A 63,597-nucleotide genomic window follows, 5' to 3' on the forward strand; every position below is an offset into this window, starting at 1 on the left:
CGCTCAGTGCCTCCTCGGTGACGCACCCCGCCCTTTAAGACGTCTCCAGTCTTTGCTCTCCATTCACGCTGCACCTCCCTGCTGTGACAGTGTTAGTGGCCAGTGTCCTCTTAGTGTCCTTTGACAGGAAAGCATCACCTGGGATTGTCACACTGCCAGGCTGTACCTCTGTTCAACCAGCTGTGACCTGGACAGAGCCGCATAGGATGTAGGGAGAGGGGGGCACCAGTTTGTAGCCAAATGACACTCAGACTGTGACCAAATATCAGAATAGAAACTCTCGTTTATGGAAGTATAGGTGTGACTACATATACGATAAAATACAAGAACAGCTGACCATGAAAGGTGGAAAATCAGAAAAAGAACTGATTTCTACAGAAAAATTTCCAGTAGTCAGAGTAGGATTCCACCGAACCACAAATGGTAATGGACACTGTGGGAAGCCACAAGCTCCTCCTGACAGTGGGCAAGACAGCTGTCCTCACATCTAGCACTTTGGATGGAATTCTGGAAAGAACAGCCAGCAGGTGATGGCGTACTTTGCCTATTACAGTCTTTTGACAAACACAATTAGATAAGGCATTTATGAAGTCTGAGGCATTTTATGGCATAATGCAAACATCTAGCATTTCCATTAACTTTGTTTTTTGTTAGTTTGTTTTTGTTTTTGTTTTTGAGACAGAGTCTTGCTCTGTCACCCAGGCTGGAGTGCAGCGCTGTGATCTCAGCTCACTGCAACCTCCACCTCCCAGGTTCAAGCAATTCTCTGCCTTAGCCTCCAGAGTAGCTGGGATTACAGGTGCCTGCCACCATGCCTGACTTTTTGTATTTTTTGGTAAAGAAGCGGTTTCACCATGTTGGCCAGGCTGGTCTCGAACTTCTGACCTCAAGTGATCCACCCACCTTGGCCAAAGTGCAGGAATTACAGGCGTAAGCCACCACGCCTGGCCAAGCATTTCCATCCACTTTGAATTTGGAAATGCATGTAGCTTGAAGAACAATTTTAAAATGAATGCTCAACAGAAACCTATTACTAAAAGAAAAATGCTGGCTTACTACATTCTAGTGAAAACTGATAGATTACACAAATATGTAACTGGTAAGTTTCCCCACTTAATTTCAAAGCTTACCAAGAGGTGTGATAAAGACTTTAAAAGCTGGAATTATGCCAGAAGCTTCATTATTAATAGGGTCATGGCTTATATGGTGTATTGCTTAGCACTTTTAAAACTCTATCCCTAATTTTGTTTTGCCTTCTTTCTTTAGAGACAGAGTCTTGCTCTGTCACCCAGGCTGGAATGCAGTTGTGCAATCATAGCTCACTGCAGCCTCAAACTCCTAAGCTCATGGGATCCTCCCACCTTAGCCTCTCGAGTGCCTGGGCCTACAGGCAAACGCCACTGCACCCAGTTACTCCTAGTCTTCTTACAATCCATACAAAGATCTGTTTGTGAAAGGCAGGTTGATATGCTAAGAAATTTACTCAAAGTCCATTTGTCTCCCCCATTTATTTGGAAAACAGAATTACATTAAAAGGAAAAAGTAACAGCATGTTGAAATTTCACTTAAGTCGATACCCTTTGATACAAACTGGGTTATTATGCATTTATAAAAGATGCCCCTTGTTGGCCATGGAAAAGATACATTTTATGATCTACAGCGGCAGTATATTCACTTTATTATAAGTAGGAATTAGGAATATAAATGCAAAAAAAAATTAAAATGTCACATTTTCTCTCCCCATTCTACAGAATTTTTTTGCTCCATTACTTAGGAGCTCGCACCTCCCTGCCTCCCTGTGAGATGCCATGCACCTGTTGCAGCTGTCAGCGGTTGTTGCCCCCTGACCATTCCTCTGCTCTACCCCTTACCCCAACACACTCCCTCTTCCCTTCCCAAAGGAAACCAATCTTGTGCTGGGGGTCGCCTTCCTCCACACAGCCACGGGCTCGGACAGTTCCCTGTCCCTGCTGGTCTTGGGACAAGCGAGGCGCTTCTAGCTGATAGGACAGGAGGGGAGGCTGTTGAGAGGCTTCTGGGAAGCATTTCCTGTTGAAGGGGATTATGGCACACCCTTCATGGGAGGAGAGGGGATGCCTGGTGTCGAGCACCTGGGCCACCAGCAGCTGCCTCCGCTAGCTAACAGCAAGCTCAGGCTGGGTCTGGCCTCCTGCAGGACTTAGAGAAGCTCCCCTGTAGCCCAGCTGACTCCGGAGTTCCTTCCTTACAGCTCAAGACACCCAAGTTGATGTAACCCACAGTTTGAGAAATGCTTCTAGAAAACTCACCTGGAGAGGCCCAGCTCAGCTTTCCCTGCTGAACTTTGGGATGACACAGCTGGGACCATCCACAGTGACTCACTGCAAGAAAAGGGTGGCAGGAGGAGGAATGACGACTGTCCCCACACGGCCCCAAGAACATTTCATGGGCACCCCGGATCCATGTTCATCTTACCAGCACTTAAATATTTATTTTAAAAATCCCCATCACTTTGCTTTAAAAATGTTTATTCAGCACCTGCAATGTACAAGGCACTGTGTTTGGCACCATGAGGAATACAGAAACCAACAAGGCATGATTCTTGCCTTAGGAAGCTCACAGTCTAGTGTGGGAAATTAGAAATTGCACATGCACACAGGTAACTGTCACACCAGGCAGGAAGCACTAAATGCTGTGAGATTGATACCAGCATTATAAGAACCCAGAGGAAGAAAACACTATTTGGGGATGAGGATAAGAGATTAGAGAAGGTCCCTTAGAAGTAGGGGGTTTAAACATGACAGATCAAATGTAGATAGGAAAAAATTCAGAGGAAAATGTAATCGGGGAAGGCTCTAATTAAAACCAGAAGCAGGAGGTACTTCTGTGATGTGATGGAGGCAGGAGAAGCCCCGCTGGGCTGGATTCAGAGGGGAGGGGAGAAAAGAGGATGGGGAGGTGGAGGAGGGAGGGGGGAGTGGAGTGGGAGGGGAGGCTGGAAAGATGTGTGGGGATCAAGACGGGAAGGTGAGTATGTGAGTATGTGTGCCAGACAATGGTGTTTCCATGTCAATGGAGGTTTCTCAGAGAGAGGTGATCTGGCTGGAGAAAGCTTAATCTGGTGGCAATGGACAGGTGACTTTAAGAAGGGGGGAACGAGGGAAGGAGGCCAGTTTGAAAATGATAACAAGGGTCCAGACTCAGTGATGCAGCAGTGACCATGAGAACAAAGCAGCTGCAGGTGGAAGATGGAGACAGAACTGGGGAGATCTGGTGGAGGTAAGCCGGGTGAAAAGATGATGGCAGGTTTATACCTAGAGACACATGATCCATTCACAAAGCCAGGGAAACTTAAAGAGAAAACACTTAGAATTTGAGGAGAAGAGGGTAGGGCTGGGCCTGAGACATGGGCTGGCCTCCAGGTGGAGGGGTCCAGCAGGCAGGTACAAGCTGGATGAGAGTTCAGGGCAGAGGGCAGAGCCGGAAACAGACCAAAAGCTGCCATGGAGTGGCGAGGGTGGAAGCAGCGGCACAGGCCGAGGGCCATCTCGCCGGGGAAGGATGGGTACAGCACAACCCTGTGGCGACGTTTTCCTCACACAGGAAATTCCCACAGAACACCCAGGAGGGTGACGATGCCTCCCATGAACAATGCCGTGTGTCTCTGTTTGTCCTTTGTCCCCGATTTCACACCTAAGAAACAATGTCTCCAGCTGTGTGATGACAAGTAGGAATGCTGCCTCCATTGTGGAGGATCATCTTGAAAAGACTTACTCCAATGAGAGTTTTTAAAAGTTTTCATTACTATTTATTTTGAAGAGTTTTCTGTAATGGAACTATTTCTTCTGAAGATTTCAGAAAAGCTTTAGATGTCTGTTACCTCACCATGTCTAAGAGGTGGAAGGAACTGAGAGTCATCTTCCCGCTCATTTCACAAGTGAGGAAGCCAAGGCCCAGGCGGGCCAAGGGTCTTGCCCAGCATCACCCAGCAGGGATGGCTCAGCTGGACCCACGGGCAAAGACAGTACCTGCCCTCCCCACAGCCACTCCCCTGGGCAGCGGCTGCCATCCAGATGCACAGAGATAGGGAGGAAGGAAGATGATGGACAGACAGGCAGATACATAGGTAAGAGGGTTTGGGAATAACACGTAGATGTTTTAACTTTTCGAGAGAGGAAAAGGAAAAAATGGCTTGTGATAGACATTTTTTGGACCCACCAAAGCCTTGCATATCTGAAAAGAAAATTACTTTGGCTTTCTGGAAACATTAAACTACATTCAATCAAAAAAACAGACTAAATTATAACACATCACAACCAGTAAGCTTCATAGCAGCCACAGTAGGAGTGATGGCATTTCGTGTTGGTGTGCGCGTACACGTGGAAAGGAAGTTTGCAGGGCAACAAGGTCAGCAAGAACCAGACCTCAGATTGTTTCACCCACCACAGAAGAAAAACACCCATGGCAATTCCCTTTTGGAAAGTTAAAGCTTATCTCCTTGGAATGAAGTTCCAAAGACATCCATTTCCACAGAAGATGGAGGAAAAAAGACAATTACATTTTAAATCTGTAAGTCACAAATAGACAGGCAGAGTTCTGGCGAGCCGTGTCACAGTTAACCAGTTTGAGGACATCAGTGTCTTCCCCCAGAGTCTGTAAACACGCAGCCAGTTGATTTCCTAATGAATGCTTCCCTTTAACGAAGGCTGCTTCAGTCCTCCCTGCAGGCCTACTAGAGTCTTCCAGCAGCACATCTCAGTGGGAGCCATCAGATTTTCCAAAAAATCTTCTTTCTATAGAGGATGTAGGCAATGAGCACCCAGAGGGCAGTGGCGACGATGTTCTGAGTCAGGTGCTCCTTGTGGGACTGGTTGTCCTTCAGCTTCCACTGAAAGGGGAAGTAGTTCTCAAACACCTCGTGGCCGACGTATACCAGAATGGAATTCATTCCTTAAGGAGAGAGACATACAGAAGATCATGTTTCTCACAGATGAGTCACATCTGACCATCTATTTAATTCTTGAAACCAGTTCAATGAAAAAACAGAAAGTGTGCACTTCCATTATTGGCTACTGCCAAAAATAAGTAATGCATATCTTAGGTATTTAAACATAAACCATATCAAAAATTATTGAAAGGCCTGGTGTAGTGGCTCACAACTATAATCCCAGCACTTTGGGAGGCCAAAGTGGGTGGATCGCTTAAGGCCAGGAGTTCGAGACCAGCCTGGCCAACATGATGAAACCCCATCTCTACTAAAAATACAAAATTAGCCGGGCGTGGTGGGGTGTGCCCATAATCCCAGCTTCTTGGGAGGCTGAGGCACAAGAATCACTTGAACCTGGGAGGCGGAGGTTGCGGTGAGCCAGAATCACACCACTGCACTCCAGCCTGGGCGACAGAGCAAGACTGTGTCTCAAAAACACAAAAAAGGTATTAGATAATATTCATTTTATAACAGTACAATTCTTGAAAACTAAATCTGAAAGGAAAGCTAAAATTATTATTAATAACTTATATTTTCTAGGCAGAAAATCTGAGGTCCAAAGAATGTAACTATTCCTCGAATCAAAGGGCTGAAATGAGGCATTGAAATGATCTGATGTGTTTCTAAGTCCTCGGTTGGAACTGCATCTAAATCATTCCATTTATCCCTTGATATCACCTCTTGATATTTCTTCTAATGCACAATCTCTACAGTAGTGGATTTATATTAAGAAAGCAAGCATAGCACCATTATTAAGAACCAGAGGTTGGGCGCGGTGGCTCACGCCTGTAATTCCAGCACTTCGGGAGGCCGAGGCGGGTGGATCACGAGGTCGGGAGATCAAGACCATCCTAGCTAACACTGCGAAATCCCATCTCTACTAAAAATACAAAAAATTAGCTGGGCGTGGTGTCGGGCACCTGTAGTCCCAGATACTCAGGAGGCTGAGGCAGGAGAATGGTGTGAACCTGGGAAGCGGAGCTTGCAGTGAGCCGAGATCACACCACTGCACTCCAGCCTGGGCAACAGAGCAAGACTCTGTCTCAAAAAAAAAAAAAAAAAAAAAAGAACCAGAAACTGGATAATGTGGCCCTGAGTCATTTCCGCTCCTCCACAATTTGGTATAGCCTGAAGAAACAGGTGGAGTCACAAACTGTCATACAACGACTCCACAACCTACACGGTGAAAATGGGGTGGACTGCTCTGGAGCAGGCCAGTGACATCTGGTGTGGGCTGGGACAGTGTGGGCCCTGCTGCTTCCTCCCTCAGCCTGGCTTTTGGACACCTGCCGCTAGGGCAGTGGCTCAAGACCCCAGCACCAAGGATGCTCCAGAGGTCCCTGGGCCTGCCTCCTGGTCACCATTCCAGCTCTGTTTGAGGTTGGAGGTGACTTACCTGGATAAAAGAATGGGGTTCCTGTCCACAGCCCCTTCACATCCACAACTGGGTACAGGACCAGCAGGATGAAGAAGGCAAAAGAACTGAGCGTGGTGACATACGAAAGGGACCTGGGAGGGGTGGAGGAGACGTTTCAGTGCCCGTACGGAACGAATCCAATTTCAACATGAACAGTCATCCATAAAATCATGCTTTTTCCATACATACCAGAGATTTTTGTTTACTGGAATAAAGCCTTCATTTTCAGAAACCTTCGTCAGAGCAACAGAAATGAGCCCCTGTAATGGGGAAGAGAAGGATGTTAACATTTTATATTATTATCTCAGAAAACACTTGGTTTCAACACCAATATATATTAGTTATTTAATCACGTAAAGAGGGCTGAAACTTGTGCCTTATATTTTTCTCTTTTAAATGGAAACATATTTTTTTAAATGTATGAACTGAAAAACATTCTCCCAAAATCTCTTCACCATTCTACTGAGTTGAAGAGGGTAAGCTTACTGATTAAATGACAGTGACTCTGAAGAGGAGGCATGGCTGCGGTCAAGATGAAATGCACAAACAGTCAACCTTGCAACTCTCTTTCCCACATAATCTGGAAGTTGATGTCTGCAACCTGGTCTGATTTGCCCAGTCTCTCTGATACGCCTCTCCACACAGAGCCCATACCTCACATTTCTTCAGGCATTCCTGGCTATCTGATGGCAAACACTGCCTTATTGATAAAGACATTTTCCTAAGAAAATAAATCTGTGCATTTAGGTGGAAAGATTTGTTCCTCTCTGTTACTCAAGTGAAGAAAATGGTACCTGCTGCCATGTGGTGACAATGGCTACCTCAGTGTTGCTAAACATTTTATTCCTTTTAAATATCTATACATGTGAAGGAAAGGAATTTTAGCGAGGAATGCTGCTTACTTACAAGAATACAACACCAAGCAGTGAATCGAATCAGGATGTCTTTGGTCCGAGCCTTGTAATACAATAGTATTTTTCCTGCCTGGAGGAGATAACACAGTGTGGCCAAAAGAATCGCCAAAGGGATATTTTTATTTCATATTAATCCACTGTCTTAACTACCCGACAAAGAGATTCACTTGCTGGGCGCGCTACTAGGTGCTGGGATTACAGGGAGGCGGGAAACATCACCCCTGCCTTTGACTAGTGGAGACTGACAGAGGAGCATGGGACCAGAGATGAACGCCCTCTCTGGGGAGGAGGAGGCATCAGAGAGGACGAGCCACAGAGGTGGGGCCAGAGCACCAGAGGGTCCCCGCAGGAAGAGGCTCCTGAGCAGAATGGGGCAGCAGGCACAGAGCTCGGGGGAAGCATGATAGCCACACCACATCTCCACTGCTGCAGGGAACGCAGAAGCCCAGGTCATGGGGAAAGGAGGAGAAGGGGCGTCTGGGCAGGCTCCGTGGCTCTTACTTCCAGGCAGGGCCCAAAGAGAATTCTCCACAAAGGTGACAAGGGTTCCCTCAGACAGGCCTGTTTGGTGACCCAGTCTGGGCAGCACTAGGAAGAGGGACCGGGACAGGGTGGAACCAGAGGCAGGGTGGGGGAGGCAGGGAAACATTTAAAAACAGTGAAATATGGACTTCACATACAATCCCTCTGAAATTAGGTATTCATTTTTGAAAACATCAAAGGATAAGAAGCTGTAAAAATAATTTATAGTAATAGCTAATATTAATCAACATTTTTTATGTGCCAGTTCTTAGAACTTTACATGAATTAACTTATTCAATCCTTGCAACACCTTTCTGAAGTAGGTGCTGTTGAAGCACAGAGGGAGTCAGCCACACGCCCGAGGTCACCCAGCTGGGAAGTGGCAGAGCTGGACACAAACCCAGGGAGCGTGGCTCCAGGTCTGCACTCCTAGCCTCCCCACTGGACTGACCGCTCCAGTGATCTACCTAGAAAGTGTATGTAGGGATTACATGAATATACGGAATATATGGAAAAGCACAATATCAACTAGAAAGTGCTACAGAGATAAAGGCCGTATTTCTAAATACAAAATTATTTCATCACCAAAATGTACAGCTGATCCTTGAACAACACAGGTTTGAACTGCGCAGGTCGACTTATATGCGGATTCTCTTCTGCCTCTGTTACCCCTGAGACAGCAAGACCGACCCCTCCTCCTCCTCCACACCCTCCTCCTCCTCTTCTTCCTCTACCCCTCCTCCTCCTCCTCTTCCTCTACCCCCTCCTCCTCTTCCTCCTCCTCCTCCACACCCTCCTCCTCCTCATCCACACCCTCCTCCTCATCCACACCCTCACCCTCCTCCTCCTCTACTCCCTCCTCCTCCAGCCCCTCCTCCTCCTCTTCCTCCACCCCCGTCCTCCTCCACACCCTCCTTTTCTTCCTCCTCCTCCTCTTCCTCCACCCCCTCCTCCTCCTCATCCACACCCTCATCCTCCTCCTCCTCTACTCCCTCCTCCTCCTCTTCCTCCTCCTCTTCTTCCTCCTCCTCCTCCTCTTCCTCCTCCTCCTCCTCCTACTCATACTCAACATGAAGATGATGAAGATGCAGATCTTCATGATGATCCACTCCCACTTAATGAATAGGACTAGATTTTCTCTTCCTTATGGCTTTCTTAATAACATTTTCTTTTCTTGAGCTTACTTTATTGTAAAAACACAGTATATAATCTTTATATAAAATATGTGTGAATCAACTGTTGATGTTATTGGTAAGGCTTTGGGTCAACAGCAGGCTATTAGTGTTTAAGTTTTGGGGGAGTCAAAAGTCCTCTGTAGATTTTCCACTGCATGGGGGGACAGTGTCCCCATGCCCCGAGGTGTTCCAGGGTCACCTGTGTATGCTTCAGATCTGCACTACCCAACAGCCGAACCACTAGCCACAAGTGACCATCTAAATTTAAAATTATATTAAGTAAAATTTAAAATTCAGTTCCTCAGTCACACTCCCCACATCTCAAATGCTCAACAGCGACCCTGGCTAGGGACTGTCCCACTAGATAGCACGGAGAAGAAAAAAAATTTTTTTGTTGGCTTCTGAAAAACAGAAATTTATTTCTCACAGTTCTGAAGGTTGGGAAGTCCAAGATCAAGGCACCAGTAGATTCGGTATCTGGTGAAGGCCTGTTTTCAGATAGATGGCGACTTCTTATTCTGTCCTCACATGGTAGAAGAGGCAAGGCAGGTCTCTGGGGCTTCTCTTTCATAAGCGCAACAATCCCATTCACGGGATGCAGCGTGAGGGCTCCACCCTCATGAATGGCCTTAGAAAAGGGCTTGAGGCAGTAAGTCCTGTCTCTGCCCTTTCACCAGCTGGTGGGGACACCATGTGAGGACACAGCATTTGTCCCCCCTGAAGGACATGCCCCAATCAAGTTGCCACCTTGGGAGGAGAGACCAGACCCTCACCAGACAAATGAACCTGCAGTGTTACTGTTCTTTATGAATTACCCAGTCTCGGGTATTTTGTTAGATCAGGACACAGAGACTAATATGAGTGTACATGAAAGAAGTGTGACAAATGACACAGTGACTTCCCAATGTTACCAACACCCACACACTCTGCACATTCCATCAGGAAAACCCTTTATTCTTTTTTGAGACAGGGTCTCACTCTGTTGCCCAGGCAGGAGTGCAGTGGTGCAATCAAGGCTCACTGCAGCCTCAACCTCCTTGGTTCAAGCCATACTCCTACCTCAGCTCCCAAGTAGCTGGGACTACAGGTGTGTGCCATCATGCCTGGCTAATATTTTTAATTTCTTGTAGAGACAGGGTCTCACTATGTTACCCAGGCTGGTCTCAAACTCCCGGACTCAAGCAATCCTCCTGCCTTGGCTTCCCAAAATGTTGGCGTTATAGGCATGAGCCACTGCAGCTTGGCAAGGGAAACGTTTTATCTAGAAACTGCCGTGCTAAGATAAGCCATATAAATAAGAATTTTTTTGAGAATATAAGAATTATATCTAATTACTTGAATGTGCTGAATTTCAGTAACTTTTGGTTCTGCACAATCTGTCAAAGATAACAGAATATATTAGACCCATAGCACAGGAGAGAATATGCTTCCAATTATTCTAATGAAATGGTTTTTAAATGAGTGAATAAAATATCATAAGTTGTCAGAAAAAGTAACCTAATGAAATGAACAAATACCTGAACTCCTAAAAAGGCCATCACAATGGAGTTGATGGTGCCCAGGATGCCCTCGGGGTCATAGGCCACCTCGGTGTGGTAAAGCACCTTAACAAACAGAAGCAGAAGGCAGCACTCACTCACTGATCTGAAAACACATACAAACAGCTCCTAGACCAAATACAAACCTGAATACACTCCAGTATGCCATGGTTTTCTGTTTTTGCTGCAGAAATTCATTGCCAACTTACAGGGATAACAGGCAGAATGCTTCCGGCTAAGAAAGTGTGCAGTGTGGACACTCAGCAGGGAACAGAGACTCCCAGGGACAAGCCACAGTCCAGCAGCCACTGTGATTGCAGCGGGGGCAGCAAACAGCGCTGGCCCCAGGCCTTGTGACATGACGCCTCCCTGACCAGCTTCAAATGCAATGCACGGTACCTTCCTGATTTCCAGATTTATTCTTTTTGGTCAACCCTACTGTAGCAACAACAGCTTCCTATCTTCTTTTAAGGCAAATAACATTTTTAAATATGTTTCTTTTTTATTATAAAATAAATGTTACTGCAGAAATTGTAGAAATCTGGAAATGAACAGTGTAATTAGGTGCTGTCACACACCCTCAGAGCCCTCCAACCCTTTCAGCACGAAGCCTTCATTCCTCCAGCTGCTGGAAGTATTCATGACCACAGCTCTCAGACAGGTGCCTCTTCTGGATCTGCCCTTGACTGAAGAGAGCTGCCTCTCCAGGGATCAGCCTTCTGCAGGGGGCCTTCTGCACCATCCAGGGGTAGGAAGGGCCCAAACCTTTGCCTCAATTCAGAACAATTCTGCAGCGCCACCCCGGTAACCCCGAGATTGGCTGGGGCCTTTGTTGGGGCTACAGTGCAGGTCAACTTCTCCCTCTGCACGGTCCTGCCTCCTTCATTCCCCCACAAGGACTGCCTGCTCAACTTCCTGCATGTGACCCTCTGTCTCAGGGTCTGCTGCCAGGAAATCTGACCTGAGACGTACACAAAAGCACTGTGCTATGATCATTTACACAATGCATTCTCACTTGTTTTTTGTTTTTGTTTTTTTTTTTCCTTACAGAGACGGGGTCTCACTATTGCACAGGCTGGTCTCAGATTCCTGGGCTCAAGCAATCCTCTCACCTTGGCCTCCCGAGTAGCTGGGAATGCAGGTGTGAGCCACTGTGTCCAGCTCCACATTCTCACTTTAAAATCCAAAATAATGTTTACACACTGCCATACAGTGATCCCTAAAGTCATTAAGTTAGCTGACTTTTCAAATAAGCATCAGTTCTCAGTCTGTTTTCTTAAATGGGCATGGTTTAAAGTTTGCTGGCTCTTTCTACTTTCCTTCACTTCTGAAAGCCTGAGTTCCAGTTCTAAGCGAACTCGAGTCTCACTCACAGCAGAAGATGGGTGCTGGTAAAGGTGATCGTCTCCCAGCAGCAGGCGGTCGATGTAGCCCGCAGCTCCTCCAGTGCAATTTGGATACTTGCCAAAATCTCCAATGCCCCCAGGACCAAGATAACCACTAGGAAGGTGAAAAGCATATGTAAATGACAAGACCTCAGAAGGGTGAACAGAGGGACGAGAATAAAAAAACCTCAGGCCGGGCACGGTGGCTCACGCCTGTAATCCCAACACTTTGGGAGGCCGAGGTGGGCAGATCACCTGAGGTCAGGAATTTGAGACCAGCCTGGCCAACATGGTGAAACCCCATCTCTATTAAAATACAAAAATTAGCCGGGCATGGTGGTGTGTGACTGTAATCCCAGCTACTCGGGAGGCTAATGCAGGAGAATTGCTTGAACCTGGGAGGCAGAGGTTGCAGTGAGCCGAGTTCATGCCACTGCACTCCAGCCTGGGCGACAGAGCAAGATTCCATCTCCAAAAAAAGAAAAAAAAAACATGGTTTATATTGGCTATGTATGCAGCCCAATTCAGAGAGCCCCAAACATGAGCCAGCTAAAACGTCCTTCTGGCTCATGCACGCTCACTGACAAACTGCTCCCACACTATGAAGGTGGGAGGCCCGATTTCTATTCAAGCTGACCCTCACACCACCCACAGGGAAATCACTCTGGACACGTGCCAATCTCCTCTCCCCATGCAAAGCAGGCCTCAAAGGAGAAGGAAGAGGGAAAGAGAATTCCTCTGACTCGAGACTTGTGAAAGCCCAGAACCTCTGACTGGGCAGAACAGGACATGCACAAGGGATGACCCCCAGGGGTTCACTTACGTAGGGCACCCAGGGACTGGCAGGAGGAATGTCAAGCCCAGCCACAGGCCTTCCAGCACCAGGATGAGCAGCCACTGGGGCCAGCTGGACGTGATGTCTCGAAGAGAAAGGCAGCTCCTCTCCTGAGTGGGGGCAGAAAAATAAAACACGCGTTAACTAAATGCAAATAGAAGGGAACTAAGCACATGTCTTTAGGAAATTCTCGGTGACTCATTTCTTGGCCTTTTTGGCAGTAATACAAAAACTTACTATGTTAGGTTCTCCAGATGTTCCCTCTCCATGAAATCTCACAGCAAAACACCCATTCAAAAGAAATCAGCAGACAATTCTATTCCTATACCCAAGAGAACTGAAAACATATGTTCACACAAAAATTTGTACACATACATACAGGAGCATTGTTCACAACAGCAAAAAAGGGGACACAAGTCAAATGTTCACCGACTAATAAATGGGTGAGCAAAATGTGGTGTATCCCTAAAGCGGAATCTAATTCAGCAATTTTGGAAGGAAGTGCTGACATATGCAACATGGATGAACCTCAAAAAATATGCTAAGTGGAAGCAGCCAGACACAAAAAGCCACGTTATATGACTTCATGTATACGGACTGTCTGGAGCAGGTACATGTGTAGAGACAACAAGTAGGCTGGGGTTGCCTGGGGCTGGGGGAGTTGTGATGTGGGGAGTGACTGGCGGTGAGTGCAGGGTTCTTCGTGGGGTAAGGAAAACCTTCCAGAATTACAGACTGGTGACAGCTGCACAACTCTGAATAGAGCAAATATCATCAAATTGTACACTTTCAACATGGGAGTTTTATGGTACGTAAATTATACATCAATATACCTGTGATTTAAAATTTTAAAATAAAATATTTAAGTAAACTAACGAAATTCAAACTTTTGGATCTCTGTGGTTGAAGGAAGAAATGGTGCAGCCCACCTGTTCTTAGTGTCCCACTGAACCCCCGACCCTATGGTGATGGCCCAGGATGCACCTCCGCGGACCCTCAGGTCCCACAGAAGGGCTGAAAATAGCAGCTTTGATATCCATGGCTGACCAAGCTCTGTGCCCACTCAGGCACGTCTCGCCTGTCCTTCACCCTAAGGAAATCCACAGCCAGAGGACACATTAATGACAAGGGCAGAGGGGGAAAGAGTAACAATGACTAAAACGCCCCCCAAACTAGATAACTAACATTGTAGGAAGCACCCAGAGAAAGTGGGATTCAGTGATGAACTTGCTAGTTACGTATCTTGAAAGAAGCTAGAAGACAACACGGCTTTATTAACTGATTGTTGAATAGGACCCCAAATGGAAGATTTTAAACATTTCCATCGGAATTTTTGTCACTAATGGTGGGTGGGGGAAAGAAGTAACTGTCACCTGAGTGAACTCCACCTAGCAATTTATAGTAAGAGAGGAAGTAATCACTAATGAGATGGGACTCCGACATGCTTCTGATAAAGAAGCAATGCAAACAGCCAAGCACAATACCATCACTCTCCCATGCCCTCCTGGGGATTATCCTCAAAATTGAACTTTACAGCATTTGAATAGATACCAAAACGTTACATGAATTTTACACATATATATGTTATGCTACAAGGAAATTGAAAAAATCGCAATAATGCCCCAAGAGACTGAACCAGCAAACTGGATGCTGGTGGTATTATTTAATACTATCAAGAATGGGGTCAGGCGGCCGGATGCGGTGGCTCCCGCCTGTACTCCCAGCACTTTGGGAGGCCGAGGCAGGCAGATCACGAGGTCAGGAGATCGAGACCATCCTGGCTAACACAGTGAAACTCCATCTCTACTAAAAAAATACAAAAAATTAGCTGGGCGTGGAGGAGGTTCCAAGATGGCCGAATAGGAACAGCTCCAGTATACAGCTCCCAGTGTGAGCGATGCAGAAGACAGATGATTTCTGCATTTCCAACTGAGGTACCGGGTTCATCTCACTGGGGCTTGTCAGACAGTGGGTACAGCCCACGGAGCAGGGTGGAGCATCACCCCAAGCGCAAGAGGTCGGATAATTCCCTTTCCTAGCCAAGGGAAGCCATGACAGACAGTACCTGGAAAATCGGGACACTCCTACACTAATACTGCACTTTTCCAATGGTCTTAACAAACGACACACCAGGAGATTATATATTGCACCTGGCTCGGAGGGTCCCACGCCCACAGAACCTTACTCATTGCTAGCACAGCAGTCTGAGATCCAACTGCAAGGTGGCAGCGAGGCTGGGGGAGGGGCATCCGCCATTGCTGAGGCTTGAGTAGGTAAACAAAGCAGGTGGGGAGCTTGAACTGAGTGCAGCCCACCGCAGCTCAAGAAGGCCTGCCTGCCTCTGTAGACTCCACCTCTGGGGGCAGGGCATAGCTGAACAAAAGGCAGCAGAAACTTCTGCAAACTTAAACGTCCCTGTCTGACAGCTTTGAAGAGAGTAGTGGTTCTCCCAGCACAGAGTTTGAGATCTGAGAACAGACAGACTGCCTCCTCAAGTAGGTCCCTGACCCCCAAGTAGCCTAACTGGGAGACACCTCCCAGTAGGGGCCGACTGACACCCCATACAGCTGGGTGCCCCTCTGAGACGAAGCTTCCAGGGGAAGGATCAGGCAGCAACATTTGCCATTCTGCAGCCTCCACTGGTGATACCCAGGCAAACAGGGTCTGGAGTGGACTCCAGCAAACTCCAACAGATCTGCAGCTGAGGGTCCTGACTGTTAGAAGGAAAACTAACAAACAAAAAGGACATCCACACCAAAACCCCATCTGTACGTCACCATCATCAAAGACCAAAGGTAGATAAAACCACAAAGATGGGGAGAAAACAGAGCAGAAAAGCTGAAAATTCTAAAAATCAGAGAGCCTCTTCTCCTCCAAAGGAACGCAGCACCTCGCCAGCAATGGAACAAACCTGGTTGGAGAATTACTTTGATGAGTTGAGAGAAGAAGGCTTCAGACGAATGGTAATAACAAACTTCTCCGAGCTAAAGGAGGATGTTCGAACCCATCGCAAAGAAGCTAAAAACCTTGAGAAAAGATTAGACAAATGGGTAACTAGAATAAACAGTGTAGAAAAGACCTTAAATTACCTGATGGAGCTGAAAACTGTGGCACAAGAACTACGTGATGCATTCACAAGCTTCAGTAGCCAATTCAGTCAAGTGGAAGAAAGGGTATCAGTGATTGAAGATCAAATGAATGAAATGAAGCAAGAAAAGAAGTTTGGAGAAAAAAGAGTAAAAAGAAATGAACAAAGCTCCAACAAATATGGGACTATGTGAAAAGATCAAATCTGTGTCTGATTGGTGTACCTGAAAGTGACGGGGAGAACAGAACCAAGTTGGAAAAAACTCTTCAGGATATTATCTAGGAGAACTTCCACAACCCAGCAAGGCAGGCCAACATTCAAATTCAGGAAATACAGAGAACGCCACAAAGATACTCCTCAAGAAGAGCAACTCCAAGACACATAATTGTCAGATTCACCAAAGTTGAAATGAAGGAAAAAATGTTAAGGGCAGCCAGAGAGAAAGGTCAGGTTACCCATAAAGGGAAGTCCATCAGACTAACAGCAGATCTCTCAGCAGAAACTCTACAAGCCACAAGACAGTGGGGGCCAATATCCAACATTCTTAAAGAAAAGAATTTTCAGTCCAGAATTTCATATCCAGCCAAACTAAGCTTCATAAGTGAAAGAGAAATGAAATACTTTACAGACAAACAAATACTGAAAGATTTTGTCACCACCAGGCCTGCCTTACAAGAGCTCCTCAAGGAAGCAGTAAACATGGAAAGGAACAACCGGTACCAGACACTGCAAAAACATGCCAAATTGTAAATACCATCAATGCTAGGAAGAAACTGCATCAACTAAAGTGCAAAATAACCAGCTAACGTCATAATGACAGGATCAAATTCACACATGACGATATTAACCTTAAATATAAATGGGCTAAATGCTCCAATTAAAAGACACAGACTGGCAAATTGGATAAAGAGTCAAGACCCATCAGTGTGCTGTATTCAGGAGACCCATCTCACGTGCAAAGACACACATAGGCTCAAAATAAAGGGATGGAGGAAGATCTAACAAGCAAATGGAAAAGAAAAAGAGGCAGGAGTTACAATCCTAGTCTCAGATAAAACAGACTTTAACCAACAAAGATCAAAAGAGACAAGGCCATTACATAATGGTAAAGGGATTGATTCAACAAGAAGAGCTAACTATCCTAAATATATATATGCACCCAATACAGGAGCACCCAGATTCAAAAAGCAAGTCCTTAGTGACCTACAAAGAGACTTAGACTCCCACACAATAATAATGGGAGACTTTAACACCCTATTGTCAACATTAGACTGATCAACAAGACAGAAAGTTAACAAGGATATCCAGGAATTGAATTCAGCTCTGCACCTAGCAGACCTAATAGACATCTACAGAACTCTCCACCCCAAATCAACAGAATATACATTCTTTTCAGCATCACACTGCACCTATTCCAAAATTGACCACATAGTTGGAAGTAAAGCTCTCCTCAGCAAATGTAAAAGAACAGAAATTATAACAAACTGTCTCTCAGACCACAGTGCAATCAAATTAGAACTCAGGATTAAGAAACTCTCTCAAAACTGCTCAACTACATGGAAACTGAACAACCCACTCCTGAATGACTACTGGGTACATAACGAAATGAAGGCAGAAATAAAGATGTTCTTTGAAATCAATGATAACAAAGACACAACATACCAGAATCTCCAGGACACATTTAAAGCAGTGTGTAGAAGGAAATTTATAGCACTAAATGCCCACAAGAGAAAGCAGGAAAAGATCTAAAATTGACACCCTAACATCACAGTTAAAAGAACTAGAGAAGCAAGAGCAAACACATTCAAAAGCTAGCAGAAGGGAAGAAGTAACTAAGATCAGAGCAGAACTGAAGGAGATAGAAACACAAAAAACCCTTCAAAAAAATCAATGAATCCAGGAGCTGGTTTTTTTAAAAGATCAACAAAATTGATAAACTGCTAGCAAGACTAATAAAGAAGAAAAGGGAGAAGAATCAAATAGACACAATAAAAAATGATAAGGGTGATATCACCACCGATTCCACAGAAATACAAACTACAATCAGAGAATACTATAAACACTTCCACTCAAAAAAAAAACTAGAAAATCTAGAAGAAAGTGATAAATTCCTGGACACATACACACCCTACCAAGACTAAACCAGGAAGAAGTTGAATCCCTGAATAGAACAATAACAGGCTCTGAAATTGAAGCAATAATTAATAGCCTACCAACAAAAAAACTCCAGCACCAGATGGATTCACAACCAAATTCTACCAGAGGTACAAAGAGGAGCTGGTACCATTCCTTCTGAAACTATTCCAATCAATAGAAAAAGAGGGAATCAACCCTAACTCATTTTATGAGGCCAGCATCATCCTGATACCAAAGCGTGGCAGAGACACAACAAAAAAAGAGAATTTTAGACCAATATCCCTGATGAACATCGATGCAAAAATCCTCAGTAAAATACTGGGAAACCGAATCCAGCAGCACATCAAAAAGCTTATCCACAATGATCAAGTCGGCTTCATTCCTGGGATGCAAGGCTGGTTCAACATATGCAAATCAATAAATGTAATCCATCATATAAACAGAACCAAAAACAAAAACCACATGATTATCTCAATAGATGCAGAAAAGGCCTTCGACAAAATTCAACAGCCCTTCATGCTAAAAACTTTCAATAAACTAGGTATCGATGGGACCTATCTCAAAATAATAAGAGCTACTTATGACAAACCCACAGCCAATATCATACTGAATGGACAAAAACTGGAAGCATTCCCTTTGAAAACTGGCACAAGACAAGGATGCCCTCTCTCACCACTCCTATTCAACGTAGGATTGGAAGTTCTGGCCAGGGCAATCAGGCAGGAGAAAGAAATAAAAGGTATTCAATTAGGAAAGGAGGAAGTCAAATTGTCCCTGTCTGCAGATGACATGATTGTATATTTAGAAAACCCCATCATCTCAGCCCAAAATTTCCTTAAGCTGATAAGCAACTTCAGCAAAGTCTCAGGATACAAAATCGATGTGCAAAAATCACATGCATTCCTATACACCAATAACAGACAAACAGAGAGCAAAATCATGAGTGAACTCCCATTCACAATTGCTTCAAAGAGAATAAAATACCTAGGAATCCAACTTACAAGGGATGTGAAGGACCTCCTCAAGGAGAACTACAAACCACTGCTCAACAAAATAAAAGAGGACACAAACAAATGGAAGAACATTCCATGCTTATGGATAGGAAGAATCAATATCGTGAAAATGGCGATACTGCCCAAGGTAATTTATAGATTCAATGCCATCCCCATCAAGCTACCAATGACTTTCTTCACAGAATTGGAAAAAACTACTTTAAAGTTCATATGGAACCAAAAAAGAGCCTGCATTGCCAAGACAATCCTAAGCCACAAGAACAAAGCTGGAGGTATCATGCCACCTGGCTTCAAACTATACTACAAGGCTACAGTAACCAAAACAGCATGGTACTGGTAGTAAAACAGAGATATAGACCAATGGAACAGAACAGAGCCCTCAGAAATAATACCACACATCTACAACCATCTGATCTCTGACAAACCTGACAAAAACAAGAAATGGGGAAAGGATTCCTTATTTAATAAATGGTGCTGGGAAAACTAGCTAGCCATATGTAGAAAGCTGAAACTGGATCCCTTCCTTACCCCTTATACAAAAATTAATTCACAATGGATTAAAGACTTAAATGTTAGACCTAAAACCATAAAAACCCTAGAAGAAAACCTAGGCAATACCATTCAGGACACAGGCATGGGCAAGGACTTCACGTCTAAAACACCAAAAGCAATGGCAACAAAAGCCAAAATTGACAAATGGGATCTAATTAAACTAAAGAGCTTCTGCACAGCAAAAGAAACTACCATCAGAGTGAACAGGCAACCTACAGAATGGGAGAAAAGTTTTACAACCTACCCATCTGACAAAGGGCTAACATCCAGAATCTACAAAGAACTTAAACAAATTTACAAGAAGAAATCAAACAACCCCATCAAAAAGTGGGCAAAGGATATGAACAGACACTTCTCAAAAGAAGACATTTATGCAGCCAACAGACACATGAAAAAATGCTCATCATCACTGGCCATCAGAGAAATGCAAATCAAAACCACAATGAGATACCATCTCACACCAGTTAGAATGGCAATCATTAAAAAGTCAGGAAACAACAGGTGCTGGAGAGGATGTGGAGAAATAGGAACACTTTTACACTGTTGGTGGGACCGTAAACTAGTTCAACCATTGTGGAAGTCAGTATGGCGATTCCTCAGGGATCTAGAACTAGAAATACCATTTGACCCAGCCATCCCATTACTGGGTATATACCCAAAGGATTATAAATCATGCTGCTATAAAGACACATGCACACATATGTTTATTGCAGCACTATTCACAATAGCAAAGACTTGGAACCAACCCAAATGCCCAACAATGATAGACTGGATTAAGAAAATGTGGCACATATACACCATGGAATACTATGCAGCCATAAAAAAGGATGAATTCATGTCCTTTGTAGGGACATGGATGAAGCTGGAAACCATCATTCTCAGCAAACTATCACAAGGACAGAAAACCAAACACTACATGTTCACACTCATAGGTGGGAATTAAACAATGAGAACACTTGGTCACAGGGTGGGGAACATCACACACCGGGGCCTGCTGTGGGGCAGGGGGAGAGGGGAGGTATATCATTAGGGGATATACCTAATGTAAATGACAAGTTAACGGGTGCAGCATACCAACATGGCACATGTATACCTATGTAACAAACCTGCACGTTGTGCACATATACCCTAGAACTTAAAGTATAATTTAAAAAAAAAATTAGCTAGGAGTGGTGGTGGGCGCCTGTAGTCCCAGCTACTCAGGAGGCTGAGACAGGAGAACGGCGTGAACCCAGGAGGCGGAGTTTGCAGTGAGCCCAGATCGCGCCACTGCACTCCAGCCTGGCGGACAGAGCAAGACTCCCTCTCAAAAAAAAAAAGAGGCCAGGCATGGTGACTCACACCTGTAGTCCTAGCATTTTGGGAGGCTGAGGTGGGTAAATCACTTGAGCCCAGGAGTTCAAGACCAGCCTGGGCAACATGGTGAAACCTCGTCTCTACAATAAATACAATCATTAACTGGGCATAGTAGTGCATGCCTATAGTCCCAGCTACTCAGGAGGCTGAGGCAGGAGAATCGCTTGAGCCTGGGAGGTTAAGGCAACAGTGAGTTGAGATTGTGCCCCTGCACTCCAGCCTGGGTAACGGAGTGAGACCCTGTCTCCAAGAAGTAAATAAAACAGAATGCATTTGAAACTAGCAGAGAGGATTGTGCATGTTCCTGACACAAAGAAATGATAATAACTGTTTGAGGTGATGAATATGCTAATTACCCTGATTTGATCATTACACACTGTATGATACACAGGTATCAAAATATTACTCTGAGCCTCATAAATATGTACAATTATTACATATCAACTAAAAATGAGAGGAAAAAAGAATGCATGTGATTACTGTCTGCTGACAAATTTGTTAAGAGGATAGATCTCATGTCGTGTATTTTACAATAAAAAAATTGACATAAAGATTAAAAATAACGAAAGTGAAAATCAGAATGTGTTTGATTAGCAGATGTACAGTACTGCATGCAGAAATTTTAGAAGTTCTAAAAACCATATCCCCCTTTGTTCTCCCTTTTTTTTAATTAAAAAACACTGTTTTGGCTGGGCATGGTGGCTCACACCTGTAATCCCAGCAATTTGTGAGGCCGAGGCAGGAAGATCACCTGAGTCCAGGAGTTTGAAACCAGCCTGGACAACATAGTGAGACCTTGTCTCTACAAAAAAATAAATAAAACTAGCCAGGCATGGTGGTGTGCTCCTGTAGTCCCAGCTAATTAGGAGACTGAGGAGGGAGGATCGCTTGAGCCTGGGATGTTGAGGCTTCAGTGAGCCAAGATCACACCACTGCACCCCAGCCTGGGTAACACAGCAAGACCCTGTATCAACAACAACAAGAACACAGTTTCTGGCCAGGCATGGTGGCTCACACCTGTAATCCCGGCGCTTTGGGTGGCCAAGGCAGGAGGATCACTTGAAGCCAGGAGTGAGAGACCAGTCTGGACAACATAGTGAGACCGTATCACCACACAATACATTTTTTTTAATTTAAAAAAAGTTTTTCTTAATTAAAACATGGTTTCTCACCGAGGCACAATGTTCAGGCACAGGTTTAGCAAAGAGGAGCTCCAACACAGCAACCACAAAGTATGTCACTCCCAAGCGCTGCAGCACACCAGGAATGCGCACCTTGTCCCAAGACACTGCGAAAGACACAAGTTAGGTCAAGTGTTAGCCAGGACTTCTCCTCTCATCCCAGGACAACATTATTTGTTTCCTAAAGGGGAAGACATACCTATATTGCATCTAAGTAAGTCTTTTTTAAGCTCTTGGACATGGAAATATATACGGTCAAGAGACATGGGCTCAGCCCAGCTCCCAAAAACAGGCCAATCCCTCTTAATAGAGGGAGGGTCAGTCAGGGACATGGCTCAAACTCAAAACAGGAAGCTGGCCAGATGAGAGACTGGGATAAGAACCAAAGCGTCTTACTCAGGTGTGGGGATAAAGCCAGGCCTGTGCCTGACCCTGGCTCTTTCCTATTAGGAATTTGCAATCAACCCGCACGTCTGCTAGGACCTTGCAGGCCCAACACAAGCCACTCTCCCTGCCCTACCCACTACCCAGCTGTATCACCCCAAGAACGCCACTGACTGACCCTCCCTGCCCTATCTGCTACCCAACCGTATGACCGGAAGAACAGACCTGACAACAAACCCTAAAATGAATCCTACTGGAAGCAGTGGCTCCCTTTTTGGAGATCCACCAAGTCCACATTCATATGAAACACCATCTAGAAGTGACCTCCACCTCTTGCTAGTGCCTATTAAAGTACATATTGCCTGAGGGCTCCATTTGGCCATTGTCTAGACGTTTGTGTCCTCTTCTGCTAATGACAGTTGCAAGGCCCTTGAGGACAGTGACTAGTGCCCTCCCGACTCTGATACTCATTCAAAGCAGAGGGCTCACAAGCCTTCCCTCAGCTCTGCTGTCCCTGCGCACCACTAAACTAATAACAAAGATATTACTCCTTCCAGAAACCCAGCTGCCGTACAAGTGCCGGTGAAGGTGGATTCGTGAACTGCTGCACACTATTGAAAGCTGATGAAATCACATTAGCCGGGGGCAAAGTTGGAGACCAAGGCGGCCTGGTCTGGTCCCTGCTGTGCCTCTCACTACACTCAGATAATCCAGAGAAAACCTTCAATCGCTCTTGGCCTCAGACTTTTCCTTTGTACAAGAGAAGGGTTTGAGTAGTCTCAGAGGCTCCTCCCAGGTCTAAAATTCAAAAATAATAATAATAATGCTCACAGTTAGACAACCATTGTATATACTTTCCTAATGATTACCCTATTTGCAGGCACCTGAGATGGAGGAATTGCATTTCTCTCAAATTACAACATATAGTTTCCATATTTCAACCTGAATATATATAACAGAGGGAAAAAGTACTTACATGGACCAAGGCAATAATTGGGATTCACAATGATAATTCCTATGCAGATTAACAGGAAACTCCTCCATGCAATCTTCCCCAGCAATCTGAATTTTGAACATCCCCGTTGCAGTATAGAAGTCATTGATAGAAAAATGGAAGATCCCATAATAAATACAAACCTAAAAAGAATCTAGTTATTAATAGGTGGCCATTTCCAAATTTTTTGTCTATATATCAGTAACATTTTATAATATGCTATAAAAGAGAAGCAACCATAATTTGTTTAAAGTAGCCAATTACTGAAATAATACTGAGCTAACAGTAGAGGAAGAGCTCAGAATATAGCCCCATGGGGCTGGAAGGTTTTTGACAGTGCACCTTCAAGTCCTGTCTTAGGAGAAAATTTCTTTAATATTAAATGGAATTTCCAAGGACAACCCTCCCATTTCGTTATCAAAAAGAAATGATGATTCGAAGCCACAATAATGTCTTCAAATAACTTGACATTCACTAGCACACCCTCAAAGCCCTTGAAAAACAGACATTTCAATCATTTCTATACACCCTTCTGCACCTGAAAGAAAAATGAAAGCTTACTTTTTCTCTCTCCATTTAGTCTAAGTCATACACATTTCCTTTCTTTTCTTTGACCATACTAAATTACTCTTTTTTTTTTTTTTTTTTTGAGACGGAGTCTCGCTCTGTTGCCGAGACTGGAGTGCAGTGGCACGATCTCGGCTCACTGCAAGCTCCGCCTCCTGGGTTCACGCCATTCTCCCACCTCAGCCTCCTGAGTAGCTGGGACTACAGGCGCCCGCCACCGCGCCCGGCTAATTTTCTTTTTTTTGTATTTTTAGTAGAGACAGGGTTTCACCGTGTTAGCCAGGATGGTCTCAATCTCCCAACCTTGTGATCCACCCGCCTCGGCCTCCCAAAAGTGCTGGGATTACAGGCATGAGCCACCACACCTGGCCCTAAATTATCTCTTTAAAAAAAAAAAAAAGTTAGAATACTGATTTTTCTAATTACTTGGCAAGGGATCACAGAGATGAAAGTTTGCTCTTGCTGCATTCCTTGGTGTCTCTGGGAAAAACTGAAAGCCTTTCCTCCAAGATCTGGAACATGACAAGGATGCCTACTTTTCACCACTGTTATTCAACATGGCACTAATAATGAGTACAAAAATAGAGCAGTCAGACAAGAGAAACAAATAAAGGGCATCCAAGTTGGAAAGGAGGAAGTCAAAGTACCCTTGTTTGCAGATAACGTGATCTTATATTTGGTAAAACCTAGACTCCACCAGAAAACTATTAGAACTGATCAACAAATTCAGTAAAGTTGCAGGATACAAAATCAACATACAAAAATCAGTAGCATTTCTATATGCCAACAGAAAACAATCTGAAAAAGAAATCAGGAAAGGAATTCCATTTCCAATTGCCACAAATAAAATAAAGTACCTCAAAATTAACTTAACCAGAGAAGGATTTCTACAATGAAAACTATAAACCACTGATGAAAGAAATTGAAGAGGGCACCAAAAAATGGAAAGAAATTCCATGTTCATACATTAGAAAAATTAATATTGTTAAAATGTTCACACTACCTAAAGCAATCTACAGACTCAATGCAATCCCTATCAAAATACCAATAACATTCTTCACTGAAATAGAAAAAAAAATGCTGAAATTTATATGGAACCACAAAAGACCCAGCATAGCCAAAGTTATCCTGAGCAAGAGAACAAAACTGGAAGAATCACATTACCTGACTTTAAATTATACCACAGAGCTATAGAAACAAAAACAGCATGGTAGTGGCATAAAAACAGACACATAGATAGTGGGACAGAATAAAGAACTCAGAGCTAAATCCATATAGCTACAGTGAACTCATTTTCGACAAAAGTGCCAAGAACACACATTGGAGAAAGGACAGTCTCTTCAAAAAAATGATGCTGGAAAACTGGATATTCATATGCAGAAGAATGAACCTAGACCCCTATCTCTCACCATATTAAAAAAATCAAATCAAAATGGATTAAAAACTTAAACTTAAGACCTCAAACTATGAAATTACTAAGAGAAAACATTGGGGAAACACTCCAGCACACTGGACTAAGTGAAGATTTCTTGATTAACACTTCACACAGCACAAGTAACCAAAGCAAAAATGGACAAACGGGATCATATCAAGTAAAAAGCTTCCACACAGAAAAGAAGATAATTAACAAAGTGAAGAGGCAACCCATGGAATGGGAGAAAATATTTGCAAACTCCCCATCAGACAAACAATAAATAGCCAGAACATATAAGGAGCTCAAACAACTCTATAGGAAAAAAAATCTAATAATCCAATTAAAAATGGATTAAAAGGCCGGGCTCGGTGGCTCACGCCTGTAATCCTAGCACTTTGGGAGGCCAAGGCAGGCAGATTACCTGAGGTCAGGAGTTCAAGACCAGCCTGGCCAACATGGTGAAACCTCATCTCTACTAAAAATACAAAAAAATAGCCAGGTGTGGTGGTGCGCACCTGTAATCCCAGCTACTCGGGAGGCTGAGGCAGAAGAATCGCTGGAACCCAGGAGGCAGAGGTTGCAATGAACCAAGATCATACCACTGCACTCCCACCTGGGCTACAGAGCAAGACTTCATCTTGAAAAAAAAAAAAAAAAAAGAGGACAAAAGATCTGAACAGACATTTCTCAAAAGAAGACATCCAAATGGCAAATACGAATATGAAACAGTGCTCAACATCATTGATCATCACAGAAATGCAAGTCAAAGCTACAATGAGATATCATCTTACCCCAGTTAAAATGGTTTTTATCCAAAAGACAGCAATAACCAATGCTGATGAGGAGGTGGGGAAAAGGGAAACCTTGTACACTGTTGGTGGGAATGTAAATTAGTACAATCACCATGGACAATAGGTGAGAGGTTCCTCAAAACCTAAAAGTAGAGGTACCATATGATCCAGCAATCCCACTGCTGGGTATATATGCAAAAGGAAGGAAATCAGTATATTGAAGAGATACTCCCATCTTTATTGCAGCACTATTCACAATAGCCAAGATCTGGAAGCAGACTAAGCATCCATCAACAGACACTTAGAAAGAAAATGTGGTGCATATACACAATGAAGTACTATTCAGCCATTAAAAAGAATGAGATCCTGTCATGTGCAACAGCATGGATGGAACTCGAGGACATTATGTTAAGTGAAATAAGCCATGTGAAGACAAACTTCACATGTTCCAATTATTTGTGGAGCTAAAAATTAAAACAACTGAACTCAGGGCGATAGAAGGATGGATACCAGAAGGGAAGGGTAGCGGGGAGGCAAGGAGGGGGCATAGTTAATGAGTACAAAAATATAGCTGGATGGAATGAATAAGATCAAGTATTTGATAGCATGACAGGGTGACTACAGTCAACAATAATTTACTGTACATTTAAAAATAACTAAAAAATTATAATTGGATTGTTTATAACACAAAATGGTAAATGCCTGAGGGGGTGGGTACCCCATTTACCCTGATGTGATTATTATACATTGTATGCCTGCATCAAAATATCTCATATTTACCATAATATATAAACTATGTACCCACAAAAATTTAAAATTTGAAATAAAAAATAACAATAATAAGGCTGGTACTACCTGCTAATGAGGGAGCAATGTCACTCAATACACCATAGCAAAGATACAAATTCCACATCACATAGGCAATGTCCCTTCACAAGAATAAGAAGCCATGAATGATCAGAGACAGAATTGAGCTACTCAACTGTTATTTTAAATTTTAGTTTATGACTATCATTGCCCACCTACATATTTATTAGCATTCACTGATACCAATATACTGTAATTCTTCAGGAAATAGGATTTTATGAGTATTTTCAGGATTAATGGAACTGAACTACATGTTCAGAATGTATAATTTCCTACAAGGTTTCAGGATCTGGCATACCATATCTACACTAACAAAATATTCCCTACAAAATCACTTTTTTTTTTTTTTTTTTTTTTTTTTTGAGATGAAGTCTCACTCTGTCACCCAGGCTGGAGTGCAGTGGCGTGATCTCTGCTCACCGCAACCCCCGCCTCCTGGGTTCAAGTGATTCTCCTTCCTCAGCCTCCCGAGTAGCTGGGATTACAGGCACGTGCCACTGCACCCAGCTAATTTTTTGTATTTTTAGTAGAGACAGAGTTTCACCATGTTGGCCAGGCTGGTCTTGAACTCCTGACCTCAGGTAATTCGCCTGCCTCAGCCTCCCAAAGTGCTAGGATTACAGGCGTGAGCCACCGCGCCCGGCCCCAAATCACTCTTTTATACACACGTGTAGGCACTGTGTCAAGTATGAGAACTATCCAGTAACAGGACTTTTGGAAGGACTTCCTAACCACATAACACATGCCCGTCTCAGAAGAGAGGCTCCAGCATCATCTGAAAAACAGGAGATTGGAGTCAACCCGTAGAAGAGAAGAGGGCAGACCGGCAACTCACCACGGGAACACGAGGTCAGCCACTGTCAGCCCTGCAGAACAAGTACAAAGCATAAGCAAAAGGACTCTAGAATACAAATACCTCCTAAATCTAGTGTGGACTTCATTACACACTGGTATAGAAAGTAAACCCAGGGCAGGCGCAGTGACTCATGCCTGTAATCCCAACACTTTGGGGGAGCCGAGGCGAGCAGATCACCTGAGGTCAGGAGTTCAAGACTAGCCTGGCCAACGTGATCAAACCCCGTCTCTACTAAAAATACAAAAATTAGCCAGGTGTGGTGGCGGGCACCTGTAATCCCAGCTACTTGGGAGGCTGAGGCAGGAGAATCACTTGAACCTGGGAGGCAGAGGTTGCAGTGAGCCAAGATCGCACCATTGCACTCCAGCCTGGGTGACAAGAATGAAACTCCATCTCAAAAAAAAAAAAAGAAAAAGAAAAAGAAAACTCATAGGCCAGGTGTGGTGTGACTCACACCTGTAATCCCAGCACTTTGGGAGGCTAAGGTGGGAGGATCGCTTGAGCCCAGGAGTTTGAGACCAGCCTGGGCAACAGAGTGAGACACCATCTGTACTAAAAATTGTTTTAAAAAACTAGCCAGGTATGGTGGCACACACCTGTAGTCCCAGCTACTCAGGAGGCTGAGGTGGGAGGATTGCTTGAGCCCAGGAGGTCGAGGCTGTGGTTAGCTATTATCACACCACTGCAATCTAGCCTGGGCTACAAAGCAAGACTCTGCCTTTAAAAAAAGAAAGTAAACTCACAAACTCTTCCTTGAGACTCTGCAACCAAGCACTGGACCTGGCTGGGACACTTCCTATGAACATAACTAGACACAGGAAAACCAAACTAGAAATATGTAGACACGTTTGTTATGTTTAAGAAGCACTAATCCATTCGTAAAGCAACTACCAAGCCAGACTTACAGATATTATTCACCACCACTCAGACCAATCCTAGTTCAATGCCATCTCAAAAAGGACCATAAGTCCTAGAAGACAGAGCCCCCAAGAGCACGGTGGCTGTAATAGAAGGCATATCTAGAATATGACCATGATCATTTACAACCAAATCCATAACATATTCTGCAGAGTCCCTCAGTCCCACAGCAGAAACTTCTAGAGTCTGTTATTACAGTGAAGCTTTACAGATTCACAGCACACAAAAGGAGGAACAAAACTAAAGGGCTCGCAGAATCATCTACAGGTCACCCTAGGAGGGAGCAGGAGCTCAGTGGCTCAGAGGAGGCTGCTGGGGCTCATTTCTGGAGTTTCTAGGGAGAATGCTGAGTGATTCTCCTGCCCTGAAGCTCTGTGAAGGACGTATATAAGCAACATTACTTTTAGGAAATATCTTACCATTCCAACTTGCGTGTTTGAAGTACCAATATTTTCCTCCTCCATAATTGACAAAGACCATCAGTATAAGAGCAATCCTAGAAGAAGCCAACAAAGAGAAGCCTTTCAGGGTTTGCTATGTGAAAAGGAAGGGCTGAACTGAAGACATATTTATACTCACAAGGTGCAATCATGCAACAATGCAATTCTACTGAGCATTTTATTACACAAGATGAGACATCAAGGCCAAGAAGCGATTATTTTCTAATCATTGCAATTAGGACCATGCACTACAGTTAGGACCATTGCCAACACTGCCAACATGATGTCTTAACCAAAGTGTATACTGCAGTCTTAAACTATATAACTTGAAAACATAGCAAAATATTTCCAATAACTCAGTTTTGTGCTAATTATTTAGATGTCTCGGGTTAAAGAACTCTGGTGGAAGGCACACAGCCAGCTGAGTCAGCGAGCTCAGAATTCCAATCTTGGATCCTTTTCTGTCATTAGCCATAAGACCCTGGGCAAGGTTCTCATCAGTAAACTCAGTGTGCTCATCTGTAAAAGAAAGTGCCCTAACCACATGTGACTTTTAAGGAGAATGATGTATTTTACAGCAGCTAACCAGTGCCCAGCATATTTTAGACACTTAATAAATGTTAGTTCCTGTCTATCTGAGACCATCTTATCTCCAAAAGTAGCAATGGAAATCTAAAAGACAGAGTAATAGATTCCGGATGTGCTACTGTTTGAGGCTAACTGTGCAGAATGCTGAGGGTGCTGACCTTAGGTGTCAACAGACTAATTTGGGAGACTCTGTAACCCAAGTGCCTGCAATCAAACCCTGGCTTTCCTATTTGGTAGCTGAGTGAGCTTGGGCAAGTTACTTCACTCAGCAGCACAATTTCTTTTACTTTTAATGTGAATCAGGCACATTAAAAGTATACATCTCATAGGATTACTAAGAGATTAAATAAATTAAGACGAGTTAGAACAGTGACTGGCACATTATGAGAACTCCAGAATTGTTAGCAAGTTTCATTATGATCATATTGTTCTTACTACCTGCTTCCAATCTATCTGCCAGGGCACTCAGGGCTCTGGTGAGACTGGGGCAAAGTTATAGGGTTGTCACTAGAGTTCAGAAGGCTTCAGTATGTAGAAATAAAAGAGCTGATACCTGTGTATTTATTCTTCGCTATACAGTTTTTAAACTTTATTTTCAGATTTCAGTCCTGGCCTTTGTTCTTCTACCAGGGCTAGGCGTTTGCTAGCACGAGGGCCTGATACTCAAGTCACTCTGCTAGCAGCGCAGGATCAGCCCTCCCTCTGCCACATGCTGGTGTTTCCTCGCTAGACTAGTGCATCTTCTGAGCCGTCAAGCTACTGACTGGACATGGGATACAGTCTGCAGCCCCAAGTAACAGCGACTTGCCCAAATAAAAATGCCCTTCACTCAGCAGACCACGTATCCAAGTGGACACTGGCTCTGGCCTCATCCACTACTCCTCTGTCAACACAGACACTGAGGATCATGATGGTCTTCCAGATTGGAGAGGCTGCAGAGTTTACTTTTACATCCAAGAAATCCTTCCTAGCCTAGAAAGTAAAAGATATGTAAAAGTCCTTAAAAGCTAAAAGTGTGTGTATGTACAATTATGTAGTCCTGTGACTACCTGCACCCACTGTGCTACAGGGAGGCCCACATACCCCCTGAAGGTGTCCACGCTGCGGAGGCGGGGCGGCAGGGCAGATAGACGCCACGTTGCTGGCTGAACATCACCATCGAGAGGGTCTGTCCTGCTGGGAGATCCCAGCTCCTTCAGAAAAAAAGGGAGAAAGATGACAACTCATAATGCTAAGGAGTAAATTTCATTTTGTCATTTTTTGATTTCTTTTTTTGTTTTGTTTTGTTTTGTTTTGTTTTTTGAGACAGAGTCTCGCTCTGTGGCCCAGTCTGGAGTGCAATGGCAAGACCTTGGCTCACTGCAACCTCCACCTCCTGGGGTCAAGCGATTCTCCTGCCTCAGCCTCCTGCGTAGCTGTGATTACAGGCATGCGCCACCACGTCCGGCTAATTTTTGTATTTTTAGTAGAGATGGGGTTTCATCATGTTGGTCAGGCTGGTCTCAAACTCCTGACCTCATGATCTGCCTGCCTCAGCCTCCTAAAGTGCTGGGATTACAGACGTGAGTCACCGCAACCGGCATCAATTTTTTATTTCTTTAGGAAAGAATGTGATATAGTAGAAATCTAAAAATAGTTTAGAAAGCTAAAAAATAGTTTTTCTGTAGGCGCAGTGGCTCACACCTGTGATTTCAGCACTTTGGGAGGCCAAGGTGGGCAAATCTCTTGAGCCCAAGAGTTTGAGACCAGCCTGGGCAACATGGTGAAACCCTGTCTCTACAAAAAATACAAAAATTAGCCAGGTGGAGTGGCACACACCTGTAGTCCCAGCTACTTGGGAAGCTGAGGTGGGAAGATCATCTGAGCCCAGGAGGTTGAGGCTGCAGCAAGTTGAGACCACGCCACTGAACTCCAGCCTGGGCAACAGAGTAAGATCCTGTCTCAAAAAATAAAAAAGTTTTTCTAAACAATACTTGGATTTGCTTTTGTAAAGATCCCATCTAGAGGTCTGGTTTTCTACTTTATCAGCTTTTCCTGCCTTTTACTGAGTTTGCCAGTGGCCACGTTGATAAATGACACCAAAAAAAACTAGTCATACGTGCATCTAGCACAAGCACAGAAGCCAACATCCCCATAAATGAGCCTGAATTTATTAACAAAAATTTAATGACATATTTAAATCATTAGAGGAGGCCATCAGCATTTATAGATTTAATATTGTTGTCTCTTATTTCTTTGTTTTAACTTTGACACTCTCTACTTAACTGGATTGATTCAACAATGCTGCCTGCAGAGTGAAAGATGTCTCTACCTCAGGTATCCTGATAGAGCGGAACGTTCCAACGTCACTGAAGCAAGAGAAGGGATGGAGCCCTTCCCAGCAGCTGAAGAGAGGGCTGCTCTCTATTAGGAATACAGGACCTACAACCTGGCCTTCCTCAATATAAACATAAAACTGGACAATAATGATTAAATAAGAAACTATAAATTCCAAGTTTAGAAAACCATCTGGGCAATACACTATGCATCTCATAACTTACAGAATTGATGAGGCGATCAGTTTCTCGAGAACTTATGGCTTTAGAAATCCAATTGTTAAAGTCATCCAAACTGAAAATAAATAAAGGCCTCAATTAATTTATTTTCATTGGCAGAATTTTTTAAATGATTGGATATTATATGGAAATAAAATTAAAGCTCATATTCTATATTACTAAGTAATTAAACATTCTAAAAATTTTTTAACAATATAAAAATAGAAATCACAGTTTTCAGCAGCTCTACCTATAAATACTCAACTCTGACAGCATAGTTTCCTCATCAATAAAACAGGAATGATGACAGAGCTTTCATTAAAGACTTCAGAAGGTAAATGAGATAACTATTCCCCGTGGCTGGGATTCTCACTAATAATACTATTAAAATTAAAATAGCAAAAACTTGGAAACAACCAAATTTACTCAAAACAAGGATGACTAAACACAGAATATGACAGCTGTGTGATAGGATGTGACACAGTCATGAAAGCAAAAGAATGTGGGCTCTGCCCACACAAAGAAACATTAAGATGAAGATATAAATTATTAGGCCAGGCATGGTGGCTCATGCCTGTAATCCCAGCACTTTGGGGGGCCGAGGTGGGTGGATCACTTGAGGTCAGGAGTTCGAGACCAGCCTGGCCAACATGCTGAAACCATGTCTCTACTAAAAATACAAAAATTAGCCAGATGTGGTGGTACACGCCTGTAATCCCAGCTACTCAGGAGGCTGAGGCAGGAGAATTGCTTGAACCCAGGAGGCGGAGGGAAGTTGCAGTGAGCCGAGATCACACCACTGGACTCCAGCCTGGGCAACAGAGCGAGACTCTATCTCAAAAAAAAAAAAAAAAAGATAAACTATTAAATACAAAAAGCAAAAACCTAACATTTACATTCAATTACAAACAAAAATGCATATGTGCACACTGGGAAAACTTGAAAGCAACTTTGGGGTGATTCAAATAGTTAATGTACTGGGTTCTTTTTTAATATGGTTGCTTTAATTCAAAAATATCCAGGCTGGGCACGGTGGCTCACGCCTGTAATCCCAACACTTTGGGAGGCCAAGACGGGCAGATCACGAGGTTAGGAGATCAAGACCATCCTGGCTAAGACGGTGAAACCCTGTCTCTACTAAAAATACAAAAAAATTAGCCAGGCATGGTGGCGGGCACCTGCAGTCCCAACTACTCAAGAGGCTGAGGTAGGAGAATGGTGTGAACCCGGGAGGCAGAGCTTGGAGTGAGCCGAGATGGTGCCACCGCACTCCAGCCTGGGTGACACAGCAAGACTCTGTCTCAAAAAAAAAAAAAAAGAGAGAAAGAAAAGAAAGATATCCAGATAACATTAAATTGATTTACATGACTAACAAAAGATAAATATATTAACTGGTTTTTCTTTAAAATGAGATTTCTACCCGGGAAGAAATCTTTTGAAAAGTATACCCTACCATGGCATAAACAAATTATCCAGTGCATAGGATTTTTTCCCCTTTTATTTTTTGGTCATGAACAGTTACACAGAAGCAGAGAAACCAGTACAGGCATAGCTCGAGACACTGCAGGCTTGGTCCCAGACCACCACAATAAGGCCAATATCACAATACAGTGACTCTCACAAATTTTCTGTGACCCAGTGTATATAAAAGTTACATATTACACTATACTATAGTCTATTAAGTGTGCAATACCATTATGCACAAAAAGACAGTTTACATACCTTAATTTAAAAATGTATTGCTAATAAAAAGTTAATGATTATTTGAGCCTTCAGCAAGTCCTAATCTTTTTGCTGGTGGAGGATCTGGCCTCCATATTGATGGCTGCTGAGTGGTCAGGGTGGTGGCTGCCGTAGGGCGAGGTGGCTGTGGCAATTTCCGAAATCAAGACAATACAGTTTGCCACAGACTTTTCCTTTCACAAGATTTCTCTGTAGCACGTGATGCTGTTTGATAGCATTTTACCCACAGTTAGACCTTCTTTCAAAATTAGAGTCAATCATCTCAAACTCTGCCTCTGCTCTACCAACTACGTTTATGTGATATTCTAAATCCTTTGTTGTCATCTCAGCAATGTTCTCAACGTGGTTACCAGGAGTAGATTCCATCCTGAGAAACCACTTCCTTTGCTCATCTATAAGAAGCAACTCCTTGTCTGATCAAGTATTGTCATGAGATTGCAGCAATTCAGTCACATCTTCAGGCTTCACTTCTAATTCTAGTTTTATTTCCACCACATCTGCAGTTATTTCCTCCACTGAAGCCTTAAACCCCCGAGTCATCCATGAGGGCTGGAATCAACTTCCTCCAAACTCCTGTTAATGTTGATAATTTTACTTCCTCTCATGAATCACAAATTTCTTAATGGCATCTACAATGGTGAATCCTTTCCAGAAGGTTTTCAATGGACTTTGCCCAAATTCATTGGAGAAATCACTGTCTATGTATGGCAGCTATACAGCTTTATAAAAACCTATTTTTTAAATAGTAAGACTTGAAAATCAATATTACTCTTTGATCCATGGGCTGCAGAATGGATATTGTGTTACAGGCATGAAAACAACATTCATCTGCTTGTACATCTCCATTGGAGCTCTTGGGTGACTTGCTGCATTGTCAATGACCAACAATATTTTGAAAAAAATATTCTTTTCTGAACAGTAGGTCTCGACAGTGGGTTTAAAATAGTCAGTAAGCCACACTGTAAACAGATATGCTGTCATCCAGGCTTTGCTGTTCCATTTATTGAGCACAGACAGAGGAGATTTAGCATAATTCTTAAGGACCCTAGGATTTCCAGAATGGTAAATGAGTATTGGCTTCAACTTAAAGTCACCAGTTGCGTTAGCTCCTAACAAGAGAGTCAGCCTGTCCTGTGAAGCTTTGAATTCTCCTTCCTGGCTATTAAAAGTCTTAGATGGCATCTTCTTCCAATAGAAGGCTGTTTCATCTGCATGGAAACTGTGTTGTTAGTGTAGCCACTTTCATCAATTATCTTAGCTGGATCTTCTGGATAACTTGCTGCAGCTTCTCCATCAGCACTTGCCGCCTCACCTTGCATTTTTATGTTATGGAAATGGCTTCCTTCCTTAAACCTTCTGAACCAACCTCTGCTAGTTTCCAACTTTTCTTCTGCAGATTCCTCACTTCTCTTAGTCTCTACAGAACTGAAAAGAGATAGGGCCTTGCTCTGGATTAGGCTTTGGCTTAAGGGAATAGTTTGATCCTCTATACAGACCATTCAAACTTTCTCCATATCAGCAGTAAGGCTGTTTCATTTTCTTCTTTTTCTTTTTTTTCTTTTTGAGACAGAGTCTAGCTCCTTTGCCTAGGCTGGAGTACAGTGGAGCAATCTCAGCTCACTGCAACTTCTGACTCCCGGGTTCAAGCAATTCTCCTGCCTCAGGCTCCAGAGTAGCTGGGATTACAGGCGTGCGCCGCCACGCCCAGCTAATTTTTCTATTTTTAGTAGAGATGGGGGTTTCGCCATGTTGGCCAGGCTGGTCTCGAACTCCTGAGTTCAAGCGATCCACCTGCCTAGGCCCCCCAAAGTGCTGGGATTACAGGTGTGAGCCATGGTGTCTGGCTGCATGTCTCTCGCTTTAAATCAAAAGGCTGCAGTGTGGGAGGTCAAGGCTGCAGTTAGCTGTGATGGCACCACTGCTCTCCAACTTGAGAGACAGAATGAGACCACGTCTCAAAAAAAAAAAGAATTGCTGGATGCAGGGTTGCCACGAACCTTCAATTTGTAAAACATGCAATATCTGTGAAGTGCAATAAAGCAAAGCACAATAACACAGGGTTTGCCTGAATAACGGACCTCCATCATCCAGCTTCAACAAGTGTCTACACATGGCCAGTCTTACTTCATATGTCCTCTCACCCACTGTCCCTCATTCCTGCCTCGGATTGTTTTATAGAAAATCCTAGACATCATATCATTTCATGCAAAAATAATTTAGTATGTATCTCTAATGGATATGGACTATTTTTATTTCTAAACATAACCACAATACCCTTATCACATTTTTAAATGTTAGCAGTAATTCCTTAATATCGTCACATAGCCAGTTCAGTTTCCCTGTTTCATAACATGTTTTTATAGTTCAGTGGTTCAATTCAGTATCCAAATATGATCCATATGCCCAAGGCATACATTTGCAATTTCTCTTTTTCCCTCACAACTCAACTCTGATTTCTAGTTTATTCAACATGGATAACATCACCATCACATGTAAAATGTTAAAACAGACACATCTAAAGAAGGGTGGCCAGGCATGGTGGCTCACGCCTGTAATCCCAGCACTTTGAGAGGCAGAGGCAGGTGGATCACGAGGTCAGGAGTTCAAGACCAGCTTGGCCAAGATGCTGAAACCTCATCTCTACTAAAAATTAGCTGGGCATGGTGTCACGTGCCTGTAATCCCAGCTATTTGGAAGGCTGAGGCAGAGAATTTCTTAAAACCCAGAGGCAGAGGTTGCAGCGAGCAGAGATCACACCACTGCACTCCAGCCTGCGTGGCAGAGTGAGACTCCATCTCAAAAAATTAAAAAAAAAAAAAGGTGAAAACGAGAAGTTAAGATTTTTAAAAATAAAACAAAAATACTTAATTTTCTTGTTCATGCCTGTTGCCTAAGTGAAAAAGAGAGGGGCTCTTTATTCTCTCGACTTTTTCTGGTTGTTTTTTGGCTCACAGTCATCTGAACCTCCCTGGGTATGTTGGAAAGCGAGGGGGCGAGGAATAAGGGACTCCTGCTTTGTCAAGAAGAGCATTCTGCCCGCAGGCTGGAAGGGCAGCATCATGTGCAAAGAGTAGTTTCAGTTCCACATGGGGCAAGGTGGAATCTCTTCCCTTTGAAAATGCTTGATCTCAGCTATCAATTACTTTTTTTTTTCTTGAGAGTCCCCAGCTGGAATGCAGTGGCACAATCTCAGATCACTGCAACCTCCAACCTCCCTCCCACCTCACTGCAACCTCAAGCAATTTTCGTGCCTCAGCCTCCTGAGTAGCTGGGACTACAGGCACCCACCACCACACTTGGCTACTTTTTATATTTTTAGTAGAGATGGGGTTTCATCATGTTGGCCAGGCTGGTCTCAAACTCCTGACCTCAAGTGATCCATCTACCTTGGCCTCTCAAAGTGCTGGTATTAGAGGCGTGAGCCACCGTACCTGGCCTAGCTACCAATTACTTTAAAAAGTCATGTAATATGACCGGGTGTGGTGACTCATGCCTATAATCCCTGCACTCTGGGAGTCAGAGACAGATGGAACACTTGAGTCGAGGAGTTCAAGACCAGCCTGGGCAACATATCAAGACCCCGTCTCCACTAAAAATACAAAAAAAAAAAAAAAAACCTTTAGCCAGGCATGGTGATGCATGCCTGTAGTCCCAACTACTTAGGAGGCAAAGGTGGGAGAATCACCTGAGCCCAGGAAGTCAAGGCTGCAGTGAGCCATAATGGCACCACTGCACTCCAGCCTGGATGACAAGAGTGAGACTCTGTCTCAAAAAAAAAAAAATCCATAATAGATCCATTCACGTGAAAAGCATCCTGATATACTGAAATAGCATTTGCATTTTATCAAAAGGTTGATGAGATAATACCTTAACTCAAAGAAATGAAACTCCACTGCTAGAATCTTCCTCTATCCCTAAAAAACAGGTTACACACCGGCTTCTGGGCAACGTGTGGTTCTTTTACCCTATACACAGTTGGGGTCCTCACACATGGAATTATACTATTTCTAAGATGTACAAAGCTAGAGTATCACAGTGCAGAAATTCCCCAAAGCTTCAGGGTTTCCCACACTAGCCGACTTAGAGGTTAGGTTTTCATTCTTTCAGTTTGGATATTGCTCACCAATAAAACCTTGTGGTTCTTCTTGAGACCCTAACAAGATAAGCATGAGAAAATTCACTCTTATTCTTTTTAAAACATGAAAAAAACTTTCCTTTGAAAGTTAATTAAAACTGGATCTCTTTTACTTTCTTTTTCTAGTCTACTAATTCACTCTTACCAGAATCGCTGTTCACCACGCAGAGCAGGACCAGTCCCTTCTCCACATTGGCTAACAAACTAACCAAGGGACAGGGAGTCCGTGCGAGGTCCAGAAGAACAGCCACCAGGCATACATCTGTGCCACCAGATGCCTGGGCTGGCAGAGGTTGGGCAGCTGGACTAGAAGGTGCCTCAGGGCTCAGGGCCAGAGAGGGGGAAGGGAGTTCAGTGCAGCGACCTCCTCCTAAAATTGTCATGAGCCACTTCTGCTCGCTAAAAAGTTGGATGCTTTAGGAAATAATGATTTCTCAAGCATTTTCTTCCTCTTCAGCCATGTGGGAGGAAGGAAGGCAAAAATCCACAAGCACCTTTAATATCACTTCCCTAAAGTCAGAGACCACGTCTTAGTCTACATGAGTCCCTGAAGCCTAGCACTGGATGGACATGGGGGACACAGAAATGTTCATATCATCGAAGAATATGGCCACTTGAGGGTGACAGCTGCCCCTTCTGAATGTGTTATTTCTATACTCTGCCTTTCCAGTGGCGTCCTCCCCAAATATCTTACCTCAACAAGAGCCTCAGAAAGGATATCGCAATGATGACAGCAAGACCAATAAGGAATGCAATGCTCACAGCTAGAAAAAGAGAAGAAAACACATTAGCCCCCAAAAATGTCATCATGAACATCAAAGACATCACATCATTACATTTAATCTATAAATGAAAACCAGTGAGGGGAAGCCTATATTCTCATGCTGAATTTCCTATAAGTAATTGAGAATGCTCACCCTGAAGGGAGTGATAATTGTCATTATAAAAATTATCAAACATAAGCAAAAGCACAGAGAATGGTACCATCAACCTATATATAACCCATCACCCAAATCCTAGAATTATCAAGATATTGTCCCCGTTGCTTCATCTATAACTACCCACCCACCCCCATGTCCCGCTTTTTCTGGCTAAACTATTTCTTTAGGAATCCAAGACATCATGTTATTTCATCCCTACATACTTCAGGATGTGTCTCTAAAGCCCTTGTAAAGACAGCCTGACACTGTGTGCCTCCTGACACAAGGCACTGAGAAGGACCCAGCCTCGCTTTTGCTGTATACCACTAAAAAATGCAAAACCTCTACCTATTCATGAGAAAACACCAAACATCAAGCAAATCCAAATCAAGGACAGTTGACAAAATAACCAGACATTACCCTTCAAACCATCAAGGTCATGAAAGACAAAGAAAGACTGAGGAACTATCCTAGACTGGAGGAGACAAAGGAGATCTGAAAGCTAAATGCAGTGTGGGATCCTACCTCAAATCCAGCACCGGAGAAGGATATTAAAAGGGACATTTAGAGAAATTTAAATAACCCCAATCAGTACTGTATCAATATTATGTTCAATGTTAAGAACAATGTTAAGCTGCTGGTTTCAGTAATAGTATGTGGGATAATTACACTGTGATTTTACAGTTTAGGGTTTAGGGGAAGCTAGGTGAAGGATATTTGAGAACTCTTTTTGCAACACTTCTACAAATCTAAAACTATTTCAAAACTAAAAGTATCTTTGAAATAGGCCTTTTGTTATATAAACACAATGTCATATGAAATTAACAATAACTTCCTGGCCAACACTGAAAGTGTACCTGTTGCGGTTGCCCCATGACTGGTGGATGTGTTCAGCTGGTAAAAATTCCCCTTCACCTCGTGGTTTCATCCACTCATATAGTATATGCCTGAATCACAATCACTTACTTCATTAAGGGTTGCGACATATCCTGCCCTTTTGCTGTATTTATTACCTGGAATTCTTCTCCACAGAATTTTCCCTCAACAGGGACTATCTTTGGTTACCCTGAATTACAGTTAAAACGGGCAAAATAAATGCTTAAATCTCTCCTTTCAACTGACAATTTTAAATCACACAGTTAACATCAGGTGCCCTGATTACCTATAAAGACAAAGCATTGTTTTTGTTTTCTTTGGGAAGGCAGACCTTGCTCATTTTAGTTTCATATGACCTCATGGTTTTTATACATCCATTATTTTTCTTCCACTACATACATTATTCTTCTTAATGCTTAAATTGTCCTACATTGGCCCTTTCATATCGGATCCTGCGTTCTTTTGATATAACCTCATAGTCTTTAATTGCTTCCCTGTGAACAGTACTTGTTCACACCACAGGGATTTGTTACTGCCTTTCAAAAGGCAGCACATACATTGTTACCTAATGGGGAGTTCCGAATGGCAGATTTTCTTCAGTGGGGTTATTAGACAATGAATGATCCCTCCTTAACCTAAGAGGACCTCTGGACTGGCAGCAGAAGATATACAGGAAATACTATACCCTTACTCCTAAAACAAGGAGAGATATTTGACAATTACCCTATTTCTAGTTTCTTTCCACTGCATTAACTTTTTTGGCTTATTAATGCTTCATAATTAAACTAAAAACTATGAGAATGTATTGATATATCATATAATTTTTCTTGAGACAAGGTCTGGCTCTATCACCCAGATTGCAGTGCAGTGGTACAATCTTGGCTCATTGCAACTTCTGCCTCCCAGGTTCAAGCCATCCTCCCACCTCAGCCTCCCAAGTAGCTGGGACTACAGGCACGCATCACCAGGCCCAGCTAATTTTTGTATTTTTTGTAGAGACGGGGTTTTACCACATCACCCAGGCTCGTCTCAAACTTGTGAGATCGAGTGATCTGCCTGCCTTGGCCTCCCAAAGTGCTGGGATTACAAGCATGAGCCACCATGCCAGGCCAATAAATAATTTTTTAATGTCACATAATTGTATTATTATATACAGATAATACAATAAACATTTTAAATATACCATAACTAAGTAGAAATAACCTATAATTTATGTGGATTTTTTGGGGGGAGTGGTGCTCATCAATGACCTAAGATTTAGGTTTTCAATTACAGAAAGCGTCATGGACTGTTTTGCTTTACAAACAGTACTCAAAAACTGAAACCTCTGAAAATGCAAATGTGAAAATCAGCAGAGAACATATACGTACGAAGGTTACTATCAACTGGATCCTCGTTCACAGCCAGGTCACAGGCAATTTCACTAACTCCATTATGGATGTTCTTTACCAAGAGAGAATAGTTTCCAAATTCTCCAAATCTGTATTCCAACCTACAAAGATTAGGTAAAATTAAGACAAGTGGTTAGATTAGAAAATAAGAAGTTGGATTTTGCTAATATCATGGAGGCAGAATAATACATGTTCCTGGGTACGGACCAGAAAAGATAAAGAAAAATACTGTAAAGAGAAAAAAAGCTAAAACCAAAATAGAAAAAGAGAAAATGCAGACTTAACTTAGATCACAACAAAGCAGGCACAAACCTACAAACTTCTTTCTCTTCCAAGGTGTCGTTCAGCTGCAGGATAGATCCATGCTGGGTGCTGACAGAGGCAGCTGCAGCACTAGGCTTCCCTGCTTTTGGACTCCGAGGAACGTTTACCAGAACCTGAAACAAGCACTGTAAATAAAAGCACAACAGGTCAACTGCCAGGGGTTTTTCAACATCTGTTGATTGCTGGAGGACATAAATATCCAACTGGAGATCTTGACATGACTTTTCCTTCATACTTATAAAAAAACCTCTACATTTCAATAATTTAAATTAACCTATTATTTTGTACTAAAACAATGACTGGGCTGGGCGCAGTGGCTCATACCTGTAATCCCAGCACTTTGGGAGGCCAAGGCAGGCGGATCAGGAGGTCAGGAAATCAAGACCATCCTGGCCAACATGGTGAAACCCCGTCTCTACTAAAAAATACAAAAATTAGCTGGACGTGGTGGCACATGCCTGTAATCCCAGCTACCTGGGAGGCTGAGGCAGGAGAATCGCTTGAACCAGGGAGTAGGAGGTTGCAGTGAGCTGAGATCGCGCCACTGCACTCCAGCCTGGCAAGAGAGTAAGACTCTGTCTCAAAACAAAAAACAAAACAAAAAAAAAATCACTGTGTCACTATGGAATTGTACAATCTTCATAGGTACAACTTCACAAATTAATAAGTAGAACATACATTAAGTCTTGCATTCTGTTGTTTTTATTTAATATTAACAAGTAAGTTTCCATGATTTTATCTAATGTGCATATTTGTAACTTAATATATGTATTCTAGTCCATCAAATACTTTGAGTATTTAGGCTGGTTTCAAAGCTTTTTTAATCTATTTATTGTTTTTGCTATATAAATTATGTGTTTTAAAAGACCTACACATGAGGTTCTTATTACTTTTTTGTTTTGTTTTATTTTTGTTTTGAGATGGGGTCTCACTCTGTCACCCAGGTTGGAGTGCAGTGGCATGATCTCAGCTTACTGCAACCTTCACCTCCCAGGCTCAAGCAATTCTCCCACCTCAGCCTCCCAAGCAGCTGGGACCACAGGCACGCATCACTACGCCCAGCTAGTTTTTTGTACTTTTTGGTAGAGATGGGGTTTTGCCATGTTGCCCAGGCTTGTCTTGAACTCCTGAACTCAGGTGATGCACCTGCCTCAGCCTCTCAAAGTGCTGGGATTACAGGCATAAGCAACCATGCCTGGCCAAGGTTCTTATTCTTTTCAATTCTTTCTCTAAAGCAAATTTCTAAGGGTAAGATTACTGGATTAAAAAAATAGTCATTTTAATAGCTCCCCTTACAAATGACCAAATATTAGTTAAATAAATCAAATTAAAGCAATATATTATCCTAGCAAAAATTTACTAGGATTTTAAAATCACTTTTTGTTCAGTTACTAGATATTTATATCACAGCATTAAGATTATATTTTAAAATGATCACAAATTAAATAATTCAATAATTTTGTTATTTTGTTTCCTATAGTGTGAAACACTGTTTACATACCAAGTTCCCTTGACATAATCTTAGAAATATGTCCTCATATACTATAATATTAAACTTTTAACCCTCTCAAATATTTCTCCATTCTAGTGCTTTCTGTTTCATCCTGCTATATTATGTTTTCAATTATAAGTTTTAAATTTTTAATATAGCCATACTAATCTGGCTTGTTGTTTCTTCTATTGCTTCATTAATTCAAAAATGTATTCTGCTGACATAGAATAGTTGAAAGGATTAAAAAAAAACAGACCCAACTGTATGCTGCCTACAAGAGACTCCCTTCAATTTTAAGAACACACAGACTCAAAGAAAAGGGATGGAAAAAGGTATTCTATGAAAATGGAAACAAAAAAGGGCAAGAGTAGCTGTACTAATACAAAAGACATAGACTTTAAGCCAAAAACTGTAAAAAGAGAAAAAGAAGGCCATTATATAAAAGGCCATATAAAATGATTAATACAGCAGGAAGATGTAACAGTTATAAATATATATGCACCCAACATTGTAACAACTAAATATATAAAGGAATTATTAATAGACCTAAAGGGAGCAAACAAGTCTAAACAAAGTTTAAAAATCAAAATCATATCAATTATCTTTTCTGACCACAATGGAATAAAACTAAAAATCAGTAACAGGAGGAACTTTGGAAACTGTACAAATCCATGAAAATTAAACAGCATATTCCTGAATAACCAATGAGTCAATGAAAAAATTTTAAAAATTAGCTGGGCATGGTGGTGGGCACCTATAATCCCAGTTACTTGGGAGGCTGAGGCAGGAAAATCACTTGAACCCAGGGGGTGGAGGTTGCAGTGAGCTGAGAAGAAACCACTTCTCTCCAGCCTGGGCGAAAGAGTGAGACTCTGTCTCAGAAAAGAAAAAATTTAAAAGAAATTTAAAATTTTCTTGAGAAAATGTAAAAAGAAATTTAAAACTAAAAATGTTGTTTCCATGTGAAAATGGAAGCACAACATTCCAAAACCTATGGAATACAGCAAAACCAGTTCTAAGAGGGAAGTTTATGGCAATAAATGCCTACATCAAAAAAGTAGGTGACTGGGCACAGTGGCTCATGCCTGTAATCCCAGCACTTTGGGAGGCCGAGGCTGGCAGATCACCTGAGGTCAGGAATTCGAGACCAGCCTGGCCAACATGGTGAAACCCCATATCTACTAAAAATACAAAATTAGCCGGGCATGGTGGTGGGTGTCTATAATCCCAGCTACTCAGGAGGCTGAGATGGGAGAATCACTTGAACCCGGAAGACAGAGGCTGCAGTAAGCAGAGATGTGCCATTGCACTCCAGCCTGGGCAAAAAGAGCACAACTCCATCTCAAAAAAAGAAAAAAAAAAGGACACACATTGAGGAAAGGACAGTCTCTTCAATAAATGGTGCTGGGAAACTGGATATTTACATGTAGAAGAATGAAACTGGACCCCTATCTCTCATATCTTTCACAAACCAACTCAAAATGGATTAACAGCTTAAATGTAAGACCTGAAACTATGAAACCACTAGAAGTAAGCATGGGGGAAACACTGCATGACACTGGTGCATAGGTAACAGAAGCAAATCTAGACAAATGGGATTATACTAAAGTAAAAAAGCCTATGCACAGTGAAAGAAGCAATCCACAGAGTGAAGAAACAAGCTATAGAATGGGAGAAAATATTCACACACTACCATCTGACAGAATATATAAGGAACTCAAACACCTCAATAGCAAAAAAAAGGCTCATTTTTTAAATGGGCAATAAATCAAAATAGGTATTTCTCAAAAGACATATACAACTATTACGTATCAGGGGAAAAAAAGAAGATATAAAAATCCCAACAGGTATATGAAAAAATGCACATCACTAATAATCAGGGAAATGTAAATCAAAACCACAATAAGATATCACCTCAACTCAGTTATTTAGATTGGCTACTGTCAAAAAGACAAAAAATAATGCATGCTGGCAAGGATGTGGAGAAAGGGGCACTCTTACACACTGTTGTTGGGAATATAAATTAGTACAGCCATTGTGGGAAACAATATGAAGGTTCCTAAAAATTAAAATAGAACTACCACATGATCCAACAATCCTACTACTGGGTATAGATCCAAAAGAAAGAAAATCAGTTTGTCAAATTTACAAGAAAAAAACAAACAACCCCATCAACAAGTGGGCGAAGGATGTGAACAGACACTTCTCAAAAGAAGACATTTATGCAGCCCACAAACACATGAAAAAATGCTCATCATCACTGGCCATCAGAGAAATGCAAATCAAAACCACAATGAGATACCATCTCACACCAGTTAGAATGGCAATCATTAAAAAGTCAGGAAACAACAGGTGCTGGAGAGGATGTGGAGAAATAGGAACACTTTTACACTGTTGGGGGGACTGTAAACTAGTTCAACCACTGTGGAAGTCAGTGTGGCGATTCCTCAGGGATCTAGAACTAGAAATACCATTTGACCCAGCCATCCCATTACTGGATTACCCAAAGGAATATAAATCATGCTGCTATAAAGACACATGCACACATATGTTTATTGCGGCACTATTCACAATAGCAAAGACTTGGAACCAACCCAAATGTCCAACAATGATAGACTGGATTAAGAAAATGTGGCACATATACACCATGGAATACTAGGCAGCCATAAAAAAGGATGAGTTCATGTCCTTTGTAGGGACATGGATGAAGCTGGAAACCATCATTCTCAGCAAACTATCGCAAGGACAAAAAACCAAACACCGTGTGCTCTCACTCATAGGCGGGAATTGAACAATGAGAACACATGGACACAGGAAGGGGAACATCACACACCAGGACCTGCTGTGCGGTGGGGGGAGGGGGGAGGGGTAGCATTAGGAGATATACCTAATGTTAAATGACGAGTTAATGGGTGCAGCACACCAACATGGCACATGTATACATATGTAACAAACCTGCACGTTGTGCACATGTACCCTAAAACTGAAAGTATAATAATAAAAAAAAAAGTAATACAAGTCTATCTTGCTACAAGAAGTTTGTGTGGCTAATAAGGAATTTCTAGCATGAAATTCTTGCCTTCAAAGCAGCCCCCTGGCCTGGATTCTACAATAAAGATCAATCTCATTTTCATCCTTCAAAAAAAAAAAAAGAAAAGAAAAGAAAATCAGTTTGTCAAAGAGATACTTGTACTCCCATGTTTAATACAGCACTATTCATAATAGCCAAGATATGGAATCAACCTAACTATCCATCAACTGATGAATGGACAAAGAAATGTGCAATATATTCACAGAGGAGTACTATTCAGCCATAAAAAAGAATAAAATCCTCTCATTTGCAGCAACATGGATAAGCCTAATGGACATTATGTTAAGTGAAATAAGCCAGACACAGAAAGACAAATACCACATGATCTCACTCGTATGTAAAAGCTAAAAATGTGACCTCATAGAAGTAGAGAGTAAATAGAGGTTAGTGGGGAAGAGGAGATATGGAGGTTGGTCAACAGGTGTAAAAGTCACAGTTACAATGGGATCAGTTCTGGTGACATATGGCACAGTAGGGTGACTACAGTTGACAATAATGTAATGTATATTGCAAAATAGATGAAGAGATGATTTTGAACCATCGCACCACAAAGAAATGACAAGTGTTTTGGTGATGGAAATGTTAACTACCCTAACTTGATCATTACCCAGCGTGTACATTGGCTGGGCACAGTGGCTCACACCTGTAATCCTAGCACTTTGGGAGGCCGAGGTGGGCGGATCACTTGAGCTCAGCAGTTCGAGATACTGTACCCCATAAATATGTACCATTATTATGTCAATTTAAAAAAATAAAACTTTTTAAAAATGTATTCTGCCTTTTAAAATTTTTTTTAGTTTGTGGGTTTATTTTTTAACTTGAATCCTCTTGGAGTACTTGATACATGGTATACAGTAATTTTAAATACCTTTCCCCATGGTCTTAGTTATAATACTCTAGGTTCTTACATAAATTAGATTCTACTTCTCACACTTACATTGGTCTGTTAGTCTTCATTTCTCTTTTTTGGCTACATAAACGATTATGGCCTCACAATATATCTTATCTAATACAGCAAGTCTCCACATTGCCCAATCTCCTTTTGGGCCTTTTTTTTTTTTTCTTTTAAGCTAGTCAAGCATGGTTGTCGGGGGAGACAATATTAAATCAGCTTAACAATAACCCACAATACTCGGACCAATTTGGGCCGTCTTTTGATCCTCTGACTCATTTACTTTTTCATATGAATTTTGAAATTATTTATGTAGACTATACAATGAATTCTATTTACATATTAATAGCAATTAAGTATATTAATTAACTTGGGAAACACTGATATTTTTCCTGTTTAGTCTTGATATCAATGGTTATTGGCTATCTCTCCATTTAACCTATATTTTTCTCATTAAAATGTATCATTTTCAGCCAGATCTGTGGTTCACGCCTGTAATTCTAGCACTTTGGGAGGCCGAGGCAGGAGAATCACTTGAGGCCAGGAGTTCCAAACCAGTCTGAGCAACATAGCAAGACCTTGTCTCCATAAAAATTTTTAAATAAAAAATTAGCTGGGTGTCATGGTCCACCCCTATAGTCCTAGCTACTTGAGAGGCTGAAGCAGAAGGATTTCTTGAGCCCAGGAGTTTGAGAGTGCAGTGAGTCATGATCACACACCACTGCACTCCAACCTGGGCAACAGAGCAAGACCCTGCCTCAAAAATAAAAAATCATTTCTCAGCTTGTTCTTACTTCGATTCTGCTATCATTTTCTACCTTATGTATTTATTAATATTATTGCTTCTTTTTCTTTTTGTTTGGATGATTACACTGTTTGCTTTCAAAAACCTTGAGATCCCTACTGAATAGCTTTGCATTTCCCCTTTTCTTTCTTGAGATGGACTCTCGCTCTGTCACCCAGGCTGGAGTGCAATGGCATGCTCTCAGCTCACTACAACCTCCGCCTCCCAGGTTCAAGTGATTCTCCTGCCTCAGCCTCCCGAGTAACTGGGACTACAAGCGCCCACCACCATGCCCAGCTAATTTTTGTATTTTTAGTAGAGATGGGGTTTCACCATGTTGGTCAGGCTGGTCTCAAAACTCCTAACCTTCAAGTGATCTGCCCACCTGGGCCTCCCAAAGTGCTGGGATTAGACGTATGAACCACTGCATCCAGCCTCCCCTTTTCTTTCTGATTAACATAAATACCAACCTCCAAAGCTACAGGGAGGGGTGAATTGTAGCTTTGCCACCTAACAGCTAGGTAACCCAGAAAAATGTCACTTTATTTCTCTTAATTTCAGTATCTCCAGCAAATCCTCTCTCCTGGATAGAATCTCTCTACTGGAGTGTTGTAAGTTAAATGAGACAGACCTAAAACACTGAACAAGTCCTCAGGAAACAGTAGCTGCAATTTCTATTACCATCGTCTTTATTATTATGAACATTTACATGCATTTTTTTCATAGGACTTGCTTTGGCCTGATCTAAAGATTTTCAACGAAATGCTCGTATTTATATTATAACCCTTATTATATTAGTTTGTTTCTTTGTTGTGCAGAAGTATGAGGTAGAATACATAATCCCTGCTTTTTTTAATTTACCCAGTCTCTTTTGACTTAACATATGATGAGTGTTTTGTGAAACGAATATATACAGGAATTTTTTAATTATCTACTTTTTCATTTAATTTCTGCCACATGTGTTACTTATTTCTATTGCCAGTAACACTGACACGTGGAGAGGTCTCGCTCTGCTTCAGCTTACAGACACTCAGTCACAAAACACTCCCAAGGAGCTCAGCGGCAGGTTCCGTTATTTTTCCAGCTTCACAGGGGAAGAGAAGCAGAGAGAAGGTGAGAACCATACCCAAAGTAACACAAGTGACAGAGGTGGGATTCAAACCAGACACTTGGACTGCAGAATCCAAGCTCTTAACCACCTCACTCCCTGACATTATTCGGCTCAGTTCACCAGCTCTATGATGAAACCTTCAAAATGTTTGTCCTGGTAAGAGTATCTTATCATTTGTCTCTACTACGACTTTGTTTTGTATTATTAGCTGCTACCATTATTTTCGATGTACTTTGGGGACCCACATAAATTTGGTGCCTTTTTATTTAGGGTGTTCATATTTTAGCATTAGTATTTACTATTTATGCAAATGCTTAACTAGCCCCTTTTATTCTAATATCTACATCAAAAAGTACAAGTTTTCATTGTATTCTTTATGAGTGCAATAATATATTTTAGTTTTTAATACTTTATTTACTAATGTATGTATATATAGCTCTTCTTTTTCCAAAAGCAATTTTATTTTTATTTATTTATTTATTTATTTATTTATTTTGAGACGGAGTCTCGCTCTGTCACCCAGGCTGGAGTGCAGTGGCGCAATCTTGGCTCTTTGCAAGCTGCGCCTCCCAGGTTCACGCCATTCTCCTGCCTCAGCCTCCCGAGTAGCTGGGACTACAGGAGCCCACCACCATGCCTGGCTAATTTTTTGTATTTTTTAGTAGAGACAGGGTTTCACCGTGTTGGCCAGGATGGTCTCGATCTCCTGACCTTGTGATCCGCCCACCTCGGCCTCCCAGAGTGCTGGGATTACAGGTGTGAGCCACCGCGCCCAGCCTCCAAAAGCAATTTTAAATACTCACAATATCTTTTCTTTTTTATGTATTTTCCACATTGTATAGTCTTGTTTTTGTTTTGTTTTGTTTTGTTTTGTTTTGAAAGAGATGAGGACTTACTTTGTTGCCCCAGCTGGTCTCAAACTCCTACCTCAAGTGATCCTCTCACCTTGGCCTCCCAAAGTGCTGGGATTACAGGTGTGAACTACCTCGCAGGGCTCAGTCTTCTTTTTTTAGTAATATTTTAAAGATACAGAAACATTAACTGTTTACCATACTGAGAACATCTTACTTATAAAAAACTAAATGTTGGCCAGGCGCGGTGGCTTACATCGGTAATCCCAGCACTCTGGGAGGCTGAGGCGGGCGGATCACAAGGTCAGGAGTTCAGGACCAGCGTGGCCAAAATGGTGAAACCCTGTCTCTACTAAAAATACAAAATTACCGGGTGCAGTGGCGGGCGCCTGTAGTTCCAACTACTCGGGAGGCTGAGGCAGGAGAATCGCTTGAACCCAGGAGTTGGAGGTTGTGGTGAGCTGAGATTGTGCCACTGCACTCCAGCCTGGGCGACAGAGCAAGACTCCGTCTTAAAATAAATAAATAAATAAAATAAAAGGTCTTTCTACTTTAAGGAAGTGAGATAAAGAGGGAAACAGAACAGGAAATTCTTCAACTCAGCTAGTAACTGATCTCTTGGGCATACCTTCACCTTAAATATCTTAAAGATATCCTTCCATCAGCCCCAGATTTTTATTATCTGGTTTATTAAATGTATGAAGTTATTATAATTTGCATTTTTTGCATACTTGTGTCTCCTATAATCTACATCTGCTTAAAATTTTTAAAAAAAATTTTTTTTTTTGAGACAGAGTCTTGCTCTGTTGCCCAGGCTGGAGTACAGTGGCCCGATCTCGGCTCACTGCAAGCTCCGCCTCCCGGGTTCACGCCATTCTCCTGCCTCAGCCTCCTGAGTAGCTGGGACTACAGGCGCCCGCCACCATGCCTGGCTAACTTTTCGTATTTTTTCAGTAGAGACGGGGTTTCACCGTGCTAGCCAGGATGGTCTCGATCTCCTGACTTCGTGATCCGCCCTCCTCGGCCTCCCAAAGTGCTGGGATTATAGGCATGAGCCACCGCGCCTGGCCTAAAATTTTAAAAATTATCATTAAAGTTCAAAATTTAAAACAGTTTATGTCTAGACATAATTTTATCAGTCTCTAGTTAAAAGAGTCATAAGTGTCTTTCCAGTTTCCAGGGTAAAATCTTTTTTGCAATAATGGGATATTTTCTACTACTATGATTAAATACAAACCCTGTGTCACTTCTTTATACATTTTCCTGACACAATTATCTCCATGCTCTTTTAAATAAATCGGCAATTTTTTTCTTAAAAGTCTCGTGTAGTTAATTCCTTTATTTATTTATTTATTTATTTATTTTTTGAGACAGAGTCTCGCTCTGATGCCCAGGCTGGAGTGCAGTGGCTCGATCTCAGCTCACTGCCACCTCTGCCTCCCGGGGTTAAACGATTCTCCTGCTTCAGCCTCCCAAGTAGCTGGGATTACAGGCACACACCACTGTGCGCAGCTAATTTTTGTATTTTTAGTAGAGTCGGGGTTTCACCATGCTGGCCAGGCTGGTCTCAAACTCCTGACCTCATGATCTGCCCACTAGGCTGCCCAAAGTGCTAGGATTATAAGAGTGAGCCACCGTGCACGGCCTGTCTTCCTGTTTTTTAATTCTTTCTTTTTTTTTTTTTCTTGAGACGGAGTTTCGCTCTTGTTGCCCAGGTTAGAGTGCAATGGCGCGATCTCGGCTCACTGCAACCTCCGCCTCCACCCGGGTTCAAGCGATTCTCCAGCCTCAGCCTCCCAAGTAGCTGTGATTACAGGCACCTGCTACCATGCCCGGGTAATTTTTTGTATTTTTTAATAGAGATGGGGTTTCACCATGTTGGCCAGGCTGATCTCTAACTCCAGACCTCAGGTGATCCACCCTCCTTGGCCTCCCAAAGTGCTGGGATTACAGGTGTGAGCCACCATGCCTGGCCTCTTTTTTAATTCTTTAATTTGTCCACAGCATCACTGTTGTATGCCAATGATCCTACTTGTTTTATTCTAATAATAGTCTTACTTGCCCTACACCTAACACCTTGACGACAGTCTTTTTCCCCCCTCAACTTGTTTTTCTGTGGATTTTAGACTCTTATTAAGTCTTTTTAGAAGACATTTTGCCCATTCACTGAATTATCTGATTCCCGTCACTTTTTAATTTCAGTTATGGTTGATTATTTTCAAGATTCTTTTAGGTTCTTTTTTTAGGCCGATAAATTTTTTCTTTTTCTTAAGCTACTTTTTCTGAATATAATAGATTTTTTCTTGTTTCATATTACTTTTCAGACCTTTCAGTAGGTTTATTCAAATACAGAAGGTATCATCTATTGCTCCATCATCTTTTCAGCTGGTGCCCATACTGGAGATTTTCAGTTTGTTTTTTAAAGCATTTTTATAGTAAACAGTCACTTAATATAAATTAAAATTCAACCTCTGATGGTAGGTATAACGAAGCTCTCAATTTGGCAATAAAAATTTTTATTTTTTTGAGACAGAGTTTCGCTTTTGTTGCCCAGGCTGGAGTGCAATGGTGCAATCTCGGCTCACTGCAACCTCCACCTCCTGGGTTCAAGCGATTCTCCTGCCTCAGCCTCCCAAGTAGCTGGGATTACAAGTCATGTGCCACCATGCCCGGTAATTTTGTATTTTTAGTAGAGACAGGGTTTCTCCATGTTGGTCAGGCTGGTCTCGAACTCCTGACCTCAGGTGATCCCCCTGCCTCGGTCTCCCAAAGTGCTGAGATTACAGGCGTGAGCCACTGTGCCTGGCAAAAACATTTTATCATTTCAATTTTTATTTTAGATTCAGGGGCACATGTGCAGGTTTGTTACATGTGTATACTGTATGATGCTGAAGTTTGGGGCATGAATGATCCTGTCTCCCAGGTGGTGAGCACAGTACCTAGTAGGTAATTTTTCAGCCCTATAGGTACTACTCGGCTCTAGTACCCAAGTTTTTCAGTACTGCTTGGGTACTGCAGCCCAAACAGTCCCTAGTGTCTCCTGTTCCCACCTTTATGTTCATGAGTACCCAATGCTTAGCTCCACTTAGTAGTGAGAACATGCAGTATTTGGCTTTCTATTCCTGTGTTAATTTACTTAGGATATTGGCCTCCAACTGCATCCATGTTGCTGCAAAGGACATGATTTCATTCTTTTTTTATGGTTGCATAGTAGAATATTTTATTTTACATGAAAGAATAGCCTTGTCCTTAAAAAGCAACAAGGTCTAGAATAGGAGTAAAACCTTCAGAGAAAATGCATTTGTTATCATCAGGGAGGCAGGGCCCTGGAATAACTGCCACTCCCTCAACTTGCACCACTCTGCTGGCCCCTGGAGAATACCCTGGTGTCTCACTCCTTCCTTCTCTGGTCCAGCAAGAGGGTTATGCACTAGAGAGGAGGAAAATAAAACATAGTCTATCAAGGTTGTTCATCCCTGAGAACTGGCTTTTTAAAGTATGAGTAGATGAAAAGATAAAAATAGATGCTGTGCATTCCTAGGCATCCTCCCCTGACTGTATTTCTTCCGACTCTTTATATAGCTTCTTTGTTTCCTTAGCTGCAAAACTGAAATTAACTTGTGAAGGGCTTTAGACATGAGAGCATTAAGGATCATATCAAACAAGCCCCAAAGCAAACACAACTGAGTGTGAACTGATACATACGTGATAACAGCATTCAGATTTCCAGTAGACGGTCAAGTTGGTCCAGAGAAGTTCATTATGGATGAGTAGCAAAGCCTGATCCATCTTCAGCTCTGCATGTCTTTTTTTGTCTAAGTCTGGCAGAAATTAGGAAAAGTTAAAAAAAAAAAAAAGGCACCCAAAAGATGTGTTAGAGACAAAGTACATTCGTGTGAACAGTTGCTTCCAGTAGTGCTTCTCAAAAGCTTACACTCTGGGATTTCTGGGGTCTCTCACACATTACTTTGTGTATGCGCAGATATATGTGCGTGCATGCATGCATGTGCACACACACACATGCATGCATGTGCACACACACAGGCCTCCTTTTGCACAGATGTCTCTACTACAAGAGGATTCAGTCAACACCACTCAAATCCAGTGCATCAAAGGATCGTGTAAGGAACTTATATTCATCGAGTGCTAAGATGTGACATGTACTGAATTTAGTAGTTTCCCTACAATAATGACAATCTTATGAGCTAGGTATTTTCCCCACTTTACAGATGAATAAATTAAGCCTCTCGAGAATTAGATAACTGCCTGTGACCACGGTTTTTCAATGAAATAATTGATATGAACCCAATTTGTATTACTCTAAAGTTCAAGCTTTCTCCCCTACCATGTTACTCAGCTGCGATTGTAGCCAGGCAGCTTGTTAGAAATGCAGAACCTGCTTGAGTCAGACAGGTTAGTGAGGCCCAGGGATGGGGTGCACGTGTCTTGAAAGTTTGAGAAGTGCTGCTTTCTATCACTTTGTTTTGGAGTTTGGAATATGCTAATTCCCATGGCAGATCAGAGAGGGGTAAGCAGACAGTTTTAAGACAAGCCTCAGTCTGAAGGGCAGAGAAACTCACTGCTCCTGGATTGGGAGCAGTGAATCCTGGATTGGGAGCATGCCCCAATCCAGAAACTCACACAGCTCACCAGTTCACTAGATGATGTGCTGAGGATGACAGAAAGATGATGCACATTCTAAAATCACGTGTGCCAATTTGGTAGGAAAAATAAAGTGAACTGCTTTTGTCTAAAAGTTAAAGCAAAGTGGTTCATTTCAACCAACTGGGCCATTTATATGATATTATATAAAAGAGAAGTTAATTTATCCTCTGAATAAATTTACCCAAAAGAAAAAAATGGGGAACTACTTAATAACACAATGAGGAAGGTAAGAACTCGGTCTCTATTTTGCAATAGGAAAGCTTCCTCTGGGCTCCCTAGTCACTCATTTGAATGGCAGAATCATGAATTCTTCACGCAGCCAGCTCAATCCCTCTTTCTTTCTTTTTTTTTTTTTTAAATGGAGTCTTGCTCTGTCACCCAGGCTGGAGTGCAGTGGCGCGATCTCGGCTCACTGCAATCTTTACCACTCGGGTTCAAGCCATTCTCCTGCCTCAGCCTCCTGAGTAGCTGGGACTACAGGCACGCACCACCAAACCCAGCTAATTTTTGTATTTTTAGTAGTGACGGTGTTTCACCACATTGGCCAGGATGGTCTCGATCTCTTGACCTCGTGATCTGCCTGCCTCGGCCTCCCAAAGTGCTGGGATTATAGGCATGAGCCACTGTGCCGGGCCTCAATCCCTCATTTTTAAGTTTATCTTACTTTACCCTTATTTAGCTCTCAGTGAAGACAAGCCCTGCAGTATAAAACTCTTAATCCACTAGAGCTGGCTCTTCCTTGGTGATGAAGGGGTAGAGATTGAGCCATGGGGATGGTTTAGGTTAAAGAATGCTTTTTTTTTGGCCATCATGAGGATCTAACAACAGAGTAGAAGGAAGGATGCCCTAGGTCAGCACGCAGGGTGGTGGGAGGGCTTTCATCTTCCTTACCCAAGCCTCTCTTTTCACTTTTCTAGAAGTTCGGAAGTTGTTATATGATGAAATAGCCTCCTTTAATGTTTATTTCTGGGTGCCAAGGGAGGCCCATTCCTCTAACATTCTGATCATTCTTCTCAAAGGCCTATGATCTAAACATTTCACCATGGCATCCACTTAGCTGTGAGGCTGCACACACAGTCTCCACCTCTGAAATCTGAACTTCATTTACCAGTGGTGCTGTTTGAACTTCATAATGCCAGCACTTCCTGAACACTTACTGTGTGCTTGGCTTGTGCTCCTGAGTGCCTTATATCACAAGGAAACGGCAAAATCAGGGGACTGGTATAAGTGGTGAAGCTGGGCTTGAATCTAAGCTTTGTCTTCAGAGCCAGTACCCCTAACCTCTCTTTCTTTAAAACATTACTTTTCAAAGAATGAAGTTGTAGCCAAATCTTGAAATTTTTCATTTACCCTAAGTGAGAACAAATAAAGCTTTCAGCAAAAAAATAATAATAATAATAATCCACTACAGCTTTTGGTTCTCTAGGCCAAAGAAAGCTTTCACAATCATTTTTTCTGTTCTTTGGTCTCCTGGAAAGCTTTCAGTGGAAGCGATGTTTGGGACCTGGAGTATGACGTAGTGGGATAAATTCAAGTTAAACTTGAATCTGAACCCCAACCTGCCTCAGTTTCCTCACCAATAAATTAAGGGTCATAAGAGTATGTGCCTCATGAAACCGTTGGGAAAGCTAAACTTGACCATCTACAAAGTGGCTGGCACAGAAACAAGTGCTCAACACATAGACATTACAGTGATCCAGGCCACATCCAACCAATGTAGAGACCAACAGAGCCTCTTCAGGATCAGGAACATCCAGTTAAAATTTTTTTTTTTTTTTTTTTTTTTTTGAGACAGAGTCTCGCTCTGTCTCCCAGGCTGGAGTGCAGTGGCAAGATCTCGGCCCACTGCAGCCTCAACCTCCTTAGTTCAAGCAATCCTCCCACCTCAGCCTCCCAAGTAGCTGGGACTACAGGGGCATGCCAGCACATCCAGCTAATTTTTTTTTGTCTTTTTTTGTAGACACAGGGTTTCACCATGTTACCTAGGCTGGTCTCAACCTCCTGGGGTCAAGTGATCTGCCCACCTCGACCTCCCAAAAGTGCTAGGACTACAGGCGTGAGCCACCACACCGGGCCCAAGAGTAAAATCCGTAACCAAAAACAGGCTTTTGAATAGCTTCTGATATACATTACAAAATTTCTCTCCAATTCAGTTGTGCTGATTTCTAATGACAACTGTGATGGTTGAGATCTCCCAGGTAATACAAAGAACCACACTTACCAAAGAACCACCAGGCCCCAAGAGCCCTATGAAATAGCTCCTGGTGGGCCAGGCACGGTGGCTCACACCTGTAATCCCAGCAGTTTGGGAGGCCAAGGAGGGTGGATCATGAGATCAGGGGATCGAGACCATCCTGGCTAACACGGTGAAACCCCATCTCTACTAAAAAATACAAAAAAAAAAAAAAAAAATTAGCCAGGCGTGATGGTGGGTGCCTATAGTCCCAGCTACTCGGGAGGCTGAGTCAGGAGAATGGTGTGAACCCAGGAGGTGGAGCTTGCAGTGAGCTGAGTTCGCACCACTGCACTCCAGCCTGGGCGACAGAGCGAGACTCTGTCTCAAAAAAAAAAAGAAAGAAAGAAAGAAATAGCTCCTGGTGTCTCCATTTTGGGATGAGGCATCTGAGGCCTAAAGAGGTCAAGCAGCTTGCCCAAAGTCACCTACTAGCAGCCAGGATTTAAGCTGAGGTCAGTCTAACTGTGCACATAACGGCTAACCAGTCTCCTGAGCCTCAACAGGTCCCTCCCTATAAGCCCAGCCAGATTAGCCTTTCCATGTTTCCCTTATTTGTTAGCCTGGTGGACAGAAAATGGCACGTCCTAATTATTTTAGTTTTGAATTTGTGATTAACAAGTTTGAACATGTTTTCCAAATGTTCACCATCAGTATGTGACTTTCATATTAATTCTTGAATTATTTATTTATTTAACCACCTTTATTTAATCCCTGACACCTTCTGAGGTATTTGCATAACTTCTCTACATTAAAGACAAAAATATTAAATCCTTTGTCAATTTGTCATCATTGTTTTAAAATAGTTCTTTTTCATTTCCCTTCTTCAGTTTTAATGGCTTCCATTTTCAAATTTCTAGTCACTCTCTGTAGACTTTTTCCTACACTTGATCATACCCAAGAGACCACGAAGCCATGAGCTTTTCCTTCGTAATTTCTCCACACATCATCATCCCTTCGTAGATGGAATAAGTACTGTGTGTACTCATGTTTCTCTAAGCCTTTGGTGGTGGGCGGAATAAGGTACTTGTTTTATACTTAGATTATCCACACGAATTTTAGGCTGAAAGCTCTTCATTGTCAATGTTACTAACTATGCTATTTGGGAATGTGCAGAGGGGCTCAGTCTTCATTGAATGTCAAAATTACCTGAGGAAGCTCTAAAAAAACTACAAAAGTTACCAACGCCCTGGCCCCATTCCAGACCAATTAAATCAGAATCTCTGCCCAATCAGCATGATTTTTTTAATTTCCCACAAAAAACAACGAACCTCCCAAAGGGATTCGAGTGTGCAGCCGAGGGTGAAGACCACAGCGAGGGAACCACAGCTAGAGACTGTCAGAGTAACGCCAGCGGATTTTGACACCTTTTTTTTTCACTTTGCATTATTTGAATGTGGTTTTTAAAAATAATAATAACAGTCTGTATCACTTACAGACACGACCAAAGGACCCAATTACTAAGCCATCAAATAAGTCATCAAATATGACCTCGAAACTGAGCTTGATGTTCAGCTTCAAGAAAAAGCTGTCACCTTCCCACACAGCAGCTGACCTAAGAAATTCCAGGGCAATACCCCCAGAGCGTTACAGACAAAAGAACAATTAATTCCTTCTCTCTCCTCTGGTCTACCTCGTCTTGGTGGGCAAATTACCAAATAAAGTCACCTTCCAATGGTGCGGGGATAAATGTGCTGCTTGTGTATTACACCTTTATTTCCTTTCCAAATATTTAATTTCTGGTCTAGCTCTCCGCTCGTGAGTTATCTTTGCTGGGCATATTTTTAAAGACATAGTCTACTTTTTTTTTTTTTTCAAGTAAATGCTGAATTTTCAAAAAGGAAGATGATGACGTTTTTAGTAGGAAAGCTGTGCGGCCCAAACATGGGCTCCAGGTGACAGGGAAAGCCTTGCGGTCCCAACGCGGCTTCCCCTCACTACGTGTGATTACTATTTACAAACCACCTCTCTCTAAAAGTAAGTGCCCTTTGATAAGCTAATACTGGTGCTAAAATGCAAAGAGTGTTCGGCGGGATCAGTCCCTGACAAATTGTGATCAGGCAGATTACATAACCTCCCCGGGGTCCTTGCAATTTTAAAGGAGGGGAGGGCAGGAGATCCAGGTTGGGTGGATCAAGGATCACACAAAATGTAATCCTCTGAGCCCCTTTTCCAAAATTCACAACGCCTTTCTCCTCCAGCTTCTGCTTGGAGAGGAGGGGTCGTTTGAACTCCATACACAGACACTAAAACTTCGTATTCTGACCAAGAAAAGGGCACGAGAGGGGAAAGAAAGACAGGTGACTCCCACCGTCCCTCCTACCCAAAGGGGTTTGCGATGCTTGCCCGACCCCTCTGGGAGGGGCGTGTGCGAAGGACCTAGGGCCTGGGGCTCCCCGGTGCAGGGGTCTAGATGGAGACCTGGAATCTGTATTTGTCACCGTTTTCCCCAGAGAGTTCGGAGAGCAAGCCAGTTGTGCAATCACGGTATGAGCTGAGCGCCTCTTAAGCCAGCGCACCGGACAAACGCCCGGGGTCCGGGGCCCGGGGCAAAAGCGCCCAGCCCGACCCCTCCCAGGCGGCGGCGGCGGCTTCCCTGTCACCCTGGAGGAAAAACGCTCCGAGGGGAGACGCGCGGAGGGCTCGCCCGGGACCGGGCTGCAGGCCGCGCCCTCACCGCCTTCTCCGCGGTTCCTCACCCGCCGCACATCTACGCAGGTTCAACCCCAGCGCGGGGCGAACGCGCGTCCCGGCCCCAGGCTTCCCACCCGCTGAAGCCAATGGGTCGCACGGCTCCGGCGCCACGTCCTCGGGGGCGAGGTCCTCAGGGAAGGGACCCTGCTCTAAGTCCCTCCGAACAGTGGACTGGGTGCAGGGGGAGTCCGAGACCCCCGATCCTCGGCTGGCCCGCCTCCTGGCTGCCGGTTTGTGGGGTCCCGGTGTCCCGATCCGAGGCCTCTGTTTAGACGGAAGGCGCCAGGACGCAGGCTCCGCTGGGGTGGGCGCCGCCTGGGCGCCCAGGTTCCACTCCGCCGCGGTCCGAACCGCCCCCTCCCCCGCCTCCGCGGGGCCCGGTCGCAGCACCCCGAAGTCCGGCCTCCGGTCTGGGGCGCGGGACCGCGAAGTCGCAGCAACAGCCCAGGCCACGGGGGCGGTTCCGGCCCGGCCTAGCGCTCGGCGCCGCGCACGGAGATAGGGGCGGCGCCGCGGGGAGGAGACGCTGCGCTCGGAGCCGGACGGGCGGCGGTAGGAGGTGTGCACTCACCTCGTGGCGGTGCGGCCTGGGCATCGCGCCCCGAAGAGCCGCCGGGGGCCAGCAGCGCGGCGCTCAGCACGGAAGTGGCCAGCAGCAGCGCGGCCAGCGCCCTGCCCGCCCCGCTCATGCCCGCCGCCCGCTCGGCCGCCCCTGCCTGCCCGCCGCGCCCCGCCCTGCGCTGCTCCGCCGCGGACGCCCGCGCGCCCGTCATCGCCCCCTCCGCTGCCGTCACCGCCGCCTGAGTCACCGCGGGAGACGGAGGCGCCCGGGAGCCGCGGGCGGGGGAACCCAGGGGCTGGGCCGGGCCATGCTAGGCCCTGCCTTGGGGGAGCTGGCCAGGAAAGAAGCCGAGGCTCTGCGCCCCTGCGTTGGGAGTGTTTGTCTTCGGGAGGAGAAACAACCGGAAGAGAGGCCCCTGCAGGCCAGGAGCCTTTCTCCCCCGCCCCACCTTCTCCAGCCGCATTCTACCAAACTCCCGCGCCCGCCGGCCACCCTCCGCACGGGTGTCAGAGCCCTCGGTCCCTGTTTTGGAAAACGCCTCAGTAAGCAAGACTGCAGAGTCCCTGCCCCCAAGGCGTTTATTACCCAGAGGGAGAGGCACGACTTAGAAGCCACCAAGAGGCCCCACCTCTTGAAAGAGCCCCCGGCCAGGCTGACGAAGTGGAAGGGAGCAGGTCGAGGAGTGTGCACACCCATTCTTGGCTGTATGCCGGGAGACGCTATCGCAGGTATAAGGGACAGGTACAGTAATACCTATAGCAGAGGTGCTTGTAATTGCAAAACCTTGTCAACAAGCTGAATGTCCGCCAGCGAGAAAACAAACTGCCCCACAGCAGGGGAAGTGCTCTACAGCTTCCCGCATCCACATGGATGAATCTCAAAACACAAGGCTGGGGAAAATGCAAATTGCAGAATGCCTTTTTAATATATAAAGCAAAACAATAATGTATGTTGTTTAGGGACATCCATATATGTAATAAAAATACAAAGGCACACATGAAAATGTTGCGGGACTTTTCCTTAGTTCAGCTAAAGACGGTGGAGGTCCTTGTCACACGCCAGGAGAGATTAGGCTCGCAGACAATTTGAAGGGTAAGGCAGGGTTTTATTGGGTGTAAAGGAAGAAAAAGGGGAACAGGGACTCAGCAGAGCCAGAGTTCTCCTAGTTGTAGGCTTCCCACCTCACAGATTAAATCCCAGGTTCTCCCGAGGAAGAGGAGGGCCAGGCTCCTCCCAGCTGCAAACTGAGGAGCGAACTTCTGTGGCTCCACCCCAGAGCAGTGCACAGGCCAGTTGGAGTTTTACCAGGGAACCCTTCCCATCTGGCTCATTCCTCGCTCTAAAGAAGTCTATCTAACTGCCACTAGGATAAGAATAGGGACAAAGACAGATCTTAACTGCTTCCTGCTGATAGGGGGCACTGTTTCGGGAAAATGGCAATCAGATCTCCCTCAACGGCCTATCTAAGGGTGCCCAGCAGAAGGGGCCATGGTCCGAGGCTCCAGTAGCATGACCGTTTGATGTTCTGAAGGCGAGAAGAGACAAACTGGGTTATTAAACACATATGGCCGGGCACAGTGGCTCACGCCTGTAATCCCAGCACTTTGGGAGGCCAAGGCAGGTGGATCACGAGGTCAAGAAATCGAGACCATCCTGGCCAACATGGTGAAAGCCTGTCACTACTAAAAATACAAAAAAATTAGCCGGGCGTCATGGCAGGTGCCTGTAGTCCCAGCTACTTGGGAGGCTGAGGCAGGAGAATCACTTGAATCCGGGAGGCAGAGGTTGCAATGAGCCAAGATTATGCCACTGCACTCCAGCCTGGCAGGTCAGGAGTTCGAGACCAGCCTGGCCAACATGGTGAAACCCTGTCTCTACTAAAAATACAAAAATTAGCCAGCAGTGGTGGTGCCTGCCTATACTCCCAGCTACTTAGGAGGTTGAGGCAGGAGAATCGTTTGAACGGAGGTTGCAGTGAGCCGAGACCACATCACTGCACTCCAGCCTGGGCGACAGAGTGAGACCCTGTCTCAAAAAAAAAAAAAAAAAAGAAAAAAAAGAAAAGAAACAAGGGGAGGGATAAGGACAGCTCAAAAATCCTGAGGCTTTTTATCAATTTGTACAGGGAGAAGGGGGCCAAAAGTCCGAATGGTAAACAACTTTACCCTTTTGCTGGCATGTTGGGCTTCTGGGTTCCCTTCCCCTGAAACCAATCCTAAGCCAGCCAGTTTAAGGTTTAGGAAATTAACTCTTTCCAGTTTGGAAAATGCATCTGAGGGGAGTGTCCCATAGTATGGAGACACAATTAGCATTGTCATTGTGAACCGAGGAGGAGAAAGGAAAAAAGAAGGCATTTTTTCAAAGGAATCCGAAGGGTTCCAGATGCATTTGAAAGTGGTGCAGACTGAAGATAAATGGCTACCCACATAGAAAGAGGGTAGCAGGCATCCCTGGTTCTTTTCCTAGCAAATACCTGGGGTACGTGAGGGATAGAAGGAATAGCGTCCTCTTCCATCCTTGCATCCCCATGCAACCTTCGCAAGTGCTGCCATGGGTGCCCAAATGGCTTGCATCCATGAAGCAGGGGTCTAGAGGGTGGGAATTATCTCCTCTACCCATGAATGCCCTATCACCCCTGCTGTCAGTAGTCTTGGAGTTCCCTAGACCTCACTTATGCTCAGGGGTTGAGGGGTTGCATGGACTCCTTCTCATAGGCCAAATGCTAAGGAAAAACTGTGGAACTGAGTCCTCCACCAAGGGAGAAAAAAGGATGTCTTGTGACACACCCAGATAACTGGTGGCTACAGTTATGTTTGGTAGGATTTGGGTGCATGGTGCTTGGCTTTGGTTAGCTCCCTTGGTCTTACTTTCCCAAAAGGAAACCTCTGGATGATGGGCACCCTATTTATTCCCATTGCCTAGCAGAATTTGCAGGATAATTGCTCATAACTAGGATACTAATCCAGATTTTTTTACATTACCCATCCCTCTTGTTCTTTCTGAGCTGCAGCTGGAGATTGCTGGTTGGTTCACAAGCAGGGTCAGTCTAAAAATGCAGGCAAAAATTTAAAAACAACTGAGTTTAGAATTGAATGACAAATGTATGATAAGTTTTGGAACATAATTTCTCTCCAGGCCTCATTTTTGTTAAAAAAAAAAAAGAAAGAAAGAAAAGAAAAGAAATTATGATAGGACTCAGTTGTTTGCAAAATAGACTTCAGTCTTATACTTGGCCTGATTATTTACATAAAGTGCAGCAAGAATAATTATTTCTACAAAGGCCTTTTGGACTGGCTTTGATGGAACTCTGTTCCACAAGGAATCTCAGATAAGATAAAGCCAAGCCCAGCCATGAACTGGGCTAATCCTCTCCTCTTAAGGTCCCATGATACACCTTGGGTT

The 63,597-nt window shown here is 43.4% G+C and overlaps 2 protein-coding genes across 5 annotated transcripts; both read right to left on the minus strand.

Moving 5' to 3' along the window:
* Window positions 1-1,489: 1,489 nt before the first annotated feature.
* Window positions 1,490-60,368, minus strand: HGSNAT (heparan-alpha-glucosaminide N-acetyltransferase). 4 transcript variants are annotated; one of them, XM_031013702.3, is made up of 19 exons: window positions 60,205-60,366; window positions 53,747-53,862; window positions 41,809-41,945; window positions 41,476-41,597; window positions 39,004-39,073; window positions 32,438-32,507; window positions 30,981-31,090; window positions 29,289-29,365; window positions 27,931-27,961; window positions 23,439-23,599; window positions 22,070-22,185; window positions 12,741-12,862; window positions 11,906-12,032; window positions 10,512-10,598; window positions 7,799-7,885; window positions 7,290-7,367; window positions 6,573-6,643; window positions 6,363-6,475; window positions 1,490-4,929 (listed from the first exon to the last, which is right to left on the minus strand). In XM_031013702.3, exons 1-19 carry the CDS (start codon window positions 60,320-60,322, stop codon window positions 4,748-4,750), a joined length of 1,995 nt encoding a protein of 664 aa, XP_030869562.3. In that variant the 5' UTR covers window positions 60,323-60,366; the 3' UTR covers window positions 1,490-4,747. The 4 variants fall into 4 exon arrangements, with proteins under 4 accessions (XP_030869562.3, XP_030869559.3, XP_030869561.3 ...); XM_031013699.3 differs by lacking the exon at window positions 7,799-7,885 and having other exon boundaries at window positions 60,205-60,368; XM_031013701.3 differs by lacking the exons at window positions 6,363-6,475; window positions 7,799-7,885 and having other exon boundaries at window positions 60,205-60,365.
* On the minus strand, window positions 2,491-3,526 carry LOC109028071 (uncharacterized). Its single transcript, XM_019032661.4, has one exon. It carries the CDS (start codon window positions 3,524-3,526, stop codon window positions 2,906-2,908), a length of 621 nt encoding a protein of 206 aa, XP_018888206.1. The 3' UTR covers window positions 2,491-2,905.
* Window positions 60,369-63,597: the final 3,229 nt, after the last annotated feature.

Source organism: Gorilla gorilla, chromosome 7, assembly GCF_029281585.2.
Source record: "Gorilla gorilla gorilla isolate KB3781 chromosome 7, NHGRI_mGorGor1-v2.1_pri, whole genome shotgun sequence".
Taxonomy (NCBI): Eukaryota; Metazoa; Chordata; class Mammalia; order Primates; family Hominidae; genus Gorilla; species Gorilla gorilla.

Coding starts and splice junctions, on each gene's coding strand:
- LOC109028071 (XM_019032661.4), bottom strand. CDS start 3,526: ATGGCCCTCGGCCTGTGCCGCTGCTTCCACCCTCGCCACTCCATGGCA.
- HGSNAT (XM_031013702.3), bottom strand. CDS start 60,322: ATGAGCGGGGCGGGCAGGGCGCTGGCCGCGCTGCTGCTGGCCACTTCC. Junction 29,366..30,980: donor AGCGTGGACACCTTCAGGGG/GTATGTGGGCCT, acceptor GGCTTCTTCTAG/GATTGCTCTTATACTGATGG. Junction 23,600..27,930: donor GCTGACCTCGTGTTCCCGTG/GTGAGTTGCCGG, acceptor GATTCTTTTTAG/GTTTGTATTTATTATGGGAT.